Below are 56,090 nucleotides of genomic sequence, written 5' to 3'. Positions count from 1 at the left end.
TTTTTCTCTTCTTTTACTTTCCATAGCATTCATGAACAGATGTACTCCCTCCGACCATCAGAACTTGTCGCTTCCCACAAGAAAATTGAAATAGCGGCATGCCAATTCCTGTGTGGTCGATACGACATGTATTTCCCACCGCGGGGAGTAATAGAGAAATCCATTACAACTTTACAAGTCATCAAAAGTGAGCTATATATGCCTTTCAAAAAGAAAAGAAAAGTGAGCTATATAGCGCTCAAATCTCATGCCATTATTAGGGCTGGACGCCGGGTTCAAAACTTGCCAGCTGGCTCAGGTTGACTCGGCTCGGCTCAGCAGATTTTTTTTAACGAGTTGAGCATGGATTTTTGCTCGTTTGGATTTTTTTAACGAGTTGAGCATCTATTTTACTCGTTTCGTTAACGAGCTAGCTTGAGCAAAGTTGCAAGCTCGCTCGGCCTCTAAAGTAACGTCCCCTAAGCTTCCTAATTACTCAAATTCAGCTCACGAATAATCAGCTCAGCTTCCTAATTACCCCGGTCCAGCTCAAGAGTGAGTCCATTTGTTTCCTCTCCTCTCAATTAACAAACCTGTTCAATTTTTTGCAGCCTGCTCCTAGGAGACTAAGGGGCCGCTGGGCCTAGGACTGCTCCTAGGAGAGAAGTCTGAAAGTTAAAACTAATGTAATTAATAAGTTGTTGATCGGTTCTGACTTGTGTATGCTTCATGCATGGTGGATTTGTAAATTTGAAACTTTATTAATGCTAAATTTTTATATTCCCAAATTTTCATGTCTTGCGAGCCTAATGAGCCGGCTAGCTATTAACAAGCCTAGCCGAGCTAGCTCGTTAGGCTAACGAGCCAGACTGAGCCAAGCTGAGCTGGTTTTATTCAAAAAAAAAGGCAAGCTGAGCTGGATCAGGGTCCAACCCTAGCCATTACCTGTAGCTGGTACTGGCGACTGGATCATCATGAAAAGTTTTTATCACCCATAGCAACGGGCATTCAACTATATAACTAAAATCTTAACACAATTTGCTGGTGCTTGTACAATAGGACGTACATGGAGAGATGAGTATTGCTGACTCGGATCAGGTCCCTGCACACAATGATACAGGCCTTACAGTTAAAACAAAAGAATGCAAGAATTCGTGAAAGATGGAAATACCTTGACAAACCATTCTGCGGGAAGGCAAGTCATCAAAGCCAGTGAAAAGGGTGCCAAATCGATTAATTTTCCCTGCACAATGCTCAGGCGGTAAAGAATGAGCGAAACAGCATCATAAGCTGGTAATGCTGGTGTCAAGCCAAACAGAAATCCCTTGATAATGTTACAAAAATGATGGGCAGCATAGAAGTACCAGACTGTCTTTGATAATGTTCGGCAAACGACCAGCATGGTCGTCAGATTATTACAATAGTGTGAAGCATCTATCGAGATACAGAATTAGGGTGTCAGCTCTTTGTACTTTGAAAGAAACTAAAATGAATCAGTAGTCTGGTACAGACGTATCTATATCACAAACACAACATTCGCTGCAAGCACAGCAGCTCTGCACTTTGCAGGCCATTTCCCTGTTTCCACCAAATCATCCAAAAAGTTGCTGAGCTAGCTCGTCGTCATCAAAATTGATAATCATAGCTCGTAATCTGCATGTTGGGGCATAATTTGGTGCCCTCATTGGAGCAGAAATTCTACCAGCATAGTCAACAGACCTGGTTTATCCAAGCTCCAGCTGACTAATCAAATTTCTGGCAAATGCACACATGCCACAATTGCACTGTAGTGCTCAGATCGGCAGCAGTCTATACAGGCGCTAGAACTGCACAAAACCAAACATTATTCCTTTAGACAAATTACCCGGTCAAGGTTCAGGAGATCAGAGCCAAAGAGCTTGGACAAATTCTAAAAAAAAGGAGAAAGTCTAAATTACTCCCCTCAACTATAGCCAAAGTCCGGATATAACCCCCTAAACTATAACTTGATTCAGTTTACCCCCTAAACTATGTCATTTAGTTCATTTTACCCCATAATATAATTTGTCTTTTTTTATTTCTTTATACACAAGTTGAATTTCAAATTCAAAATTTGCAGGGTAGTAGTGGATATCACAACGAATATTTAAAAAAATTGTTAGAATTTTCATTGTTATTTTCCATATAATGTTGAACTCCAATGATTAATTTATTATTAATTATCCTAACCTATCAAAATAATGATAAAAATTATGATGTATTTTTTCTAACATGTTTTATGATGTGTATTATCAACTTGTAAAATTTCAACTTAAAACGCCACCTATGCATGAAGAAATAAAAAAGACAAATTGTATTAGGGGGTAATTTGAACCAAAAGGAATAGTTTGAGGGGTAAAATGAACCAAACGATAGTTTAGGGGGTTATTCAGATTTTGGCTATAGTTGAGGGGAGTAATTTAGACTTTTTCCAAAAAAAAAAGGAAATCGCCATGTAGGAATTTTGAAGCATTTTCAGCAATGTTGTAGATAGATGGGTGAAGAAACAGAGTACTATAACGGGGAGTCAATGTGATGTGAAACACACTCACATTCTGTTCAAGCACTCCTCCTTTTCGCAACTCTAACTTGGAGAATGAGATGTACATTTCTCTTGAATATGGATCTCAATTCTTCATTGGCTTCAATACCAATTCTCCTGAAATATTTGTCCGAATTCAATGGTGTAAACACAATAGTATTAATAATACAAACAAACAATTCAAATAATACATCATATTAGACATGTTAATTGACAAAGCTCTTCTCACCAAAATACACTATCAGCCATTCTAGCATAGGACTATAGGAGCTAGTTTTCCATATGAGAATTGCTGAATGACTTACCCAATCTTTGAGCCATTTTTCCCAACAAGAATCTGACGTTGGCTTTGTTTTGGTGTAATGAAGTGCTGCTCCACCCTAAGAGAACCATCTTTTAGCTCCTTCCAGTCCATCAAACGATGCTCAATTACATAGGGAATTTCCTGCAACAGGTCATACATGAGCAAACAAATTCCTTTTCAATTAGAATTTAATGGTAGAGTTCCTGCAGAAGGTCATTCATTAACAACAGGTTCCATCCAAATTAAAGAGTACCAAGATTCCAGTTGGAATGTAAGGGAATTACTTGGTGGATGTGATGCAGCATCTTCTCCCGCACAACCTCCAAAGATATGGTTTTCATTACTTCTTCAGTCATTACAGTTGGTTCTTCATCCCAAGGTCTTCTTACAGCCTACAAAAAATATATACATCAATAGAACATATAATTATGGATAGCACTGAATAATCAGTAAACAAGCTTGGAATTGTAAAAGATTCAGGGCTCACTTTCAAAGGGCAATAAGAGTAAATAAATTACTCCTTGGAATAAAAAATATTTTACAATGGATGCAGTAAACTTTTTAAACATAAAACCCAAGGTCAATCCAAGTGAAAGTAGATAAGAGGCTACATTAGAAGTGACCACTAAGTACATAAATTAGAGAATAGTGATAGCCTGATAGGCAATGTTCTTAAGGCGTCGCCTAGTCGTCGCCTAGGCGCTGAGGCGTGCTCGGGGAGGTAGGCGTCCCCCTCGCCTTGATAGAACGCCTATGGCGTCCACCTCAGGCGCAAGGCGTCCGCCTGGGTGTCGAAAGGCGTCCGCTGGACGCCCTGGAGGACGAGGTGGGCGCCATACATAGGTGCCGAGCGGGGACTCGAGCGGGACAGGCGGAAATTCGAGGGCCGGGCAGGAAACTGAGAGCGGGAGGGAATCGGGCGCGAAATCGAGCGGCAAAAGCCGAGTCCTGGCTTAATCAAGAGAGGGAAACAAAGAAGAGAGGCGGGAGAACTCACGGTGGTGGCCTGGATCCTCGGCGAGGCGGCGACGGCGACCCTAGCGGCCCCGCGCATCTCCGCGAGGGCCTGTGCGGCCCCGCATATCTCCGCGCGTCCGCGAGACCTGTGCGGCCCGGCGCGGCCCCGCCTCCTCTGCGCCTTCACGTACCCCCACCGCCGAGCCGCGCGCGTGCTCGCTCCTGCGCGGGCCGGCGGAAACCGATGGATCCGAGCAGTCCATGGCCGCGTGCGCCCCTGCCTCCGTGCGCCTCATCTGCTCATCTGCAGCCTCCTCTGCTAGACTGCAATGGCCAGGTAATCCATCTCCAATCTCCGTTGCCTCCGTGCGCCTCCTCTACTCATCTACGGCCTCCTCTGCTAGACTGCAATGGTCAGGTAATCCATCTCCGATCTCCGGTCTTCCCTTCCCTCTGCTCTGGTGCTCGTGTGTCCCTTCCCTAGTTCCCTCTACTGCTTGCGCTTGCTGCCTTGCTCTGTTCTATGCCTCTATTGCTTGCTTGAGTGGTTCGTGGCTAATGGCTATGCTCTTCCATTTAAAATCAACTCATCTGTTAGTGGCTCTATGATTTGTGCCTCTTTTGTTTACTAATTGAGCCATGTATGGTACAACAGCTCAACAAAGGTATGTATATGCTACTAAATTTTTTGCTGTTATGGTATATTTAGAATATGTCTATGGCGTCGCCTCGCCACGCGCCTTATACGCCTAGGCGTTGTGAGGGGGGTAGGTCGCCACGAGTCGCCGCAGCGCCTTAAGAACATTGCTGATAGGAGCCCAATTTTCAACTAGCAAACAGAGAGAGCATGGGAATTACTGATTTACAGCTACTATAATTGTTCAGGACCAGACTTATGGACTGAAACATGCCTACTCATGTAGCTAGCTCATTAACATCTCACAGAACAATCAATTGCACATGGTCGTCCAGTGCACATCAAAACAGCAGCAAAATGATACTAAAGACTGACAAGTTCAGATCCTTATTGCAAACACTACTTAATACATATAAAAAAGAGAATATCACAGCATGGCAGAATTCGTCGTGTTTGATATACAGGCCTGGCATGACAATATTCGTATTTGAACACTTCATATGATAATAGCGTTGCAGTTCTCAAACTATATCGTAAGAGAACCAACAGTCAAACTTTGGATTTGGAAATCGCACTAAATCAAACCTTGCCTTATAAAAACAACAGTGGAAGATCCCAGCATTTCACTAATGAAGTTCTACGTCTTCAGGATTTAGAAATGCAAGGCAAACGAAGTGTATGAATAGGTGAAAATACCTGTTCCATCAAATACTGCACAAGGTCTTTCACTCCCTTGCCTTTTAGTCCAGACACCATGAAGTACCTAGCATTTCCAGAAATTACAGTAAGAAGTGAAATGGTAAAAACACAAGGTGAGCTTATAGATACAGAAGACTAATGAACCTTTCATATCCAGGAAGATCTTCAAATTCCTTTGCAACTTTAAGGAGGTCCTTTTTGTTTTCCACCAGGTCAACCTTATTCATGCATAATATACGCCTCTGGTTCGGGTTTACCTCTGTACCCAAACGTTTGATTAACTTTATAACACGTGAATCAGGCCTGCATAAGATGAGTACATAGTTTAGAGGTGCACTTACCATGAGATCTAATCTAACATGAAATATAAATAAAAAAATGTGATGAAGACTTACATATTAAGATGCCTATTGACATCAAACATGACTATTAGTAAATCATAGAGGTTAATTGAGCTCCAGGCACTCTCCACACGAACTGTAACATCCCTATAAGGAAATCCATGGTGCCCTAACATGAGCCCTGGGGTGTCAAAAAAGCACTGCAGAGAATTTTATTAGCTGAATACAATAATTTGTACAGCCAGTAATGATGGATATAGTATTAGCATCAAGTTATTAATTATGTAGGTAATGCTTATATGACAGATAAATCAACAACACATTATTCAGACTAGACTTTTGTTAATTTATATAGAATTAAATAGAAGCAGATCAAGCCATGAAGACACGCTTGCACTATCTGATATTAAAGGCTTTCTTAATGCAATTAATTTTTTTTTCAAACTGGGACTTTGCTCTGATTTCATTACCTCAGTGAAGAAATTACAGAGTTCAAGCGTAGCGATTAAAACATCTGCTTACAGAAAGTACGAACTAACCCCCCAGAAAACAGCAGAGGGCTGCCAGCCGGAAGACACAAGTAACAGCGAGCGATTAAGATGAACATAAAGAACATTATGAGAGATAAATAAAAAAACAAAATACATATATCATGAGACAATACATATCCAAAATCCAGAACATAAAGAATGATTCATAGAAACTTGGTAAAATGACATACTATCTGTGTGTTCCCTTTTGTCAGGACCCCCAAAATTTCATGAGTCGTAGTATTTGTCTTGCGTGAGACTGCAGCCACTTTTGTCCCAACCTGATAGATAAAATGATGAACATAACATAAGACGTCATTTTGATCAGCTAATGACTTTACTGGACTGAGTTGTAGCTCAAATGAGGCAAAAGTTATGTAAATGTCATTTGCCAACGAAGCTAGCGTTATAGGTGCTTTACAATTTCCGTGTCCTACTCCTACCCAGTATCACAATTTCGCTTAAAGCTCTTGTCGAACAAAAAAAAAAGGCGTCTCTCAGAAGTCGTCCATACCATAGTGTTGGTGAGCGAGGACTTGCCGGCGTTGGGCGCGCCGACGATGCCGACGGAGAGCGACATCTGGTCCTCCTCCCTGACCTCCCCGGGGTCCTCGTCCTCCTCGTCGGGCGGCTCCATCGCCGCGTCGAGCAGCGCGAGCGCCACGTCCCGCGAGCGCTCCTCGTCCTCGTCCCCCACGGCCGCTGCCCCGCCCCGCGCCTCCCCGAAGAGCGCCTCGTCGGCGCGCGCGCGGAGGGCGGGGTCGAACCGGAGCTTCCGCAGCGCGGAGACGGGGTTGTTGACCTTCCGCGAGGGCGCGGGGCCCGGGGTCGGGAGGTCGTACTCGGCGCTGTCGAAGTCGGCGTCGGCCGCGGGGGCCGGGGCCGGGGAGGAGTCGGAGTCCGAGGACGCGGCCGCCGAAGAGCTCGAGGAGAAGAGGCGGAGCGGGGCGGGTATGGTGGGGGCGGGGGCGGGGGCGGGGGTGAGGGATAGGGTTTGGAGAGGGCGGAGGGCTTGGAGGAAGCGACGCATGGCTGCGGCGGAGGGGGCGGCGGCGGCGGCGGAGGGTTTAAGGGAGGGGTATTTTGGGGGAAAAAGCGGAGGTGGGCGGAGGAAGAAATTGTATGGTATCTGGCGGGCAAGTGGGCCTTTGGGCCATTTTCTGAGAGGAGGCCTTTTGTGCGTGTGGTTGAGGGCCCATGTCCAAAAATTATTACACCCAGGTCCAAGTCTATCTTGGATGCAAGGGCCCAATTAGGAGATGCTGTAAGCGGTGAATCCCTAAAAAAAGCTTGTTAACTTGAGAATTTGTTGATATAAACGAAAAAAAACTTGAGAATTTGTTAGCTTGTTGTTTTTCATTTTTTTAAAAGAAAAAGTTGTATGATCGGCATGGGGCAGCTCTCTTGGCTAGTTCGTGTATAATCTTACTGAACTACCAGCCAGATCAGCAGCATTGCGCGGAAATGATACGCCTAGTTCACTGGATTTCTCTGTTGATCAGCATGGCTGAAACAACTCTGTTCACATTTCAAATTTTATCAGGACTCTGTAGAAATCCATAGTAGAAATTCTGACCAGGATGGTGTTCATGTCATCAGACTTTTAGTAACATATACACAGGCATGCACCGGCCTTGTTGTTGTTGTTGTACTGGTGACCTCAAGTCCTGAACGAACTAACAATAATGAACTGGCCACTACTCAGATATGTGGCTTGCTTCATCCGAGTCCTTGAGAGAGTTGCCGATGTCGATGACGAAGCGGTACCTGACGTCGGCCCTGGCGAGGCGCTCCATGGCCGCGTTCACGCAGTCCGCGCCGATCACCTCCACGTCCGCCGTCACGCCGTGCTCCGCCGCCAGCTCCAGCATCTCCTCCGTCTCCCTCATCCCGCCGATGGAGCTCCCGGCCAGGATCTTGTTCTCTGCAAGCATGAATGATGAATGCGTCTACACGCATGAGACAAATCCGATCCGATCGACAATCTCTTCGATTAATTAGTGGATCGATCGAAACGAGTAGCTGCAAGCATCTTGCCGAGAATGAGATCGAAGGGAGGGATCTCCAGGGGCTTCTCTGGCATGCCGACCAGCACCATCTTGCCGGTGGGCTTCAGCAAGCCCAGCAGCGGGGTCAACGGGATGCTCGCGGACACCGTGTTGATGATGCCGTCCATGGTGCCCGCCGCAGCCTTCATCTCGTCGGCGTCGCTGCTGAGGACGAACGCGTCGGCGCCGAGCCGCTCCAGCGCCTCCCGCCTCTTCGCCCGAGCTGACCACCGTCACCTCCGCCCCGAGCGCCCTGGCGAACTTGACGGCGACGTGGCCCAGCCCCCCCAGCCCCGCCACGCCGACGCGCTTCCCCGGCGCGCCCAGCCCGTGGCGCCGCAGGGGGCTGTACACGGTGACGCCCGCGCACAGCAGCGGCGCGCCGCGGTCCAGCGGCAAGCAGAGGCGGAGTCAGGATTGAAACATAGGGGGGCCAATTTACTAATGCCGACAATCGACATGTGTTTTTAGAAAAAAAAAATATGTAAGACACACACACACAAACACATTTGTACCAACTTAACTAGAGAAAAAATAACAAAAATCAAACATGTATGTAATATATAAGAATAAATTTACTTACTATTAATAATTAGCTCCAATCATCCAATGCAGGGCAGCAGGATAAGGTAGAAGGTAGCGTCCTTGAATTTACATCTCTATTAACTTTAATTTACCTCTACGAGAACCAACTAGATCATAAGAATTGATGATATCTTCAGAAGTAATCTTTGCTGCCAATTCCTTTTCAATATAAATTATCATGTAACTACGTAGAAAATCATCTCCCATTTTGTTGCGTGGACGAGTCTTGGCAAGTTTCATAGCTGAGAATGCTCTCTCCGTGGTTGCAGTTGACACCGGAAGAGTCATGACTAATCTTAACAACCTATCAACCATTGGATAATGAGAATTTTTGCCCAATTTAACAAGCCCATTTGTCAGATCAGCAAGTGATGGGAGACTACTTAGCTCTGGATTGTTGCACACATCAAGTTGAAAATGCAGTAGTTGGCATTCTAATTGGGCTCTTTCTTGATTAGAAAAATCAGCCGGATAATATTTTTCTACTAGGGTAGATATCTTTGACCTATCAAAGCTGTCCAGTCTTGGATCCAAAGAGGCACAAAGTGATAGAAGTTCTGTAGCTTGAGAGCTAAATCTGTCCTCCAATTCAATTAGTTGTTGATCAATTGCCACATTAAACACATCTATTTTATAATGGTGAAGAGTTGTAGTGTTGTCATGCTTGTTCCGAGATTTTGTCACATCAGCATATCTGCAAATTGCATTTTAAACAGAAATAAGTTTGAGATCCCTATAAAAATAACAACAAAAATATTACTAGTAACGGTTACGAGTATAGGTGAAGGAACATACCTGCGATTTAGATCTGGGATTTCAACCTCATGCTTCCCACAAAAGTCCATGACCTCATTCAGAAGAGGTTCCCAACCATCATTGCGCAGGTCACGAAGTAACACCTTTGTGTTAGAAACTGAATCCATTGCATTTAAGATATCTATAGATTTCTTTTGTAGTGTTTGGCATAACACCTCTATGATTTTCATTATTTTCTCCATCAACAGTAGAACAAAGACAAAATCAAATGTGAGAATAATGTGAAGGGCACCTGCAGCATCACCCCGAGAAAACCTTTTAATGGAACGATCATTTGCAATGTTGCGCAGCACTGAAATTGTGGCACCAAACATCTTTTTCAAACTTTGAATCGACTTGTAATGAGAACTCCATCTAGTGTCCCCTGGCCTCTGTAAAGAGCCCATCTGATTAGCGCCCCTTCCTGTATCAAGCTCTCCCAATTCAATTTCATGTGCAATTTGTTCAGCTTGCTTTGCTAATAACTCATCATTACGCTTAGAAGAAGCACTAACGACATTAATGATGGAAATGGCATGCTGAAAAAAATTGTGCACCTCATGTGCCTCCCTTGATGCTGCAACTAAAGCTAATTGGAGCTGATGAGCCATGCAATGGATGTAATATGCATAAGGACACTCACTGAGAATTAAAGCCTTCAACCCATTCCACTCTCCTCGCATATTACTTGCCCCATCATAGCCTTGACCTCTAATATCTCTCACACTCAAGTTATTATCTGATAGGACAGCACAAATTGAGTCCTTAAGAGTTAATGCGGCAGTGTCCTTAACGTGAATGAGGTCAAGGAAACGCTCCTTTATGATACCTTCTTTGTTGACAAACCGAACAACGATTGCCATTTGCTCTTTTTTTGATTCATCTCGAGATTCATCGACCATTATGCAAAACTTGCTATTGCCAATTTCTTCTCTGATTGAAATCTGCACTTTCCGAGCATATATGTTTAGAATTTCCTTCTGGACATCAGGTGATGTGTACTTTGCATTTTTTGGAGCATTTTGTAACACAACATCATTCACCTCCTTGTTATAAGAGGCCAAAAGTTTGACCATTTCCAAAAAATTGCCTTGATTTATGGAATCTGGAGACTCATCATGGCCTCTAAATGGACATGCTTGAAATGTTAACCACCTAACAATATCAACAAAACAGATTGTCAGATAGTACAAGTGTAGATATATTATTTATTTGTAAAAACATAAAAAGGAAATTCTTATTACCGAATGGAATCAATTGTGGTTTTAAGTCTAAGTCTGGCATCTGCTACTCTCTTCTCCTTTTGTTTAAGAACCACTTGGTCAATGTGAGCAATTCTATTTTTGAGGTTGTTGCAACACTGAACTGAATAGTTATGAGCTGAGCTAGGATCCTGACCCATGTGAGTTAGAAATGCACACTTATCTGAATTGTGGACCTTCTTCCAATTTTGAAATCCCTTCACAGTGAATGCATCTGAGCCAGCCTTCCCAATTGGCTTTTTTGAAAAGAGAAAACAAGGGAAGCAATATGCACGTTTGGTGTGAGGTGAATACTCTAGCCACCAGAAATCTGCATACCAATTTCTACAGAATCGACGACGGTGAATTGCATCATTATAGGGATATTCATCCGGTTCAAACTTCGGTTGATATGGCCCTTCAGATATATAAAACCTTATAGCTTCATCTTGTTCTGTAGGCGAGAGCTGCCAAATTTGAGTGCGTTTACCAGGGTCTCTCTCAAATGCTGTGGTTACATTTCTAGCTTGTTGAGCTTCTGATCGTGGCGTAGCATTTTGCTCTGGAACTTGCACATCAATTGGCGTAGCTTGATCATTTGTTGCATTAGGATTTTCAGGGACACGAGAGCTGGAAACAACCGGCTTAAAAAAACTATCAATGGTCTTTTTCCTCTTCATGTTGGTTAAGCAGGTAACTATTAGAGATATACTCTATTAGATTCAGCTAATAGCTATAAAAAATGACATTAAGATGTTAAAAAGGACAAGACTATATTAGGGATAGATTAATATCTGATGACTCTCGAGTCTCGACTTGATGCGGCACTTCGGCACTCGGCAGCGCCGCAGCGGCAGCCGGCAGGAGGCTTCAGCGTTTGCGGCGGCGGCGCTTCTGTTGCAGGTCTGCAGCGGCCGGCAGGCCGGAGGCTGGAGCAGTGGAGGCAAGGAGGGAGAGGGAGGTGACGATTGGCGTCTTGGCGAGGTGCTCCCGTCCTTGCTGCTTGCTGGCTTACTGCAGGTGGTTGTGCGAAGCCGAAGCGGCAGCCAGTAAACGAGGAAGTGAATTAACTCGACGTCGATTACGAAGCGTTGTCCTCGTCGCTCGCGATGTGCAGCCAGGCTTGTGTGCACTGCAGCCGCTGCGACGGATCCTCTTCAAATCAGGGGGGGCCACATATTAATAATGAGAATATTAGCACTGAGATTAAGAGGTATTACGTGGAATTGCACCAACGTTGGGGGGGGGCCTGCCCCTGCCCGCCCCCCCCCCCCCCTTGTCTCCGCCCCTGGTCTGAGCCATCTGCCGGCGGCCGTCGTCAGCCGTGCGCCGGGTGAGGAGACGGCTGAGAGAGTGGCGCTCTATTATAGCCGCGCGCACCGGGGCCGTGTTTAGTTGGGCTTTGTAAAGTTTTTGAAAAGACATTTTTCTATATTTGAAGTACTAAACATAGACTAATTATAAAAATAATTACATAACTCGTCTGTAAATCGCGAGACGAATCTAATGAGTCTAATTAATTCGTCATTAAAGGTTGTTTACTTTAGCATTACTGTAGCAATTTAGTGTTTGATTGCGGCCTAATTAGGTTCATTAGATTCGTCTCGCGATTTACAAGCAGCAGTCGCAATGTATTTTTTATTTCGTCTAGATTTAAGTCTCCATGCAGGTGTCGAATTTTTTTTTAGAATTTTGATTTATGGAACCAAACACGGCCCGGGGCTCTGAAGGACTTAAACTCTTTGCATTGGCTCGCGCACCCAGTTTTCTCTTGGTGCGGGCCAGGCGGGGCAATAAGATGAGACTGAGACTGAGACTGTGTGTTCGTTAACGTCGTACAATTAGACACGACCGTGTGGCAGTCAGTGACGCCGATGGCTCTCGGCGGCTCGCTCAACTGCCCACTCCATGAGAAAGACTGGAAGAAAACAAAAATCATCAATGAACGCTACTAGAAAGTTGGCTATCAATACCGGGTAAAAGAGGCCATCAGTAAGAAAAAAAAAATCATCAATGAACGCTACTAGAAAGTTGGCTATCAATACCGGGTAAAAGAGGCCATCAGTACCGGTTTTGCGCAGAGCCGAGACTTTTAGTCTCGGGCATTAAGCATCACCCGGTACTAACGCAAAATACGCGTGCCTGCGGTACGAGGATTCAAACTCAGGACCTCTTGCCTCGCGCGATCCCTCCTTACCATCTCACCTATACATCACTTCTGATGGGAAGAGAGATGATTTTCCTTTGAAGTAACCCGTAGAGAACCCTTTAGTATCAGATGGTAACACCAACCGGTACTAAAGGCTATACATTAGTACTGGATGGCGTTACCAACCGGTACTAATATGTAGGTTTTAATACCGGTTGATGTTAACAACCGGTACTAAAGGTCAGGGACCTTTCCATCTACCTCAAAAATACCGTAGTACCGGGTCTTCTTCCTACCGGTATTTTTGAGGTGGACCGATAGCATGTTTTCTAGTAGTGGTAGGTCGCAACAAGCTACTCCCTCTATCCTAAAATACAAGGTATTTTGGTTTGTCATAAATCAAAATAGTCTAAATTTGACTAAATTTATAGAGAAAAATATTAACATATAAAAAATTAAACAAGTCAATTATGAAAATATATTACATAATGGATCTAATTATTCTCATTTAATATTCAAAATATTATTATTATTTATATAAATTTGGTCAAATTTAGAACAGTTTGACTTATAACAAACTAAAATATCTTATATTTTAGGACGGATCTTATCCTTTGTCGACAGCGAGGGAGTACCTAATAAGTGAGGAAGACACTAGTCCTTTTCACTTGCGAAGCTTGATCTTATCCTAATAAGCGAGGAAGACACTAGTTCTTATTAGGGACTACCTAATAAGGGAGGAAGACACTATTCCTTTTAGGACGGAGGGAGTACTACCTAATAAGCGAGGAAGACACTAGTTCTTTCACTTGTGAAGCTTGATCTTATCCTAATAAGCGAGGAAGACACTAGTCCTTATTAGGGAGTACCTAATAAGCGAGGGAGTACGACAGCCGACAGCAAATAAACGTCCTCTGTGTCTTAGGTTCATCTTTACCATAACCTTTTTTTTTCAATGATAAAACTCATCTGTTATTATTTATATGTCTATCCTTTACGGCATCTCTAATTAAAACATTTTTTTGATAACAAAACTCGTTTGTTATTATTTATCTATCTTAGTACTCCCTCCATTTCTTCTGTTTATAAGGTACGAGTGCATTTCAAGGTTCAAATAAATTACCTTTTCATTTCTGTTTATAAGGTTGCATTTCAAGGTTCAAATAACCTTTCTAATGTTTGATCAAGTATAATAATGGTATGTTATGTTGATTTTGTGAAGGAAAAAGGGTATCAATCGATGAATATTTGAAAATCCTTCCTATAGTGGTTTTCTTACTGAAAACTTTATACTATCATCGAATTTAAAATTCAAAGTACAGTTCTAGAGATCTCACCAAGTAAAACAATGTCATATATATCGATACGGAAGGAAGCCTCCATGCTATCACACGCGCTAAAAAAATATTGTATATCTTGTACTAACGTAAAAGGAACGAAAAGATAAACATGTTACTGATAGTGGGAGGACCAGAGTACAACAGTTCACATGATTTAGTATAGATGACAATAGTGAATCTACAACAATCCATACCAGCAAATTATCAGTGTGACTATGTTAGAATTATTATTATTATTTTGTTTACACAGAGGAGGAAGGAGAAAAACAAAAGTAAAGATCCACAGGCCCAGAAAGCGAACCTGGCTGGGGAAAGAAGCGGCCCAAACAATTAGTTCCCTGGAGTGCCAAAACTAGCCGTTAGAGAGTTCCGTGTCACTGGAGCCTTGTCTAGGAGTAAACTGTTCGACATTACTGTAGGTCACAGCAAGAATTCAGTGTTGGAAAACACGGCATTAAGTGGACGCCAACTAGAAATCAACATTTTGGGAAAGACGTACTATGATTTTAAATCTTGCAAAAGTTCCCCTCAAAAGAAAAAAAATATAGCAAAAGTTAAGCCAAAAAGTGAGGAAGCATCATGTTCTGTTCTCCTAATGTTTGGCTGTGCAAGGAAGCAGGCAGGTCACGCCAGTTGCCTCTTCCTCCCAGTCCCAAGGTTCTCGGTATCTCTGTCACCTGAACATAAAGAACCATGCATCAACTCTACGTGACATGCATGTCGACAGCTAAAAGTCTACGTAATACAGCATTATACCGTTTACGATGGAGAATCAAATCAAACCTTTCGGTGTAACAGCTTAAACTATCGGTTTCGTGTTTCAGGAATAACCCGCATAATTCAAGAATAATACTCAGACTTTGTGAAACTACATATAAGAGCACATGTCTCAAGCCTGTCAATTTCCTGGAGGGAGCCAACATGACTGCCAAAACGTGCCATGATTGTTATGGAAAAGTTTTATGAGAAGATTTAAAATATTCAGGTTTAAATCATATTGACGAAAATATGAAGGTCTAAGAAAATATCGAATTCACATTTCACTTTCTGAATCAAGAATTTCGCTTGTCAGGGAAATAAGACCATGATTGTGATTAAATACAATTTTTCAGTTAACAAAATCCATGGAGTTTCAACCCAGCAAAAAGGAGGAATCTAGCTAACAACTATGTACATTGCCGTTGACTCCAAAAGGAAGTCGGCGATTTTACAAATCTTTAGCCCCAAAGATAATTCGAGAACAACTATTCGCCGCCACCACTTCATCATTCTTCTATGCACATCTATTTTGGTGCCATCCTCATGGAAGCACATCATTGTGCAAGATTCATATTTTGTCCTGAACATTTTGACTTGTCTAGCAATGCCCTTCAACTCTAGAACTTGGTCACATTCAGGCCTTCTTTATACCTCACTGTGCACCGATTCTGGTTGAAGAAGATTCTACTGAAATTAATGCTGTAATGCTACAACAAAATAAACCCCGCCGATCATAAACTGCGTTCGGGGTCTTTAGGAATGACAATGCGCAGAACTACAGTCCTCAGCAGCTCTGAAGATGTATCTGCCTATCTATGCCCATTTGGCAAGCAAGGACATGAGTCCTGCACCGAGGAATAAGGCAAGGTAAGTTGCCAGCTGAAGCTTCATGTTTGTCTGCAGCCTCGGGTTGTGGAAATCTGCTGCTAGGAGATCTACCAGGGACATGTATATCAAAATCCCTGCTGCAGCTGCATTGAAGACCCCCTCGACAACGAGGGCGGTAGCGCTGTGCTTGCTGTAGCTGGATGTGATCGCGATCCCCAGTGCAATGCCCATGGGAGCAGTGAGGGAGAAGAAGGCCACCATGATCACGGTTGCTCTCACTTTGAACTTTGCCTGCAGTAAGAAGATCAAATTGTTTTAGCTAGTATTCAAATTTTAAATATTTTTTCTTTTTGTTTGTGTTCATCGAATGATGAAATAGTTTTCTCCGAGATGCCAGTTAAGGTACAGGTTGAATCTGAATTGTTCTTACAAAAAATTAAAGGTGACTGAGTAACTGACCAATTCCAGTTCCGAAACCCACCCAATAAAGCCAACTTCAAACTGACAATTCCAGTTATCCTTGAACTAATTAGGCAAGCAACTGTAACTGATGCACCTAAACTCGCACAGTAGCAGTAACTGTTCAGTTTAGAAGTTAGGAACCATGATCATGTCACTAATTGATGGTCCTACTTCTTGCTCCTAATTTTGTACAATGTGGCTAGTGATAAGTCATATCTCTTCTCCACTACAAATATCTCTGTCGGCTTTCACACCCTTTCTGTAATGGGTCCTACTTCTTGCTCCTAATTTTGTACAATGTGGCTAGTGATAAGTCATATCTCTTCTCCACTACAAATATCTCTGTCGGCTTTCACACCCTTTCTGTAATGGGGCATCCCCTCCTGTGGCTGCCATGATTCTTATGCGTCTTGTAGTATCTGATTTTGTCAATGCGTCTTCTAGATATTTTTTAGGTGGTCACTCTTTACCATACGTCCGTACCTGAACAATGCAGCCGCCAAGGCCTATGCCTTCGAAGAACTGGTGGAAGCTGAGAGCTCCAACAAGAGGCCTGATCGTCGATGGCCTCAGCGATGCCCCCAGAGACACGCCGATGATCACCGAGTGCACCAGGATCCCCAGCTCCAGAACCTGCACGGCCACAAATTTGACTGATGGTTATTTGTTAATACTAAAGAAAGTTTAGAGTTGATCGAAGAATCTGCAAAGAGGGGCTCGGTTGTGCGGCTGACTGGCTGAGAAAGAAAGCATTGTTTTGTTCCTCTTGTCTGCAGCAGTATGCTCTGCTTTTAGCAGGAACGGTAGGGGCAACGTCCCCTGTCTCGGATGGAGACAACAGAGAAGCCTCACAGTACCATGAGAGCTACGTCCTAAATTGTCTTTATCAGGAGTACTGATTTGATTTGATTTGCAATCATATAGCCCAAGAACGAGCCTTTTTTTTTGGTAGAGAATGAGGATTGAGGACTACCGATACATTAAGTTCAGAGAATAAGGATTTGATTTGATTTGATGTATCAGAGCTTTTTTTTAGACAAATTATACATTTTTTTTTCAGAAGATCACTCCTAGTTCCATGCAAGATTTTTTTTACCGACCGGTACCGGTCCGGAAACCGCGGTTACCGGTGTAACCGGTCCGGATCGGTTCCGATACCGGCCGGTTTCAAACCGCCCAAATTCAAAACTTCAAATTTGAATTCAAAAAAATAAAAAATTCTCAAAAAATTCCTAAAAATACTTCAAGTTGCGAAGAATCTAATGGTGTCAAATTTTTTTCAAATATTCGTTCATTTAGTATACTTTGCGGGCATTTGAAGTTAAACCAAAAAAAAAATGGGCCGGCCCATTAAGACCCACTTTGGCCCGAATGCGCCGGCGGCCTTATGAAGACCCAAGAACCCTCTAGAACCCCCACGCCGCCCCCCAGAAGTCACGCCGTCCCCACGTCGCGACCCCTCCGCCGCCCCCACGCCGCGACCGGCGCTCAACGCCGGCCAGCCGCCCGGAGACCGCGGCTAGCCGGGCGGTAGCTCCGGTAAGCCGGCCCGGCAATGGATCTACCGGCCCGCACCGGTAAACCGCGCGCGCAGTCGGTTTACCGGCCCAGAGCGGCGGTTAGCCGCCAGAAGGTATGAACTCGATTTTTTTTTATCCTATGAGTTGATTTAGAATATTAGATGATTTGTTTTAGGATTTAGGTAAGATTTAGGTGTATGACTTAGGTGTATTTAGGATTTAAGTAAGATTTAGGTGTATGACTTAGGTGTATTAGATGATTTTGTACACTATGACTTAGGATTTAGGTAGATTTGATTTAGGTGTATTTATGATTTAGGTAGATTTGAATATTATGGTGCATATATGATTTAGGTAGATTTGAATATTAAGCAGCAGCAAAACTAGTGAGCAGCGACACCTCCACTGATGATGGCGATGGTGAGCGTAGTCCACCGTATCAGGAGATTGGGGATAGCAGCTCGGCTAATGATGGTGACGGTGCTGATGCTGGTGGTAGTGGTGGTGGTGGTGGTGGTGGTAGTTGTCCCATTTGTTTCACACGTATACATTGTACCTACATATGCACACATGTTTCTGACTATGAGTACTAATTATGATATATGGTTGATTGTAGGGGAGACTCAGTTCACACATGCTACTCAGGACCCCGACCATGGAGCACCGCAATCGCAGAGGAGAACGGTTGGACCGACAGACTACGACACTCCACAGTATTCTTCCTCCTACAGCGATACCTCGCACTCTTTTCACTATCCCATACCAGCATGCAGCCACCGACGAGATGGGTGTACGAATGGAAAGACCCCCATTTCTATACTATGTTAGTTCAGAAATGGGAGACAACATCGGCGTGAACAGGAAAAATTTGGCAAGACTACAAGGCTGAGCTGCTTAGAGTGCGAGGTTTGAATGTGATGTCCATCGCCGAATACCAAATGGCGTCCCAAATGGGGGTCTTCCCATTGTACATTGAACTTTTATTGATGTGTATCAGTAACTATTGTATTTGTATGCACAATTATGACTATGGTATTTGTATGCACGCTTATTACTATTGTTTTTGTATATATGATTATAAATTATTGCTTTGGTATGATCTTTTACATTAATATGTACATAGCTCATGCCAAAATTTTTATTTATTTCACACCGGGGAACCACTTTAAAACCGTCGATTTTTTTTTCAACGCACCGGTTACCACTCAACCTGAGCGGTTTAAGGACCTAACCGGGCGGCTAACCGGTGGAAACCGGTTAAACTGTCGTTTTTGGTTTGAAGTTTGAATTTGGCCGGTTTTTTCCGGATCAAATCGGTCCGGTTTACCGGAACCGGACAGCGGCGGTTTCATCCAACCGGTCGGGAAAAAAAACCCTGGTTCCATGTGATACATTAAGTTCAGAGAAAATTTACCGCGGTTGTTCTGTTTTTTATATATTTGTTCTTGCTCAGGAAGTGGGGCATTCGAAAATCGAAATGATTGGTGCCAAATCAAAGCAGCTGGTCATGCCTTTTTGTTTTTATATCCTGTCTCGATCAAAATTGGAATGTTTTGATCATTAGCATACCAGATTTTTGGATTTCCATGTCTCTCAAGTGTTTTCCTTTGGAACAAGAAAATGGGAGTGATTTATCTGAACTGCTATGGAGTGAAGGGGGCCTCACCTGAGAGATGACCCTGTGCCTGATCGACACGGCAACGGAGGAGGCATCGTCAGGCGAGGCGCCGGCGGCGGCCGGCCCGCCGTGGCCGGGGCCGTGGGCGTGGTCGTGCGCGTGGCCGTGCGCGTGGCCGTGCGTGGCGTGCGTGTGCACGTGCAGGTGGCCCGCGTGCTCGGCGCCGCCCTCCTCATCCCCGGCAGCGGCGCCGCGGCCGCCCTGGTGGTGCCCGTCGGCGGCGTCGTCAACGGGGCGCGCCTTGCGGAAGTGGGAGCGCTGGTAGTACCCGGCCGCGACGGAGTCGACCATCATGGTGGCCATGGCGGAGCACATGGCGACGAGCCCGGCGAAGGGGAACGCGGCGCCCTTGCTGCCGCGCGCGCCGCCACCGCAGGGGGGCGCGAGCGCGTCGAACGCGGCGGGCAGGATGTGCACCATGCCGGTGGCGAGGATGACCCCGGCCGCGAACGCCTTGACGGCGAAGAAGACGTCGCCGTCGGGCCGGAGCGCGGGCGCCGAGCGGCCCAGCACGGGCACCAGCGCCCCCGCCGCGCCCGCCGCCAGGATGGACGCCACCGCGACGAGCTTGAGCCGCAGCGCCCCGCGCGCGTCCTCCTCCCTGACCTCCGCCGCCTCCCCCCCGCCGCACTCCGCCTCCGGCGCCGCGGCGGCGCCCGCCCCGGGCGGCGCCGCTGCCAGGACGAGGAGGGCGACGACGACGACGACCAGCGCCGCCTGTCGGAGGCGAGCTCGCGCGGCGTCCATCGCGATTCGTGTGGCGAGGCGCGCCGCGGGCGTGGCGAGGGAGGGAGGGAGGCGGCGCCGCGCGCGCACGCCGGGCTTTATACGCAGGCGCGCGTGGTGACATGGTGAGCTCCCGCTCGCTCGCTCGCTCGCTCAATGCTGCGTCTCTGGCCACCTCCACCTGACGCGCCGCTTTGGAGTGGAGTGGCCGGCGAGAATCGTCGGCCGCCGGATCGAGCTGAGCTGGGGCGCGCGGCGGCCGTCGGATCGGCGGCGGGCGAGGCGGCCGGGAGCCCCCGTGAGGTGAGAGCGTGAGATGCTGTCTGCAGCAGCTAGCGTTGGTGCGGCCGTTTGCCCTGTTTGTTCGGAAGCGGGTCGCTGCTACTTTCTGTCAGTCTTGGGGCCCACAGCAAAAGTGGAGGCTTTTTAATTTTTATTTTATGCTAGAAGAAAAAAGGAATCTAGATTTTATTTCGGAAATAGAAGGCTGCCAGAGATTTTTTTCCTGTTGCTGCTAGTATAATATTCCTCCTAAAAGATATTTTCTTTTTCACCACTTGCCGTTAAATTTCGCGAGCTTGCTTTCCATCCTGGTCATATTTAACCAACTCGCATGTTAGGATTGTATCTGTGCCACCCCACGTGTCATTTAACAATCAGTCAACTGTTTGACGTACTAGTTTACTCTGCTTTTTTCCTGCTTTTTTTGGAAGATTTTTCTTTTCTGCTTTTGGGGTGTGTCCGGTGTTGACACTATGTCGTCATCCCCCGGCATTTATGCGGCTCATTCTAGCAGCTAGTATAGGCGTCCGTTGTGCCCACTTTCCCCTTTGCCTTTGCGATGACCATCTGTGAAGCTACGTGGAAGCTGCTTGCTTCACCTCAGATGGGAAGCTTTTAACTGATACCGTGACAGTTTCTAGGTCATTGTAATCCAAAAGCAGCCTTTCCACAATCCAAATAAATAAATAATAATCCAAATGCAGCTCGTGGCCCTTCCATCAATATTGATGCTAATGTGTACCCGAATTTTACAGAAGTAGCTAGCTAGCACGGTTTCAATCTTGAAAACATATCAGGTGCAAATCAATCTCTCCGTGCAAACCGTGCAATTTCATTCTAGACCACCGGATCAACATCCAAAGGGATGCGCAGGGTAACTTTGCAAGCCTTTGTCATCTCCCTTGCAAGCCTTTGCCTGTTTGCCATCTCCCTTGCACTGAGTACGTATAGCTAAACTTTTGGCCACTGGATCAACATCCAAGCTGACTTCCGAACCTGGCTGAACTTGGATAACTTTGCACTGAGTACGTATAGCTAAAATTGCAGCCTTTGCCATCTCCCTTGCAATAGGAGTATGGAAAGATAGGTGTTCAGTAAATGATAGGGAGTAGCGCACTGCTTAGCTTCCTTACGGCTAGGAGCGTGTCACTAGCACAGTATTGCAAGTCTGCAATACATCTGTATACATGGTTATATTTGAGGGTTTGTTTGGTTTGAAAAAAGACTGTACCATATTTTACCATATAATTTGACTGTGTTATATAAATGTTTTGGATAACCATAATTATTATGATTCTCAGCAAGATTAAATTATGATGTCGTATACCCCCGGCCCTCTTGCGACTCAGATGAATTCGACAAAAAGTTGTTTAACAAACCTAGGCATCTTGGTAATTAATAATTACATTGGCAAGGGGGCTAGATTAATTAGTTAAATACCAATCCATGAGATTACTATCAAATCAACATAGCCTCATGGAGACAAAGACACTTTCAGCTACGAATCCAGTGACGTAATTGTTTAAAAATGGAAACTTTGTTTGCATCAACGGCTGCTTAGGCAACAACTAGCTGGTCTGTGTTCTTGTTGTAAAGGACTAATTTTTTTTCAGTTTTAGTTCTTGTCTTAAGAACGATTAAACATCTTGACAGACATGATCACGCATGTTGTTTGAACTGGATATCCATGATTATTTCCCCAAGTCCTAGCAAGTATCAACACGTCCTGGGTCTTGTTTTTCTAGAACCCAGTCGTACTAAGATGCGAAAGAGACATTATTAACAATCTGCTTGCTTGTGTGACGCCAAGATGTATCTGGTCGTATCTGCCATGTTTTACACATACCACAACTGGGGTACTCCTACTTTAATTTATTCTCATCAGTCTGGGGATAATAGGTTAACCCCCAGAAAAAAACAAGATAAAAGATCGCAATCCAGAATCTATACTAAAATGTATTCTTCCCACCAAACGGCCCCTAGTAAGATAGACTTGTGATAGCTTGTGGCTATGAGTGGATGGCAACTAAGCAATGCAATGCGCATGTTGAAAAAAGATGTATTGATTTCTTGTTGCGAAGAATCAAGCATCTTCAAGAGTTTTCAATATTTTTCCCCAAAATTTGTTGTTTGCCAACTCCCCAAATAGGCATGAGGAGGCAAAAAAGAGTTCATCTCCAATAATTTCCCATTTTTACTTCAAAAAATGAGAAGTTGTGGCTCCACAAGGATAATTCCACGAGAAAACGCCGCGGGGGAGGGGCGATCGGGAGGGGAGTTGCTTACAATTATTTTAGTTAGTTGATATAAGTATTGTGGTCAAACCATGTTTGATTGGATGAGTACAGAAAACTGTAGAAATCATAACTCAAGTTTCATGAAAAGGTAAGAGTTTTACCTATTTCCAAAAATCTTGGGACTGTACAGTGTTGGAACTCGACTTTGGAATCAAAATTCTTACCAAATATTGTCTAACCCAGTAATATCTCAAAAAAATTATGGCTAAAGGCATTTATATATGGAACCAAACTCTTTGAGTGCTATATAAAAAAAGACTGCGTAGATTCATAATCCAAATGTTCACTTGGTGTCTCATGCAATTTGTGGTTTGGTTTTCAAAAAATCATTCTAGGTTAGAATGTTTTTTTATTTGTATGTAACAATTAAGTTGCATATTAATCACCTGCATAATGCTACCTTTTTTCCCTATAGATTCTGTTGACTGGAGCCTGAACGTTTGATTCTTTGTGTAAGGTTCTCTCAGCTTTTGGGAACAACTGCCAACCATCCAACATATGATGCAGAAAAGCATTATGACGACATCCGCATAATCTTAAACTTTTTTGCGAGGACACTTTTTAGGCTATCTGTTGCGCACAACATACTTTGATCGAAAACTGAAAACTGAAAGTGAATGAGCCATACAGAATCTTCTTTCATCAAGAATATCATACACTTTGATCGAAACATAACTCCCATTAGAGGATAATTTGGTCTCACAGCAATGGAACCTCTGTGCGCTTTATATATGGTCCAGGGTTTCAAACTGAACTAAAGAAGTTTCATGGAAATTTTGAGGGAATATAATTCTTAGAATAACTTCATCATCATGTCCTACCGTTTGACACATACACGGGAGCTGGATATGTTTTTTTTTTGTGAGTAAGGGAGCCGAATATGTTGTATGGGATTATTTAGCTTTTATGTACAGTTCTATATTTAGAGAGTTTGTAGAATATAAAAACTCACTCATACTTCTTTATTGGAATGTATAAATGTTGAGCTCTTTTACAATCACTGTAAAGTACCAAAGGGTACTTTTAAGTACTTTTACCTTGAATTTTTTTTCTAGTCATTGATCTATGGAAAGTATTTATAAAAATTAAATTAAATTAGTATTCGGTCCCACTTTTTGCTACTTGGTGTCACATTTTGGAAGTACCAGATACCTTACCCTAGGTACTTCTGGGTATTTCCTACCTTCATCACCGTAGAATTTTATCAGATGGACCATGGACGGCTCCTATTTTTTCAATCATTGTAAAATTTCTCATAAATGTTTCTAGGGGGGACAACCTTTTGCAGATGTGAACACTTGGGATCCTATATCTATGAAGAATCTTATCCCCTGTGCCCAAGGACGTGGCCCATGTTGACATGCACTCTGTTCGCTGTGCTGTGGCTGGTGGCTGGTGCTGATTTGTTGTGAGAGAAAAATACTACTGGCTGGCTGGTGCTAGTTTGGTGTGAGAGAAAAACACAGTTGACTGGTTGCAGCGAATAGAGTGGTGCTCTTCCCGTTTTGGCACGAGGAGATTTATCAAGTAAGTTTGCATTATTGGAGGCACAGGGTTTCATAAACATTTATGCATGCAACTACACACATATTCCAAAAGTGGTCCTTTTCCATGGCCCATTGTCATGGTCCCTTTTGTTTCAAACTTGGAACAGACACTTGACAGTGATATGGTACCTCACTTTTCCATGCATATCATCAGACACTTTATGGCAACATTCAGGTCACTCTATATTCTGCAAAAGGAGTGATGTGCGCTGATACTTTACTCGTGTAAGAACAGAACTAGTCCACGCGTATCATCACACACTACTAGCTACTAACTTGGGCGGCAATCCCCTGCAGATGGATTTAATTGCTGAAATTGTTCGTTGAACTGACCGTGACACATGTAGCCCACATCCACAGTGACCAGACTCAAAAAAATGAACGCATCTGATCGATGTTTTCATCATTTCACACTTTTGGACTTGGAAATTAAAATGCCTATATCATGAGTAATTGCAGATCATAGATTCATATGAATGCTGGCATCATCAAATGGCTAGGTGTTCATAATGTTTAATAAGGGCAAGCTAATCCGCGATGCCTTTCTTTGAAAATAAGTGCTAGCTCCATTGTAGATTTTGCCCCAACAAAAGTACGTAGTTGAGTTTGGTAAGATCAAACATACAAGCCTAATTTCAGCACTAGTGCAAAAGGACTCACAGTTAGTTCATCTCCAGTTATTTTTTTCTTTAGTATTATTAGAATTTATCATGTGGTTGCATAGAGACACCATGTCGTCATCCTCCGTAGTGTTTCCCTTAGAGCAACTTCAGCATACAGACCCTCTAAATAGCTCACTATCTCAAGTTTAGAGGGTTAAACAAAAAAAAAATGCACTCCAACAGACCCTCTATTAGGCCTTCTATTTTGGGATGGCCTCCAAATCCCCTTCTCCACCTAGAGAAATGGAGTTGGACCCGGCTGTACCCATGGAGATTGATCAGATGTATGAGTTACATGGACATAGTTAAAGATACATATAGGCCACATGGAGGTTAATGGAGTTTTCTGGGTCCTAGATAATTCAAAATCATAATCATAAGTCAATATGTCTAGTATGAATATGTCATAATAGTTATGTATTAGTAAATTAAGTATTGGCTTAATACTTGTCCTAAAAAACGAAATAAGCCTTATATAATATAAAGAACTCCTATATCGTTTTGCACTTTTGAAGATATGTGGGCACCATAGATCCTATAGGTGTAGAATGCCATCATCCACACTATAGATGGCCTATATATATGGATGCTCTTTCGGCAAAAGGAGATATACTGAGCCAGGTGCATTAAGGCCTCCTCCATCGGTTACAGCCAGTGCGGGCGACGTCACTGGGGCGGCACAGTTGTAAGCAGACCTCGGGTCGTGTGCCTGTGAGGACAGGCTTGTCGCTGGGCGACGTAGGCGTCGCTAGCGAGAGGTCCCCGGCATTGTTCATCGATTAGAAAAATGGTTCAGCCGGCGACGTCGCCGGCCGTTGGAGGAGGCCTAAGTCTTGGAACGCAGAGTTGTTGAAAGTGTTGTGTGCCTCACTTTTCCCATTTCAACATCTTGGTTACTCTTTCCTTTATGCATAGGGCCGGGTAGCTAGCAGATCCGGTTTAAATGCTCGATCCAAATTTTACTACACCAAAGTTCAATGAATTTGATAAGGTCATCATCACATGTTCAAGACTAATTTCACTATTACTGTAGCAAGGAGCTTCACCAGGTTTACCATGATTGATGTACTAGCAAGGAGTAACAGTGATAGAGACACAACAGGACTTACGATGACACATAGCTATGAGTTCAATTGCAAGCCCAAGCAACTCACTCTTGATGGGTGGCCGATTAACCTCATTTGCAACTACATGCAAACACATAATAATTGGTACAACTGCACCACAAACACAAGATGATGAGTTCCTGTTAGTTGGCCCATGTAGTTACCCAGAGCACATAAGACGTCTAAACAAGTGAATTAGGTTGGTACAACAAATAAAATACAAGGTCCAAATCTATGATTGCTAAACGTTCATTTCAATGTTCTTAATTGGTTAATTTCATACCCTAAAATGGAACTAGGTACCTATCAAAATTAATGGAAAGTGGGATGCTGCCCCGAGTCACAAATAAGTGTATTTTTGGACAGCCATATGGCCACCAAATACTATTTTAGCCACAAATTACTAGGATGAAATTTATGCGAAAAACAAGAAGTTATAATATTTGGAAACTAATTTGGAGACAAATTTAACCATATCCTTTTAAAAATTAAACTGAAACATTCAAAGAGAAACAGTAATCAAATTTTGAATGTGTTATCTGCACACAACCCAAAAATGATATTTTTTTACAGGAGTAATTCATTTACTTTCCTTTATCAATGAGAAAAAAAGTTAAAATGGCTCACATCAATAATGATCAAACTCATTTTGTCCCGATGTTTTCTTCCATTCACGCTTTGAAGTTGGGATGTCTATTCCATCAATAATTGCAAATCATAGATTCAACAACATGCATTCGTGCACCATGAATTACTTAGAAAAGTTAATCCTTAGGGACGAGGGTTCAACGTTTGATTTCTTTTTGTCCAGCTGGATGCACAGGTAGCTGTGTGTGAAAGAAGGCAGTCGAGGCAGCTTGAATTTACTAGCTTAGAGTTCTTGTATGTTGTATCGGTGTTGATGTCAAAATTATAGATAAAAGGCATTCACTTAGAATTTTGTAGCTTTGGTTATTCAATTCCAGTTCGGAATTCCAACCGACGCTATTAATATCCGACTACATTAATGAAATGTATGAGTGCATGCTTTGCTTAGATCTCTATGCCAATGCAAATTGCAGTTGGCGACCGAAGCACTTTTTAGGCCATAGGATGGTGATGTGCCTTGTTTATATTTTTGTTATTGGCGCTAAAACGTGTCCATGTTAATGACCCTATAACAGCATCAGACTATGTGTTGTCTTTTATGATTTAGAATGATTGCTCTTATGTATAGTTTAATTGTTACTTATATCATGTGAAGAGTTGTTGCAGCTGAAACATGCTTCTTTGAAGCAACAGTTTGGTCAGATCATGTGTAGATTCTGACAGTGACCTGAAAAGGATTTTTCAGCTATGAAAAGCAGCTGTTGTGCAGGCTTATTTTATCAGCGTCTTAACCTTGAAGAAAGGAGATAGATTGTTTGCAAGGCATGCAATCCAAGCTTGTTCAGCTGTTTAAAGCCCAGATTGTTTGCAAGGCATGCAATCCAAGCTTGTTCAGCTGTTTAAAGCCCCCAAATCATCACAGATTCGCCTACAGATAGTGCACCCATTTCCTCTGCACAAATGATCACCCAGATCAATGGTGCTGCTGCAGCTGTTGTTGCAGCATTTCTGGTCTTCTCCACTCACCTCTACTTCCCAACCACTGCTCATCTCTACTGCCCAGCCACTCCATTGCCCCAAGGCCTCTCTGATCTCACAGAACCTTCCTTTCCATTCTGCCCGCTTACAGGCAGTTCCGTCTGTAACGATCATCAGTATGGCTGTAAGTACAACCCGCTATGCGACGACTTCCCACCGGACTTCCCTCCACCTGACACACCCATGGTGACGGTATTCTGTGTCGACCCCAATGGCTGCTGCGACTTCACAACAGTGCAGGCCGCGGTCAATGCCGTTCCAAATCACAGCAGGAAGAGGAATGTTGTTTGGATCAACAAGGGCATCTACTTGTAAGCAGTTCTCCTTGTTCAGGCTTTCAGATCCTTTTCAGAATTCAGCATTGCGCTTTTACTGAGTGTACTGCTACTGAAGCCACAGCATTGTTCCAGTGAGAAGGTGACGGTCCCAGCATCCAAGCCCAACATCACATTTCAAGGGCAGGGGTTTGACATTACAGCGATTGCTTGGAACGACACCGCCAAATCAGCAAACGGCACGTTCTATAGTGCCTCAGTCTCCATTTTCGCATCAGGATTCATTGCGAAAAACATAAGCTTCATTGTAACTGTCAAGATACTGCACAATGTATTCAGCTAAGTTGCAGGCTTTACCTTGCGTGATATTGATGAGTCTTCTGATTATTTGACCAGAATGTAGCACCAATCCCAAGGCCTGGTGCTGTTGACGCACAGGCAGTGGCAATCCGGATTAATGGTGACCAAGCAGCGTTCTGGGGCTGTGGCTTCTTCGGAGCACAAGACACACTCTGTGATGATAGAGGCCGGCATTACTTCAAGGAATGTTTCATCCAGGGCTCCATTGACTTCATCTTTGGAGATGCTAGGTCACTCTATGAAGTGAGTGAAAGAAACACTCAAAGGATTGCAAAATAATTTACTATCAGGTTACCAACTGTTTATGCATCTCTGTTCTCCAGAATTGCAGATTGATATCCATTGCAGATCCAGTGCCTTCAGGACAAAGATCAATTACAGGTTCAGTCACTGCACATGGTCGGGTATCAGAAGATGATAACACTGGCTACTCATTTGTCAAATGTAGCATAGGTGGCACAGGTTGGATATGGCTTGGCCGAGCATGGAGACCATATTCTCGGGTCGTCTTTGCCTACACATCAATGTCAGACATCATAGCCTCTGAAGGATGGAATGACTGGAATGATCCCTCAAGAGATCAGTATGCATCCTTCAATGCTAGCGTTGATTCTTGTCTGCATAAAAGAAAGTACATTGACATCAGTTTTTGTGCAAATTGAATTTTCAGGACTGTATTTTATGGAGAGTACAAGTGTACAGGTGATGGTGCAAACCTGGCAGATAGAGTGCCATATGCTCAGAAGCTTAGTGATGTGCAAGTTTTACCTTACTTGAGCACATCTTTCATCGATGGAGATCAATGGCTGAAACCATACCGTGACTCACTAATATCTGCTTGAAGCAATTCTAGGTAGAGGACAACAGTGTCACAGACTTGCAACAGGGAAAAGTAGGACATTTCACTGTTCATTTTTTCCCTCACATTATATCCCATAGAATCAAGAATTAGAATTGCACAAAGATAATAAGTATTTGACAAATATGCTGCTTTCGACAGATATTACATGAAAGCATCTCATAATCAACATTTGAGCAGCACATGAGAATGCAACACACATTAATGCCAGGGGAGAAAGGAGGCAACTTCAAGTGCTGCATTACAATAATCGGTGCTTGCATAACATACAATAGTCAAGAGTTGACTAATATAAACATCCTATTTGCAATATAGTTGTCATGTTGAAATAAAAATTGGGCAGATCTCATCTTCCTGTATTCTGATTGTTGCTTCCAACAACTACTATGCCTAGAATGAAATCTCACTTGGTGCATGGAATGTCCTTCCTCGGCATATGGCTTCTAGATTCTCTCCAGCATAAGAACAAAGTGGAGAAACTTCAACGCCTGGAATTACGGGCAATGTTTTAACGACAATCAATGAGTTCCAATCTAAAAGGCTCTTACATAGTTAGCAGATTTTGAAACACATACAAAAGGTAAGCAATTACCTGTCATATACAAGGGCACGGAATGTGTCAAGAAGCCACCTGCAGCAACAACCCATCGGCTATGAAGCCGAAGCAGCATTAATCTGGCACTATCAGGAGTGTCATAAGTTGCACCATTAGCATTCTTCACTGGCGCAAATTCCTCCTCACGCAAAATCTGGAAATTTAGGTGTCAGCAAACTCCAATAAAAATTTTCCCACAGTGATCACTACTATTTGCTTTCAGAAATGAGATGAAGAACATGGCAGCTTTACTTTGAGCAGTAGTGAATAAGAAATCAAACCTCAAAAAGCGCTGTTGATGGAGAATAGTTGAACACATCGAATATAAACTGTTCAAGCTTTAAGCCTGATGTATACCCGTGGACTGACGGAATTCTCTTCTCTGCCAGATGATAACTGTCCATAGATGATGGAGCAAATTTTAACTGAACACTCCACTAGTTATTGTTTCCCCAGAAAAGATATGCAGCAAGTACTTTATATATTAAGAAAGATTAAATGCAACATGAATACATAAAGTGCAAGAATTATTTAAAAACAATTACTCACATGCTATCTTTTTCAAGACTGTTCGTTACTTGGTTCAGAAAATCCAAAGTGAACATATGCAGGCAAACCTACGAAAATAAAAGAAATACACTTTTGTTAGTTTACATGTAGTGGTCGAAGGAGGGGGTCCTAAAGAATCGTACATTGCTCCAACAATAACGAAGGCGCCCAGTAGTTTGATTGATTTCGGTAGTCATAGCTGCATCCATTTCACTGTATTCGACCACAGAGAGAGGTCCACCCCTTCCACGCTGAACAAATACTCCAACTTTCTCTTGTGGATATGCCTGAACATATTGAACAGCACATCACAGCACATAATGTAAGCAATCATTGAGATACATACTCTCTTACAAACAAAATTAAGCATTAAATATATGGCCCTACCTTCCTTACAACCTTAGCAGCAGCAGATACGCCTCTGTCAATGAAGTATCCAAGGAATGTTGGATCTGCAACACGGACCTGTGTCAAATAAATCAAATATTTAATGACAGTTCAAAAAAGGAGGATGATTCCATCAAATACCTGTAGAAACAATATACTCACCAATACATTATCAACTCCATAACAATCTACATACTTCACACCTTTTGACGCCATATCATCCAGCAACCGTTTAGATTTTAGAGCTTCGTGCAGCAAAAGGAAAAAAATATAAGCACAAAGCCAAGAGTAACACTAGAAGCATACAAGTACTACATCATGATTTAAGCAATTACCAGCATATACTCCACCGTTGCCATCAGGAGCCTTTGCTACCTGGTTTTCAACATAACATTAAAATAGAAAAATGTCATTACTGCAGGAAGATCCACAACCTGGAAAATTTCAAGTACCCACCACTTCTCCTTCATAAATTCAAAATACTTGCATTTCTTGCAATAGACTGATGCCTTAACCTATCCCTTGCAATAGACTGATGCCTTAACCTATCCCTGTAAATTATAATATTTTTCTCAAAAATAATTGTAGAAAAGAGGTACCTTATAGGGTGTCTCCATAATAAATCTTCCATCAGGAGAGACACACGGAATAGTACCTTGCTGGAAAAAAGTCACCTGCAAAGACAAGAATAAAAATGACAATAATTCTTATACTAATATTTAGGAAGCCATGCATTAAAGTTGAATAGGATTTCTAATCACAACAAAGAATCATGTAACCATCCTTACTTGATTAGGCTCTAAGCCAAAATATCTGTGGGTTTCAAAGAATTTTCGTGTGGCTTCATCAGTAAAGGGACTAGTCATTATATACCAGTGAATTTGCACTGTGCTACCTGGAGCTGCAAGTAGTTAACAACATTTCGAGTTTAAGAACTTTAAAACAAATAGAAGTGAACTACCAAAAGGACTCAAACTAATTTACCATCAGTGCATTGAGCAGCCAGCTTCTGAATACACAAAATCCGTTCAGCTTGTAGTTGGAAAAGTGACTTCCTAGATGGAAGCCCAATACCTAAACAAAAATTGGTAAGGAAATGAACACCATGACTCTTTATCCATAAAATACACAAAGAATTGAAGATGACGGCAGTTTTGGATATACTCGAACAGTAATACTAGTACTGCATTCCCCGCCAAAGGATACTAGCCCAGTTGGTTAGTCACTCCAGCGGCACCCCTCAGGTCCTGAGTTCGACTCCCCGTGGGAGCGAATTTCAGGCTGAGGGTAAAAAAATCCCCTCGCTGGCCCGTGTGCCAAAGCACTAGTTGTGAGATGGCCCAGGTCGGCCTGAGGACCCTTACATGGCCCAGGCACAGTTCCCAGGGGTTACGTCTCCCAGTGTCAGGGCGGGGCCAGGGTTCGGGGATTTTCTCGGTCGGGGAAGCCGAGGCTTCTTCTTAAGTTAATACCGGTGGGGCGGTCTTTCCCCACCCGGCCGAGTTTGCATTCCCATGTTAACTGACAACGAAAAAAATGCAAACAATGCATGAAAAATTACTATCCTCACACAGACAACAAGGAAATTTGGAGGACATGGGACAGTTTTATATTGCTTTTGTAGAGTAGTGGATCTAATGAAAACAAAGAATTGTAAACCCCCCCCCCCCACCCCACGGCACCTCTCCACAAAGAAATGTGTTTGTAGATCCAATTGCAGAGAATTATTTGCACAAAGCAGAAGTAGGATTGAAGGGCTTGGGTGGAAAGACTTACTGAAACATCCCTTAGGGTCAGAACTGCCAAGCCGAGTCCCCTGCACATAATTGGCAAAAAAAAACAGAGAGCAAAGTATATGAGCATTCTCCACCATACTGTAGTATATAATCTGGACAAGCACATAGCAAGCTAAGGGATTTCTTCAAGAGTTACCTGGCCACCAGCCAACAGGACAACAGCCAACTTCCCCTCTGAAATGGCTCTCAAGCCCCTTCTCCACCACCTTTCCTTGTCCTCAGGAGTTCTGTCGTCCACCGTCGAGACACTTGACTCTGGCACAGGCTCGACAGTCGGCACAGGAGCACCTGTTCTTGCATCAAAATAGCATGATTGAGAGCTAGCTGAAATCTATATTGCATACTGAAGCATGGTAAATGTCTGCTCACCTTGTGATCTGAGCGAGCACCGGATGATCCGATCGATCCTAGGAAGATCTAGGCTCTGCAATGCAGTTCATCAAGCTTAGTAAATCAGAAGTTCAGTAACAACCATGCATTCAATTCGTGTATGACTGTATGAGATAACAACTGAAATCAGTGTTCAAGGGCCACAGCAGCTAAATTATGAGCTCTAGGAGTCAAGGATCACACTCATACTATAACAAAACAACTTTGCCTTTTATTATTTCATTTCATTTACCTCTCTTCTTTTTTTTAAAGAAATGACATCAGTTGCATCCTAATTCCTTGTACACTTGCAACGTTAAGAGGAATCTTACACTGGTTCAGATTTCAACCGAAAGAACAGATTTTTACGAGGAGCCGTTGTTGAAAACTCAAACCTCTATTTTTTTTAATACCCTGATTTTTACTTGCGCATATCGTGCCACTCAACAGAAGGGTACACAAAAGAAGAAAAAAAGAGAGAAGAATTCTTGACGGCATCGACGGCTGCTTACCTCGATGTCCCTGATGAGGTGGTCGCGCTCCTCGGGGCCGAGCTCGTCCCAGAAGGCGAAGGCGCCCTCCTGGCCGTAGTCCTTGAGCCTCTCCAGCAGCTCCTGCGGCGGCGCCGCGCCCCACCTCCCCGCCGCCGGCGCCGACGCCCGCGCGGCCACCACCATCTCCGTCATCTCCCAGGCCGCGGCAGCAGCAACCCCACCAACAGAGAGAGAGAGAGAGAGCACAAGATCTGCGACTGGGCAGTGATGATGTAGGACGGGTACGATCCGATCTGGAGCAGCCGATTAACTAGGACAAGGGAGGCTTGACTGATTAGCGTTGCGATTGGATCGTGTCAGCGTGGGACGAGGAGGATGCTGCGGCCTGCAAGATGCCCATATTCCCCACTGCTGCAGAGAATTTTCGAGCCGGGTCTTTCTGCTGAGGGGCAAAAACGTCAATCCACCAATCGTGGAGACTAGTGGTAGAATTGAACCTATGGATCAAATTTAGCGGCAAATGCAAATACGGATTAGGATATTTTGCGACCAAGTCATTCGAAATATCGAATGGGAGGGCTTTTCACGCGAGGGATTGCGATCCATCCTCCGCGTGCACGAGAGGCCCAAAAGCATTTCGACATGCGCAATACTCCTATTTGTCGGTGGGTTAGATTGTAATTAAGCTAAACTTAAAATATTTTGATTACATCAGTGTGTTTCCTGCATTTATATTTGACTAGAATATTTTTTTAATGGTTTGAGAACTAGAAAGTGGGCTGAAATGACCATGTTGCTTCTATAAAAAGAAAACGTCTAGAAAATGTGAGTCTAGCGAGGGTACTATGCTGAACACTCCTCTTGCTGAATTGGTCTGATGACTCTGGTAACACTTCTAAGATCCTAGATTCGACTCCCCGCGAATTTTAGGATAGGGTTAAAAAAATCATCCTCACTAGTATAGGTAGGGTTTTGAGTTTTCTTGGGAAATCAGTTGCTTCCTTCTAAATACGGTGGGCCGTCATACCCCTCCAGTCGAGTTTTTTTAGTAAAGGTAGTAAGAGCACCAAATAGTGTAAAGTTGGAACACAACCTTGATCAAATGTGCGCTATTTCAACCGTTACAATCTGTCCTTGCATGTACAATTTCTTATAATTACTCAGTTCTAAGGTTGTGTTGGGTTCATTTCTATTAATGCAAACGCAAACATGGTCCATTTTCACATGTAATGAAATGAAATTACGATACATTGTTTCGTTCAGTCTGTCGGTAATCGGAAGAAATTTGCTCATTAAAATCGTATTCAGCCGTGAGAAATTAACCCGGTGAAATCAAATGGAATCTACTTTTCAAAATCAGACGGAATTCTCATATAGGCATCAGAATATCAAATAGACGAGAAAATTATCCAACCCAGTGTGAGATTAAGCAAAATAATTTAATTCAAGCCATGAAAGTCAGAATACATGAGGGGGAAATTCATCCAAGATTCAGAATGAAAATCGGATGAGATAAGAAACAATCAAACTATCCACACGGCTGCAGTCGAATACTTCAAATTCCACACGCTTTTGATTACGGAGAAAATTGGACGGTATCGACTTTGTATTGGGATGGTAACCGGTTCCTTGGGATCTCATTATAGCAAACCCCAACCTAACATGTTCAACCGGTATCTGTTACCGTGTAATCAGATACGAAGAGATTTTTGCCCAACCAAACACTACCTAAAATGCAAGAGATTTTAGCTTTATTTTAAGTCAAGTTTTTTCTAATTTAACCAAATTCATAAATAAAAATACATAACATATATAACACTGAACTAATTTCATTAAAACCTACCATTGAATCTTTAAAATACATTTATTTGTTATTATAGTTGTTAACATATTTAAAAGTAGACATGGTCAAAGTTGAAGCAATTTAACTTAGTCTAAAACTGAAACGTCTTGTGTTTCAAAAGTGTCCACAAGGAGAAACAAAAAAGATCATTTGCACAAAAAAATTTAGGACGGGCTCGTTTACAACGAATGGGTCTATCAGGCAACTGCACAGAAGCAAAAGAACAGGAAAAAAAATCAAATCCAGATCAGCTACTTAACAGTCTCTTCCCAGCAGATCCAACAAAGCTGCATCCTGTTGGATGCTTGGATGTATTAACATACTGTCTAATGGTTAGAACAAACTACAGTCTTTTTACATCATGTACCCCCAACTGGGATTACAAATTCAGATCATAGTAACAGGAGTACGAGTCTATGCTTTGGGTTTGGTTTGGCCACTAGCTTTCCCTCTGACTTGCCTTTCACAGGTACAAAATGTTATAGCATTTTTTTTATTTTGGTTCCCTGGAATTCACGGGGGAGGGAACCAACTGCCATTGTAGAGGTTATCCGATGGCATAGGTGCTGGGAGGTTGACATCTACTTGTGTGTGGTTCTTGGTATTATCTAAAACTGAAGCGGAACAATTTAGTGATGGGTCTTTATTCAAGTCTTGTTGCTCTGGGAAGCATTCTGTGACAGCCCTCGTGTCATCCAGAACAGGAATGTCGCCTGTAAGGGTCTTGAAAGCAAACTCAATGCAAGGATCTGACCAGGCATTTCCAAAAAGAGACTGAAAGGGCAACCCAGACTGATCAGAACCTGTTTCAGGCGCAGAGGATTGTGCCGGCAAAGCAGGTTCTTCTGTTCCTGCTGCACTTTGGAATCTAACATTTGCTGGAAAGCTTTCAACAGTTGCTCCTTCTACTGGCATGGGAACCAGCGAGTCCTGATTTTCAAAATTTTTCCAGAAATCGACCCCACCATTTTGTTCAGGAGCCCAAGAGAAACTAGCCTGCAGCATAGAATTTTCAGCATAGTTTGGTTGCAAGTGATTGGTAGTGCTTTCCAGATTGATGTGTATCCGATCCATAGTGTCGTCTTGGCTCAGCTGTGGGTGCTTGGACATGTTGCCCTGTATTAACTGAATTTGAGTGACACGGTCTACCTGGCTAAAATGTAACTGATCAGCAGTGTTTTCCTGATTGACTTGTAGTTGGTTTATAGTGTCAGCCTTGCTCAGCTGTGAATAATCAATAGTGCTTTCTAGATCGATGTGTGCCTGACCCACATTGTCTGCTTGGCTCAGATTTGGTTGCCTGGTCAAGTTCTCCTGAATTATCTGCATTTTAGTGGCAGTGTCTACTTGGCTTAAGTGAAAGTGGTCGCAAGTGCTTTCCTGATTGGCCTGTATTTGATTTACAGTGTCAGCTGTGCCCGGTTGTGAGTAGCTAAAAGTGTATTCCTGAAAAGGCTGTACTGGAATGACACTGTCTGCTAGGCTCAACTGTAATTGATTAGCAGTGAAATCCTGATCCGTCTGTATATGATTCACAATGGCTGCTTGGCTCAATGGATCTTTAGTGCACCCCTGCATTGTCTGTATTGGAATATCTGCATGGTCTATAATGGATCTGTCCACAACAGAAATATCTGCTAGGATTGAATCCACCTGATTGGCAGTTTTGTCCTGATTTGTCTGTATATGATTCACAGCGTCCACTTGGCTCAGCTGTGAATGATTGGTTGTGGTTTCCTGAATACCTTCCATTCCTTCAGCAGTGTCTGCTTGGCTCAACTGTAACTGAACTGAAGTGCTTTCCAGATTACGATGTATCTGATTCACAGTGCCTGATTGATTCATTTGTGACTGATCGTTAGAGTTCTCTTCTATACTATGTACCCGATTGATAAGATTTACATTAATTGGTTGATCCTCAGGCTCGATAATTGCTTTCTGCTGAACATTCAGTGCAGCTAAACGAGGCGACACTCGGATAGCTGTCACCGCAGGATTGGTTTTACGCTTCTTGGATCTCACCTCTACATTTCGTTCTTTCCTTTTAAGAGGTTTGGTCTCTGTTGTACCACATTGTGCAGAGACTGGTTCAATCCTCATGTGTTCCAAAGTTTCAAGCTTATCGACATACCCTTGCATTGCTTTCAAGCTCTCAGACTCTGGTAGCACAGTATCTTCAGTGTCATTTTCACTATAAGGGGTAACGAGATCCTCCCACGGCATCATGATGCCTTCTGAAGTTAATATTTCACACTGAATACCCTTATCCGCGGTACTTGGCTTTGTGTGCTGTGATGATGAACTTGTCTGATTCCAAAAAAATGATGTAATAAGAACAGCAAACTTGATAAAAAAAAAAGCAAGGGACAGACATAAATGAAAAACAACTTTATCAATTTCCTTTAGTTTCATACATGATATGTAAACTGAAAGTGTATTCAGAAATCCCAAGGCATCTGAATCATGTGATCTGGTTACACCATAGAAGGTGCGTCAAAAGTCAAAACTTTGATTCTTCAATGGTGGCAAAGACACAAAAGTGAATCTGCAATATTCTTATTCCTCTAAGGGGATACTGTGTCCACCATTCCACCAGAATATGACCAGTTGGCAAGTGGGTCATTTGCATGACGTAGAAGAGATCACACTTGTGCAACTGCAACCTAATTCACAGTTTAAAAGATATGTGCAACTTGAGGTGCACAAATGTGAACAGATTTGTGCAACTTGAGGTGGGCATCACAGTTGTGTTTCCTAACATTTGTTTCTCTAATGTTTTTTTACGGATGAATATATACTAGTTGGACAAGGAAAGCTGCAAGGAACTCACAAGATTTTGGCTTTCTGTTATATGAATGTCATAGATGGTGCTGCCCTTCTTTGGTTTCATAGCACATTGGTCAATATCTCCTGTTTCAAGATAACGGTGCACATCCTTCAAAGAGCGAAATTCATATCCACTTATAGGATCAATGTAGAACTGCACAGATGAAAAGAATTAGAAGCCAATTAAGCCTGTTCACAAAAATCAAGGAAAGCAATGTGAAGCAAGAAAAGATTTATGCAAGGCATTCTAAGTTTCACAGTACCAGCAGTAGTTGCCTTTTTTACGTTTCCTTTAAGGTAGTCTCCAATTACTCAGGGACTAGAACCTCCAAGCTAAAATAGGCCACTGTTCTAGATATGGAACATGGAAGTAAGAAATATTGAAGGTCGTCCATGTTTTACTCTTTCCAAGGGTTCCGTTTAGTTATCTTCAATGTATAGTTTTAACTACAAGGTATTTTTATTTCTTGATTCAATTTTATTCCAAAAGAATATATGTAACAACTTATATATGCTGTTTAGATTAAGCAAAAACAAAAGGAAAACAAGAGGGCAAGTGTAAGGACAGCATACCGGATCCTGAAATGATCCAATCTTTCTTGGCCTGTATTCTTTGCGCCATCCATCAGGCAGCCCCTCAATGACTCTTCCATTCTTTCGTAGGGTCTAGCGACAAAATATTAAGTGGTAATTTCTGTCATGCTTGTCAATGTGCACCTTTAAAATAAAGGAAAAGTGGGGAAGTTCAAATTTTGCATGCCTTGGGAGCAGGTCGTCCCCCAACAAGATCACTTTGTGTCCCAGCAGGCTTGTCTTTTTCCAGCCATCCATCATGTTGCGCCATTGTGACTAGTTCAGCCTCGACTGGAGGCTAAATGAAACAAAAAAACAGCAATTTCTCAGAATAGTTATCAAACTAATTTATTAGACCAAATGAAAAGGGGTAGCTAGAAATCTGCATGCCTTGGAAGCAAGGCTTCCTCTGACAAGGCCACTTCGAGTTCCAGGAGGTGTATCTTCTTTCAGCAATCCATCAGCCAACCCCTTAATGACTGGTTGATTCTTGCTTAGAATCTAGTAATGGAATAAAAAAAATCGTGTGATTTCTCACAATACTTGTCAAGCTGTATTCTTAAGATAAATGAAAGGACAAACAAGAAAAAAGTTGCATGCCTTGCTGGCAGGGCTTCCTCTGATAAGCCCACTTTGTGTTCCATCAAGCATGTCTTCTCCCTGCCATCCATCAGGCAACCCATAAATGTCAGGTTCATCCTTTCTTAAAAACTAGCGAAAAATTAGAAACAGTGGACGATTTGACATGCTTGTTACCCTGCAATGAAATCAAATAGAGGGTGAGGGGGGATTCAGAAACTTTTGTACCTTGAAAGTGGGTCTTCTTCTGACAAGCCCACTCCGCGTTCTAGAAGGCATTTCGTCATTCAAGCATCCATCAGAAAGCCCCTTCGTCGCTGGTTCATCCGTGATCACCGCCTAGTATATAATAAGATGACAGAAACTCTGACAAACTTGTAAAAGTGCACTCAAAACAAACCAAAAAGTGTGGAGTAAGCTGGGAAAACTAGCATGCCTTGGCAGCCGGACTTCCTTTGACATTTCGTGTTCTCATGGGTGAGTCTTCTTTCACCCATCCATCAGAAGAACCCTTCAAGACTTCTTCGTCCTGGATTAGATCCAAGTACAAAAAGAAGTGACAAACTATAATGTTACACATCATGCTGCCATCCATTTTTTATTAGGGGTGGAGGATCAGAAAGTTGCATACCTCAACAACTTGGGGGCTTCCACTTACAGGGTCACTTCTTGTTCTAGAACATGAACTGTCACTGGAATCCACAAAACTCTTTATCCTGATAAGTCCACTTCGTGTTCTAGAAGATGAACCATCCCTGGAATGAACAAAGCTCTTTATCCTTACAAGCCCACTTCGTGTTCTCGAACATGAAGCTTTACTGGGGGCAAAAATTCCTTTTCTCCTTACAAGCCCACTTCGTGTTCTAGAACATGAACTGTTGCCGGAATCCATAACGCAGTTTACCCTAACGACCCTGCTCTGAATTCTAGGACATGATTGCCAGTCAGATTGCATAATGCTGCCCCTCCATTCACTTCAATTCACAAAGACCTGTTCAAATCACACCAGAATAACAAATGTCAAGAAGCTGCAGATCGAGACTCCAAACTCATCATGACATAATGGAGTTAAAAAGGGTTTGTACTGAAACACAAAATATATCATTCAGTGAGATAGTTTATTTGGAATTGGTGATAGCACATTGGTGATAATGTTATAGGATCCTCTATCAGAAGAAAGTACGACAAAGCAGAGGGCATATAACTCAGTTGTTAACTGAGTACTAGTTCAAGTAGCTATGTGCTTTCAATTTTCATAATAAGTTCTACAGTGTCTTTTTTTCCTCATGAATGTCAATCTGAAAACCCTGTCTTTCTTTTTTTTAAAAGCAAACTTTGGTACTTCCTCTGATCCCTTGTATTAGTCCATAGGACATCATTAGCATGGCCTTCAATATGACACATTGACTAGCAGTATCTATATAAATGTATCACTATAAATATAAAAAAAATATTATGAAAATATTTTTCATGATCAACCTATTAACATCAGCCTATGTTGTTAATCTATATGTTTTTCTAGACATTGATGGTCAAAGTTGAAAAGGTTTGATTAAGATAAACCCAGATGGACTTATACTTGGCATCCGAGGTAGTAGAATTTAAGTTCTTTTTTCCATGAAACAAAGCCAGCGATAAACAATAGTTTATAATCATATACCATTATAGGAGAGAAATCAACCTACGAATGTATCTGCAAAATCCAGCCATGGATTCAAGCATCATCCATGAGGCACAAGGAAAGTCAAACTATTGGTTAGCTGGCCTTAAAACGTGATGAAGGACAAATCCAGTCGTTACTTGTAAGAACAACCAGCAGCTCTATCCTCGCCTCATGTCCATCAATCCAAAACTCAATCCACCAGACCAGACCACTAGAGATAGTATCTAAACCCCTAAAAAACCACCATTTCGAACCCAAACTTCAATTTCAACTGAACAGCTAAAGCCACGGTCCTGCGACCAAGAAATCGAAAAAACCGGAACATCAATTCCTACCCGTCCTGAAGTAAAGCCTCGATTTTTTTTCCCTTCATGCTACAGCACCGCATCACGGCTCTAGCACCAAAAAACGCACTCTTCTTCCTAGCCTCAAAATCCATTCCCCATGGGCAAACGCACCCAGCAGAGCTCCGACTCCCCTAAGCACCACCACACATCGAACCAGAATCAAAACACCCAAATTCCCAACCCGGATCACCCAATCAAACATCCCCCGGACGCCTCACGCAACCGTCAATCCCGGCCTACCCGCTCACCGAGCAGCGGGCCGCGCGGGCACCGGGCACCCAGAGCACGAGGCGGAGGAGAGAGTGGCGGAAGGAGCGAGGAGGACTCACCGCCCCGTCGGCGCAGCGCCGGCGGCCGCATGGCGCTGTACCTGGCTCCGCCTCCCGCCGCTAGGGTTAGGGTTCCGGCGAGGCGCGGGGGTGGGGGTGGGGGGGTGGGGGTGGTAGGCGGCGGAGGGGTCGAGAAGACGAGGGGGAAGTGGGAGACTTTCTTTTTTTTTTGGACCGAGACGAGAGCTCAGGCTGGCCGCAGTGGGTACTCTAAACCACTCTCTATGCACTCGCTACGCCTTTTACGGATCCTTTTTAGCGCAAAAAATGATGCAGCGGGCGTCTGTAAACACGCGCTAAGTTAGGGCGCCTCCTCCCGTCCGCAATTCCCAGCGCAGCTGCGGAAGGCGCGCTATCGCCGACGTGGCGCGGGCCCCGGCCTCCCGACACGCGCAGCCCCAACCACCCCTAGCTCGTCGCCATCCGCCGCCCCGCCATGGCGCGCCGCCGGTGCGGATCCAGCCGCCCCGGCCATGGTGCGAGCTCCCTCCACCTCCGCCTCGCCACGGCCCGGTCGCGTCTCCGCCTTGCCGCGGCCCGGCGAGGGCGCTCCGCCGCCGCTGTGGCTGTGTCGCCCGCTGCTCGCGGGGCCCTGCACCTGCTCGGCCGGCCGCGCCCCACGGCGGAGGGAGCAGCAGGGAGGGGCGCCCCACGGCGAGAGCCCGGGCCGGGGAGCTCGAGGGCGGGAGCAAGGGAGGAGGAGTGGAGGGAGAAGCTCCAGGGGGCGGTGCTTATGGCAAGGCCCTGCTCGCCGTCGTGGCCACCGCAGGCCGCGCCTGCTCGCCTCGCCACGCCACCAGAGAGGATTGGCCCGCGTCCGCCGCCCCGCCACGGCGCGCCTCACCATGGCCGTTGGCGGAGGCCGTCCCGCCTCGTCGTGGGCCGCCGCCGCGCCGCGCCACGCGTGCCCCGGTCCGCGCCGCGTGGGCGCGAGCCGCCGAGCAGGGGGGCCGGGTTCGCCAGATGCCACGGCGGGGGGTCGGGTTCGCCGTGGACGTGCGCCGGCGGTGGCGAGGAGCGTGGGCGGCGGGCCCGCGTCCGTCCCCCAGTGAGCATGGCGCGGAACAGGGGAGGCCGGAGCAGGGGAGCCGCCGTGCTCGGCCCCCGCCACGCCGCGCCGCTCCGCCCTCCTGAGCTCGAGGCCGCCGCCGCCGCCATAAGAGGGAGAGGGAAGAGGAGACTGCGGCGGATAGCGGCGGTCCGAGAAGTGCGGCCGGCGAGGGAGGGGGCCGCCGTGTGCTGCGCTTCGTCTCCGGCCGCCCGCTCACTGCGACGCGATGCGACAAGCCGCGCCTCCGATCTTCGCTCACCAGGCCGCGCTCCCGCGCGAGCCACGCCGCGCCGCGAGCTAGCGCGCGAGCTCCATCCGCCCAGGAGGGAGAGGGAGGCGCCGACGACGGAGGCCAGCGTGGGCGGCGGCTGGCCGCACGAGCAGGGGAGGGGGAGGAGGCCGGTCGTGCCGCGCTGTGACGGCCCAGGTTTTTAAATAGCCAATTCATGATAATTAGCACCAAATCATGCATAATTAAATATGAAATCTTGAATTAATGCATGTGTATGCATGAATGTTTATGTGTATATGAAATTTTGCACATAAAATGACAGGTCAAATGAACCATAGTATTCGAGGTTTTAAACAATCTTTCAAATTTTAAACAAATATACTTTGAAAATAATTTCTAAAATATAGCTCAAATGAATTTTTGTCCAAAACCAAAGTTGTAGGTATTCAAAAGACGAACAACTTTTGTGTTCAAAGTTTTTCGAGTCGCCACAAAAAAATAGGAGAAAAATTTGAATTTCGAAGCGTATAGGACATTTTCAAATGCACTCAAGTTTCAAGTTTTATCTTTGAAATGAAGTCTCAAATGAAAAGGTGCCTAAAATGAAAGTTGAAGATCTCAAAATTTTAAGCAAGTTTGGTATTCAAAAGTTTTTCATTTAAGGCCGTGAAGAAGAAGAAAAACTGAGTTTATGAACTGGGCTTTGGAACTTCGAGTTATTTACAGGAATGCCATCACCTCCATCCCCTCCTCTGCTCACGCCGTTCGTCGCCGTCTCGTCGCCGGCACCACCACGCGTCGCCTCGTCGAACCGTCTCGTCTCCGCTGTGTTTCGCCTCTTCCAGAGCCGAGCCCCTCCCCTTGCCCAGGCTCGTCGCCGCCGTCGCCATGGCCGCCGCCTCCGCCAAGCTCGTCACGGAGCTCCCCCTTCTGGCCTTCCTCGACCCTGATTAACCCCGGGAACGGGTTCCCCTTGACCCCGCGAACCTCTTAAGCCGCCCTCCCCATCCTCTGCCCCGCCGGTGTGTCGCCACCGCGGAGCAGAGTTGCCGCCGCCGCCATGCTCCAGCGGAACCCCCTCCTCCGCCTTTCCCCGTCCTCAATCGACCCCACCAACAGCTCCCTCATGTCGCGGCGAAGCTCCCCAACCACTCCATGCCGCCTCACCCTCGCTAGAGTGGCGCCGCCGTGGCACAGGGCCGCCGGCGGCCGCCGGCGCCCGGGGGCAGGCCACCCCAGCCCCCACCGAGACCATCTACAGGTGCGGATCGAACTCCTCTCTATTTCCCCCAACTTTCCCCTCGCCTCCAGGGCCGGACTTTGCCGGAAACGGCACCTCCCATCCCTCCCCTGTGCTGAAACCCGACCAGGGACCTCCTATGAGAAGAAACAAAACTTCGGGGTCTAATCTGTAAAAACACCCTCAAGACAGCAAACTTGTAAATTCCATATAAAATCGTAGAAAAATTATAAAAATACAAACTAAATTGTTCCGGAATCCTTAGAACAAGAACTACAAGTTTTGTTACAGTCACATGTTCAGATTCAGATTCTATTTTTATCCATAAATAAAGTTAGTTTAAATAGGACATAAATGTTCAAGAAGTTCTACTCAGTATCTGTTGATGATTTTTGGCTGGTTGGATGATAAAAGATAATTGTTTTCACCATGTATTCTATTGGATAGATGATCACCTAAAATGGTTAATTGAACTAGAACCTGGGAGCTAAAACCTGCAATTAAGGATCTACTCTTTACTACTTTTCGGCAAAACAAACCCCTCAAGCCAAAAAGCCTTGCATGTCTACATAATGGGCTAGGTATACCATTAGTCGGGTAAGCCTTGCTGAGTATTAGTATACTCAGCCTTGCTTGTGGCTTTGTTTTTCAGGTGGTACATCGGAGGTTATGGATGACGTCATGTACGAGCTTCATCATGACGTCTTCTATCGTCGCTAGACTATTGTGTATTTTCTGCTGCACTTGACCTCTGTTGTCTTTTTATAAATCCAAACTCGGTTTCTAATAATAGTTTATTTTCATACTTGTACTATAAAATTTGCGGAATGTTGTATTCTCTGATCTGCTTTGTCGATTCCATTTCAAGTGGTTTAATCGGGATTTTACCCGACAGTACTGCCGGATTACTCCGTTTTAAGTGCGTGTTAACCCTGATTGTCGTTTCGGTGATGGTGAGCGCACTTAGGCCGAATTAATTTAGGCGGGGCTGCCACACGCGCGCGCCGCCATGCCCGCGCGAGCAGGGGAGGCGGCGCATGGCCTCGCCGGCCCGCAGCTGCTCCCCGCCGCCGCTCAGCCATCGCGCCAGCCCGAGACGGCCATGGATGTCGTCTCCGTCGCGCACGGGCTCGGAGCAGAGGGAGTCTGACCGCGCACCTAGGGCGGGGCCGCTCCGCCGCGCCGCGCTCGGGCCGCCGCCGGGGAAGGAGCGGGTCCGCGCCGCCATGGGAGAGGGACGAGCGACGCCGGAGAGGGAGGGAGGAGTATGGCGCCGCCGCGTCCGGCCTCACCGCAGTGCCGTGCGCGGCAAGGGAGGAGGGAGGAGCAAGGAGCGCCGCGGCTGCGAAGGGCGAGCACAGAGGAGGGAGGAAGGAGGGTGGAGAGAGCAAAAAAGTAAAATACTGATGTATGGGCCCCACCAACTGGTAGTTGGTATAGATAGTGATATAGAAAACGGATAGGTGCGGAGAAACTGAATATAGAGAAGAGAATCTCGATGACCATACATGAATATTCTGTTTAGAGAGTGAATTTGGAGAGTGGCTCAGCTCCTCCACGCCAGCCAGGCACGCCGCACGCGCACGCGTCGCGTCGGCTGGGCTCGAGTTGACTCGCCCGGCTCGCGCCTTCAGAATCTCTCGTGCACCGAGGGCGCCCTTCCCTTTTTGCCCCTCCCTCTCGGAAAGGAAAACCGGCCATTTCCAAAAGGAATCTCCTCCTCCATCCTTTTTTTTCAAATCTTTCACTTTCATGCTCTGTCGCTCATTCAGTACTCGCCTCCGCAGATCCTTACCATTTCCTACCAGGTCTAATGCTTGTACGAAAAGGAAATGTGTCTATATATGGAAATGTTTTGTAGAGAGCGAGTAATTACAAAAGATCCAAACTAGCAGGGTGTTGGTTTTCTCCGGACTGGTAACTTTAGTCACATCACATCGGATATTTGGATAACAGTTATATGAGTATTAAATATAAAATAATTAAAAAATATTGCATAAATGGAGGCTAATTCATTTAGATTATAATATAAATTAGAATAATCAGATTGAGGTGTTTTGCTTATATAATTATTAGAATATGTAGTATAAAATATGCGGCTCGTATCTTTTATGTATAGTAGTATTATTTTTGTTATTTTGTGATTACAGTAGATTTTGTTCTATATGCATTAAAGCTGAGTATATTTGTTGTGCGAGATCTTTTGGATTGGCGAGACCAACGCGATAGCAGATGAACTTAGTGGTTGTAAAATTCTACCCGTACTTAGCATATTTATCACAAGCTTGTATAAATTAATATGCAGTCTCCATTAACTAGATATTTACGAACGTGATTATACTGCTTAGATCTCTGTCGCCTATACAGACAGTTCTACCGGAAAGAAACACTTTTCTTTGACCACAAAGGATTCTCTGTGAGTGCCAGGCACGGCATAAACAAGGAGCTACCGAAGAGGCTTCTCCTATAGGTCCTTAGCAGTTAGCACAGAATTTCGCATCACGTAATCAGTCTAGTGGATATAGAGAAATTAAAGGAAATCTACTTTATTAATAAACAGGCTTACATATGGTTCTTCTATTAGAGAACCCCAATCTCCTGAAGAAAGAAAAATATTGGCTCACAACAGATATATTACGGTGGAGTTTTGCAGCAATTATACAGGTTACAGGGTATAAGTGCAAAAGATTTAGTGGCTAGGGACTTGTAGATTCGTGCTTCTGGAGCTTCTAAGTTATCCTCCACTGATATGCTCTATGCAAGAACATCTCATTTTATACTGCTACAAAGAGCACTTCATTCTTCATTTGATCCTTATCTTCAATTTTGTTGGTTGTTGAGCTATGACTCAAACTATGCTGCATATGGCCTGAACTACTTCTAACCAGGACTGCTCGTGGATACTTTTGAACGGCACAAACTCTTGAGTGCGGCTATACATTACTTCAGCAGTGCCATTAGCTTTATTGTATATGATTTTATATTTTTATTATCAAACTTTTATTCATTTATTATTTTATTATTGCGACTATTTTCCAAATTTGATGTTGTAAGTGAGGCGGTGAATTCTGAATTTTGCTGAGATAGGTCAATACCAGACATATATATTAGTTGAAAGCATTAAACATAAATGTACTTATTATATTTTAGATTAGAATATTTAGGTTAAAGTGTTTTGCTTATATATTTAGATTAGAATATACAGCTCATATTTATTTATATATAGAATTATTTGTCATTTATTAATAAATTTATCTTTAAATCTAATTATTTTTATACGTTGTCCAGGAACTTTTAGTTTGGCAAGATCAACGCAACAGATGGTAAACTCAATGGTTGTGAAATCATGCTTAGTACTCGCTATATTTAATTTACCACGAGCTTGTATAAATTAGCAGTGTCCTTTCCTTTAATGTCTACGTTTATGATTATGCTGCTAAGATTTGTGTTATCTCCCTGGGCAGTTCCATCCGAATGGAATATTTTTCTTCTTCCGTCAAAAGGTTCTCTATAATCCTTTCAAAAAAAAAGGTTCTCTAACACGGCATAAACTAGAACTAGCGAAGAGCCTTCTCTTATAGGGTCCGTGGCACAGAATTTTGCATTTCATAGTGCGATCTAGCGGATACAAGAAAATTAGAGAAAAATCGTCTAGTACTTTATTAAAACAGTCTAACATATGGTTTCCTTTTAAGGGAAACCAGAACTCTTGAAGAATGAAAGAAAAAGATTACTTTATTACAATGAATATGTCACAGTGGAATTTTGTACAACGGATATGTAGCTATTATACATGTTGAAGTGTCATGCTACCACTAAGGATTTAGTGGCTTGCTACTACTAAGGATTTAGTGGCGAGACTTGTAGTGTCACATTATTGTATACAATAATGCCTCCTCATTTTGTAGTGTCACATCGAGCACTTCTTTCTTTGCTGATCCTTATCTTCTTCACTAATCTTTATTGTTGAGCTATAACCAGGACTATTGCTGCATGGCCCGAACTCTCTGAACTGATACTCTCATTTTTTTTAGAAAGGGGTCAACCCTGCTTTTATAGAAACCATAAAGTTTTTTTTTATAGAAAGCCATAAAGTTGAGGTACACGTGAGAGCTGGGGAAACCAGCTTGACAGAGGAGAGCATGAGGCGCGCAGGCCCCAAACAAAAACACGCACAGACAAACGAACAGGCTAAAAAAGAACTGAGGGACGAAGATAACTTCACGGCAACCCCCCAACGTCTACTTATGGCATAATCGCAGCACCCTTGCTGGACCAAAGATTCAAGTTACATAACTACCAAGGCAAAAGGGATAAGAACCTACAGGCGAGCCCAAGCAAAATCACAGGAAATTGTCTTCTGGAGGCCTCCTCCGCAGCTTCTCCATGAAAGATTCCAGCCACCCCTTCACTTGCGCGACCCAGGCTTCAATCTTGCCTTGGTCTTCACCTCGCAGCAGGACCTTCCATCTCTGCAGGAACATATTGGATTTGATTAGCAGCTCGGTAGGGTATCTAGGGAACTTGCCCTCGATAGCCCGTTTGTTCCATGATGTCCAGATCGCTCAGAGCACTATAGTGGAAAGAAAGAGCTTAGGATTATAATCCCTGCACCCCAACAGGATCCAGATATCTAGAAAGTCTTGCCAACTGGTAGGTACTCGTTCCCAACCCAGAGCTTCTTTAAAACAAGCCCAAACAAATTTGGCCAACACACATGAAAAGAAGATGTGGTCTACTGTTTCTAACTTCCCGCATAGGTTGCATTTTTCACTCCCCCGCCATTTCCTTTTTTTCAGCTCTGCCCCCGTCTGCAGCTTGTCATGAAAGATTTGCCAGAGGAACACTTTCAGTTTCATGCCATAGGAACACTTTCAGTTTCATCGGTAGTTTGCTCTTCCAAACCCTCGGAGGCGTTTGTTAACCACACCTCTGTGTAGGAGCCATCTATACATCGACTTTGTTGTAAACTCCCCTGATTTCTCGAAGGCCCATCTCACCTTGTCCGGTTCCTCATTCAACTGCACCTCCTCAAGCCTATCCATAAGCTCCTCCCACAGTTCAAGGTCATGTGTCCCCAGAGTCCTTCTGAAAGTGATGTTCCAATTTTCGCCATCATAAACATCCCGAACCACTTTTGATTTATTATTGCTGAGATCATAGAGCCTGGGGAAAGCTGTCTTTAGGGGAACGTCCCCATTCCAGACATCTTCCCGAAATCTGACATATTTACCATTGTCGACCTCAAAAACCGCCCCCCAACTGAAACTATTCTTAATTTTGTTCACCCCCCCTCCAAAACTGCGACCCCCCGCTACCTTTGTAATTCAGGAGAGGTTTCCTTTTCGAGTATTTTTGTCTTAGAAATCGACAGCAAAGATCATCTTCAGAACCAGTATAGATCCTCCAAACCCATTTCATCAGAATGGATTAGTTAAAAACCCTAGTATTAATAACTCCTAAGCCTCCAAAGTCCTTGGGTAGACACATTTTCCCATTTCATCATGTGGTATTTGAATTTGGCACAATCCCCCCTCCGAAAAAACTGACTCCTAATGCTATCCATTTGTTTGTGCACCCTCTCTTGTAATAAGAAAATCCCCATCATGAAAGTGGGCATGCTACTCAAAGAAGAGTTTGTTAGGACAAGTATGCCCCCTGAGGAGAGATGTTTCCCTTTCCAAGGCTGGAGCTTCTTCCTCATTCCTCATCTTGTCCACAATGCTTTTAACCCCCCCCCCCTCCCAACATATCTACTACTAATGGGAAAACCCAAGTACCTCATAGGCATCTTACCAATATTGCAGTTGAGGGTGTTGGCTATCTGCTGCTGCTCGTCTGCGCTCATACCAAAAGCAATCAATTCACTCTTGTGGTAATTGATTTTCAAGCCTGACATCCATTCAAAAACAGTAGAGCAAGAATTTCATATTTCTAATCGAGTCTGGATCTCCTCCCATCATGAGAACGGTATCATCGGCGTATTGTAGGTGGGTGACCCCCCTGGTAGAAGATGTGGGACCACCCCCGATATGAGACCTGACTCTTGCGCCTTATTACTCATAATGCGTGATAATCCCCCCTGGCAGAAGATGTGGGACCACCCCCATATGAGACCTGACTCTTGCGCCTTACCCATAATGTGTGATAGTCTCCCCGATATGAGAGAGATCCCCCTGCCTCGAACTGATACTCTCATAACTGGAGTTCTTGAACTTCTCACGGTGCATGCAAGTTCCTAAGTGATTTAAATCTAACAAACAATTTTAGCACATATTTAGCACTTAGCTAAAATATTAAGATCGGTGTAATAGGATGCATCCCATGATCGCGCTAGTGATATCATGCACGGGCCTTGTCGGGACATCGCTAATGATATCATGCGCGATGTGGGTCTCGTCATGACATCTCGTATCATCGTTAGAAGTATTTTATTTCCATTGCACTATTTGAACTATGACAAACTTTGTATTTAAACTCGTGAAGAACTTTGTTTTTATAAATTTGAACCCAATTTGTAATAATAATTCCATTGCACTATTTAAACTCTGATGTACTTTGTCTTATGAATTTGAACCCAATCTGTAAGACTAAATCAAATTAGTTTGACCGTTCGGCCACAGTTGATGAGCCAGTGCTAAAATTTAACACTTACGCTTATAATTATTAGAACTTAGATCCAAATGGATCTTATTGAAACAAACAATTCAAAATTGAAACAAACTCTTTTGAAGGTGCTGAAGGTGTACGTGGAGAGCAACACTTCCGTTTAGATGAGCCGGTGCTAAAATTTAACACTTGCGCTTATTATTAGCACTTGGATCCAAATGGATCTTATTCAAACAAACAATTCTTTTGAAGGTGTTGGAGGGTGGAGAGCAAGAACCATGTCCAAGGAATTATTAATTTGATACATGTATTATTCATCTTTTATTTGTCTGATCATCATCGATCATCAAAGCGGGCGCCCATCACGCATGGATGGATTATGCTTCATCAGCTTTTGGCCTTCGGGCACGTACGTACAGTACATAGTACACATAGTGGTAGTAGTATACGTACGCACGCACGTACACATATGACACACGTCGACCTTGCCCACTGTTGACAGCCAAAATTGGCATTGACCGGTCTAACCGGTCTATTCGAGCGGTCTGACCGGTAGGGCGCTGTAGCCTGCCCGGCAGGAGACCGACCGGTCTGACCGGTGGGTCTGACCGGTCTGACCGGTCCAAGAGGAGTCCGAGTACAACTAGAGATTTTCATAGATTTAGATCTTATAATAAGATTTCTTGCGGGACAAGTCCACCCACCCTATAAATATAAAGGGCCACGGCCAATTGAGACAATCCAATCGATAAAAACACATCAATACATTATTTTTCTTTATGTTTATTGCCTTTACTTTTGTCTCTAAACCCTAGCTCTTCCAACCCCATACTTGCTGTTCTTTCTTCGTCTCCGCGACATCTGAAGTCGTTCTAGGTGGCCTGCCAATCCTAGAACAACCCTACGCACGCTTGCCCTGACGGGGTCCCTCCCGGGCGAGCGTTCGTCGGAGTGAGCACCAGCATAGGCTTAATCCTCATTTGCAAGAAGTTGTAAAGAAAGGATTTCGCCGTTCTGCACCGGCGAACCGGTCTGACCGGTTACCCCGACCGGTCTGAGCATCGGCGCTGCAATTGTGCCGTCGCTCACCGCGCGATCAAACGCATTCGTGTGTTGGCCCTAGATTGGCGCCAACATATTTTGGCGACTCCACTGGAGAAGAAGATCTTGGTTGTTTAAAACCGATCTAATCTATTACCATGGTGAAGCTGTCGAATCCTGGTGAGATCGATCCCGATAACATCAACAGACCGTTTGTTGATGAATTGCCGCCCGAGGACCGTCAAGCTTATGAAGCCTTCATAAAGGAGTGTGAAGAGGAGAACAAGCGGCGCAAGGAAAAAGAACTTGAAGAAAAGCGTCGGTGGTTCTTGTCTCACTTTTCTAAGAATCGGAAGGGTGATATCTCTAAGGACAAGGAGGTGGTCATTCTTTCGGATGAAGATGAGCAAGCTAAATCAAGTGCTACTGTAAGTGCTACAACACCGACTACTTTAGAGCAAATTACTCAATTGGTGGTTAATGGTCAAGAAGAAAAAATACTTGCTACTGTTCAATGTATGATTGATAAATCATTAGGCAAGCAACCTTTGATTGATGATAGTGGTACTCCTAGACCTAATATTGATGGCACTTTTTATCATAATATTATGCATCTTGAATCATCGGCGATACTTGCACCACAGTACGACATGCCGATGAATTTTTATGATGGTCAGAAACCTCCAGAGCGGTACGCGAATGGAACGGTCAGACCGGTTGCACAAACCGGTCAGACCGGTCCTGGTGGACCGGTTCCAACCGGTCAGACCGGTTTCCCGACCGGTCAGACCGGTCCTGGTGCTCTGGTGGCGTATCAGTCGTCTTCTGAACCTATTACTAGTATGCCTCCTGTTCAGGCTGATTTTAGCCGAATAAATGGGTTTACTGGTTATGGTGTTCCTCCATACGCCACTATGACTTATAATCCGTATACTATGCCTCCCCAAAGTTTGGGCTATTCATATGGTGCAATGCCAAACCATGGTTATTCGCAGCAAACACCATATACACAGGCGAATCATGCACCGCAAATGCCGAATAGTTCTAGCGCCAATGTTCAGAGGCCAAATGATTCTCATTTTAATCAAATACTTGAGAAACATAAGAAAGATTTGGCTGTTATGTTTAGTTATGTTTAAAGAGTCTTTCGGCATAGAACTTAAGGATAAAACTTTTGTTTGTCAAAAACCATATCCTGTGAGTTTTGATTCCATACCATATCCTCAGAATTTCAAGGTGCCTGAATTTATTAAATTCACTGGGGAGGATAGTAGGACTACATGGGAGCATGTTAGTCAGTTTAATGCACAAATGAGAATTCATGGGAGTCTTGATCATTTGAAAATTAGAATGTTCCCTTTGTTTTTATCTGGCACTGTTTTTTCATGGTTTTCGGCATTAACTCCTAATTCTGTGCAAATTTGGTCTTAATTTTACGTAAATTTCATGATCATTTTTATAATGGTGAAAATGAGTTGAGGGTATGTCATTTAACATCGGTTAAGCAAAAGTATGATGAGTCTGTTGCTGAATTTATTAGAAGATTTAGAGATATAAAAAACCGATGTTATAGCTTGGTTATTTCTGAAAAGGATCTTGCCGAATTAGCTCTTAATGGTTTATGGTTTGAGATCTCATATTAAAGAAAAAATAGAAGGATATGAGTTTCTAACTGTTAATCAAGTGTTGCATAGGGTTTTGGCTCAAGAAAGCCGAAGCAAAGAGTCTAAGTTTAAACCCGATCGTCTTAGTATGCATATCCTACAAGGAGGATCTTCAGACGATGAGGGTAATGAAGTATATGCTGCTGAATTTGTATGGTCATTTAGTGAGAAGCCCAGCACTTGTACTTCTTTAAAGCCGGTTTCTAAAAATCGGTAAGATGAGATTAAATTCACTTTTGATGTGACAAAGTGTGATATAATTTTTGATGAATTGACAAAGCTTGGGAAGATTAAGTTCTCTCACACTATTCCATCAACGGAGAAATTGAAGCGGCTTGCATATTGTAAGTTACACAATACTTTTTCTCATGCCACTAATGATTGCAATGTTCTTCGTAGACAAATACAATCGGCTATAAATGAAGGGCGATTGGTTGTTCCTGCAATGCAAATTGATCAAAATCCTTTTCCCGTTCATACACTTGAGTTGTCAAATTCGAAAGTATTGATTCGGCCGCATCAAACCGAATCGACTAAAGGGGAAAATGTGGTGGTTGGTGAGGAAAGACATGAGAAAAAGGTGCTGCAGAGCAAAACTCCTCGAGTTGCAACAGAGGCTTCAACGCTCGGGGGGGGGGCAGGACAAGGGAAAAGGGGCCGATAGCGAGTCGACCGGTCTGACCGGTTCAAAAGGCGGTCTGACCGGTCCGACCGGTTTGACCGGTTCTAGAACCGGTCTTACCGGTACGCCCAGTAAGTCTAGGAATTCCTCCAAAAGCAAGATAAGACCGAGTTTCAAGGAACTCTTGGCCAAATATGAGAAGGAGGGAACTGCTCAGAAGAGGCGATCAAGTAAAGTCAAAGATATGAAGTCCTCAACGAAACATCAGGAACAATCAGATTCTCATCCAAGACAAGTTGATACGCCATCCAATGAACCGGTTACTCCGTGGTATGGCTGGTTTCCATACTCTTATTTGTCTATGGATTATAGTAGGATTTATATGCAATCATATTATATTCAATATCATCATATGTATCCAAATTATGCTTTACCACAAAGACCGGTTGTTTCTAGCAACGATCTGGTCAAACAAGATATTGATTGCAGCAAAACGGATGAGAAAGGCTCAAAGCGAGACTCAAAATATTTACAGCCGAAGTGGTGTCCTTCAGGCTTGTCTCATACCCAGAAGAGAAAGTTGCAGCGTATGCGCAAGAAGGAGACAATAGAGCAACAAGTAGTGGTCGAGCAAAAGACATCAACAATCATGAAGAAGGTATGGCGGCCGAAAAAGTTGCTTCAACATCAACTTAAGCAAGATATGGCCGATAATTGTTTACCGCCCTTAGCACAAAAAATGGCCGATGTGATGTTAATCATCGTCTTTAGACAATTTTGGCTCAGAAGAATGTTTTTTGGCAAGCAAGCTTTAGCAAAAATCAGGGGACATATGTTGACAACCAAAATTGGCATTGACCGGTCTGACCGGTCTATCCGAGCGGTCTGACCGGTAGGACGCGGGCAGGAGACCGACCGGTCTGACCGGTCCAAAAGGGGTCCGAGTACAACTAGAGATTTTCATAGATTTAGATCTTGTAATAGGATTTTTTACGGGACAAGTCCACCCACCCTATAAATATAAAGGGTCACAGCCGACTGAGACAATTCAATCGATAAAAACACATCAATACATTACTTTTCTTTGTGTTTATTGCCTTTACTTTTGTCTCTAAACCCTAACTCTTCCAACCCCATACTTGTTGTTCTTCCTTCGTCTCCGCGACGTCTGAAGGAGTTCTAGGTGGCTTGCCGATCCTAGAACAACCCTACGTGCGCTTGCCTTGACGGGGTCCCTCCCGAGCGAGCGTTCGTCGGATTTCGCCGTTCTGCACCGGCGAACCGGTCTGACCGGTTCCCCCGACCGGTCTGACCATCGGCGCTGCAATTGTGCCGTCGCTCACCGCGCGATCAAGCGCATTCGTGTGTTCACCCTAAATTGGCGCGACACCCACCTGCCGGTTCGTCAGTGGATGGCTAGCTAGCACTGCCTGACGCACTTGCACTGGCGGCGGAAGCCGTCGCAGTTGCCACCGCCCCAGCCCTCCTGCAGGCACACTTGCGCGCAGTTGCGGTTGGAGATGCAGGGCCCCCGGGACCCCGCGCTCCGCCGCCGGCACACGCGCGCCTCCGCCGCCGGCGCCGGCGCCGGCGACCACCCATCTGCATGCATGCACAGGAAATAATTAAAGCAGCATCAACAAGGACATTACGGCTGGTCGATCACCGCGGCCAGGGAGGAGACAAGACGAGACGACGACGTACGTGCGACGACGATGAGCAGCAGGAGCAGCACGGCCGCTTTCCTCGTCCACATGGCTGCCTGCCTGCTTGTAACAACTAGCAATAAGCTAGGCGCTGGCTCGCCGGCTGTGCAGGGGAGCGAGCGAGATCGGCTGGATGGAGGTCGACGAAGAGCTTGAACCGGCGGGGCGGCAGATATAGGCGCGCGGCCCATGGCGGGTGCGCGGCGCCACGTGGCCAGCGCGCGCAATCGGCCGCCTGCACGGTGGCGGTGCGGTGCATGCGTGCGTACGTGTCGTGCCGGGGAGCCTGCATGCGCGCCAGGTCAAGGAGAGGGCCACTGTCGGTGGCGGTGGCCAGTGTCTGTTCGTCCGTGCACGCATGCTGGCCAACCGCCCACTTCTTTCCTGTCTGGGCTGAAACGTGCGTGCTGGAAGGAAGAGGAA

General features: G+C 44.3%; 6 protein-coding genes and 1 pseudogene across 7 annotated transcripts; 2 read left to right on the top strand and 5 right to left on the bottom strand.

The window, feature by feature from the left end:
* Positions 1-1,284: 1,284 nt before the first annotated feature.
* Positions 1,285-7,037, bottom strand: LOC120711762 (GTP-binding protein ERG-like). Its single transcript, XM_039997400.1, has 9 exons — positions 6,522-7,037; positions 6,199-6,288; positions 5,532-5,677; positions 5,281-5,439; positions 5,134-5,200; positions 3,128-3,235; positions 2,845-2,984; positions 2,550-2,656; positions 1,285-1,805 (listed from the first exon to the last, which is right to left on the bottom strand). The coding sequence occupies exons 1-8, from the start codon at positions 7,035-7,037 to the stop codon at positions 2,557-2,559; spliced, it is 1,326 nt and encodes a 441-aa protein (XP_039853334.1). The 3' UTR covers positions 1,285-1,805; positions 2,550-2,556.
* Positions 7,038-7,493: 456 nt separating this feature from the next.
* Positions 7,494-10,200, bottom strand: LOC120713239 (annotated as a pseudogene).
* A 5,030-nt stretch (positions 10,201-15,230) lies between these two features.
* On the bottom strand, positions 15,231-20,159 carry LOC120713237 (zinc transporter 4-like). The gene is made up of 3 exons (XM_039999232.1): positions 19,401-20,159; positions 16,698-16,847; positions 15,231-16,043 (listed from the first exon to the last, which is right to left on the bottom strand). The coding sequence occupies exons 1-3, from the start codon at positions 20,157-20,159 to the stop codon at positions 15,738-15,740; spliced, it is 1,215 nt and encodes a 404-aa protein (XP_039855166.1). The 3' UTR covers positions 15,231-15,737.
* A 7,262-nt stretch (positions 20,160-27,421) lies between these two features.
* On the top strand, positions 27,422-29,511 carry LOC120711761 (probable pectinesterase 8). The gene is made up of 6 exons (XM_039997399.1): positions 27,422-27,969; positions 28,069-28,240; positions 28,330-28,536; positions 28,617-28,876; positions 28,964-29,185; positions 29,294-29,511. Exons 1-5 carry the CDS (start codon positions 27,581-27,583, stop codon positions 29,133-29,135), a joined length of 1,200 nt encoding a protein of 399 aa, XP_039853333.1. The 5' UTR covers positions 27,422-27,580; the 3' UTR covers positions 29,136-29,185; positions 29,294-29,511.
* On the bottom strand, positions 29,225-33,789 carry LOC120711760 (UDP-N-acetylglucosamine diphosphorylase 1-like). The gene is made up of 15 exons (XM_039997397.1): positions 33,361-33,789; positions 32,849-32,903; positions 32,616-32,767; positions 32,460-32,499; positions 31,668-31,757; positions 31,472-31,584; positions 31,283-31,357; positions 31,019-31,058; positions 30,846-30,928; positions 30,684-30,761; positions 30,440-30,583; positions 30,297-30,364; positions 30,029-30,143; positions 29,745-29,901; positions 29,225-29,640 (listed from the first exon to the last, which is right to left on the bottom strand). Exons 1-15 carry the CDS (start codon positions 33,532-33,534, stop codon positions 29,543-29,545), a joined length of 1,482 nt encoding a protein of 493 aa, XP_039853331.1. The 5' UTR covers positions 33,535-33,789; the 3' UTR covers positions 29,225-29,542.
* Positions 33,790-35,334: 1,545 nt separating this feature from the next.
* On the bottom strand, positions 35,335-41,713 carry LOC120711759. 2 transcript variants are annotated; one of them, XM_039997396.1, is made up of 10 exons: positions 41,503-41,713; positions 39,795-40,154; positions 39,600-39,692; positions 39,392-39,502; positions 39,185-39,244; positions 38,975-39,085; positions 38,772-38,882; positions 38,585-38,677; positions 38,016-38,165; positions 35,335-37,492 (listed from the first exon to the last, which is right to left on the bottom strand). In XM_039997396.1, the coding sequence occupies exons 2-10, from the start codon at positions 40,116-40,118 to the stop codon at positions 35,699-35,701; spliced, it is 2,847 nt and encodes a 948-aa protein (XP_039853330.1). In that variant the 5' UTR covers positions 40,119-40,154; positions 41,503-41,713; the 3' UTR covers positions 35,335-35,698. The 2 variants fall into 2 exon arrangements, with proteins under 2 accessions (XP_039853330.1, XP_039853329.1); XM_039997395.1 differs by lacking the exon at positions 41,503-41,713 and adding an exon at positions 40,845-41,298.
* A 225-nt stretch (positions 41,714-41,938) lies between these two features.
* Positions 41,939-44,745, top strand: LOC120713236 (serine/arginine repetitive matrix protein 3-like). Its single transcript, XM_039999231.1, has 2 exons — positions 41,939-42,575; positions 44,678-44,745. The coding sequence occupies exons 1-2, from the start codon at positions 41,939-41,941 to the stop codon at positions 44,743-44,745; spliced, it is 705 nt and encodes a 234-aa protein (XP_039855165.1).
* The last annotated feature ends 11,345 nt before the right edge of the window (positions 44,746-56,090 follow it).

Source organism: Panicum virgatum, chromosome 6K, assembly GCF_016808335.1.
Source record: "Panicum virgatum strain AP13 chromosome 6K, P.virgatum_v5, whole genome shotgun sequence".
NCBI lineage: Eukaryota > Viridiplantae > Streptophyta > Magnoliopsida > Poales > Poaceae > Panicum > Panicum virgatum.
Note: the sequence above shows the minus strand (reverse complement) of the source record. Positions and strands in the feature narration are given on the sequence as shown.

Coding starts and splice junctions, on each gene's coding strand:
- LOC120713237 (XM_039999232.1), bottom strand. CDS start 20,159: ATGGACGCCGCGCGAGCTCGCCTCCGACAGGCGGCGCTGGTCGTCGTC. Junction 16,848..19,400: donor GGCACAGGGTCATCTCTCAG/GTGAGGCCCCCT, acceptor GTGGCCGTGCAG/GTTCTGGAGCTGGGGATCCT. Junction 16,044..16,697: donor TTGGCGGCTGCATTGTTCAG/GTACGGACGTAT, acceptor TTCTTACTGCAG/GCAAAGTTCAAAGTGAGAGC.
- LOC120711760 (XM_039997397.1), bottom strand. CDS start 33,534: ATGACGGAGATGGTGGTGGCCGCGCGGGCGTCGGCGCCGGCGGCGGGG. Junction 32,768..32,848: donor GTGCTCGCTCAGATCACAAG/GTGAGCAGACAT, acceptor ATGCAAGAACAG/GTGCTCCTGTGCCGACTGTC. Junction 31,358..31,471: donor TTGGCTTAGAGCCTAATCAA/GTAAGGATGGTT, acceptor TTGTCTTTGCAG/GTGACTTTTTTCCAGCAAGG.
- LOC120711759 (XM_039997396.1), bottom strand. CDS start 40,118: ATGCAATCTGACTGGCAATCATGTCCTAGAATTCAGAGCAGGGTCGTT. Junction 39,086..39,184: donor GAGGAAGCCCTGCCAGCAAG/GCATGCAACTTT, acceptor TTCCATTACTAG/ATTCTAAGCAAGAATCAACC. Junction 38,678..38,771: donor GGGGACGACCTGCTCCCAAG/GCATGCAAAATT, acceptor TTTTGTCGCTAG/ACCCTACGAAAGAATGGAAG.
- LOC120713236 (XM_039999231.1), top strand. CDS start 41,939: ATGGCGCGCCGCCGGTGCGGATCCAGCCGCCCCGGCCATGGTGCGAGC. Junction 42,576..44,677: donor CATGGCGCGGAACAGGGGAG/GCCGGAGCAGGG, acceptor TTTGTTTTTCAG/GTGGTACATCGGAGGTTATG.
- LOC120711762 (XM_039997400.1), bottom strand. CDS start 7,037: ATGCGTCGCTTCCTCCAAGCCCTCCGCCCTCTCCAAACCCTATCCCTC. Junction 5,678..6,198: donor CAAAAGGGAACACACAGATA/GTATGTCATTTT, acceptor AATTCTCTGCAG/TGCTTTTTTGACACCCCAGG. Junction 5,440..5,531: donor GTCAATAGGCATCTTAATAT/GTAAGTCTTCAT, acceptor CATCTTATGCAG/GCCTGATTCACGTGTTATAA.
- LOC120711761 (XM_039997399.1), top strand. CDS start 27,581: ATGATCACCCAGATCAATGGTGCTGCTGCAGCTGTTGTTGCAGCATTT. Junction 28,537..28,616: donor ATGCTAGGTCACTCTATGAA/GTGAGTGAAAGA, acceptor TCTGTTCTCCAG/AATTGCAGATTGATATCCAT. Junction 28,877..28,963: donor AATGATCCCTCAAGAGATCA/GTATGCATCCTT, acceptor TTGAATTTTCAG/GACTGTATTTTATGGAGAGT.